Source organism: Protopterus annectens, chromosome 4.part1 (genome assembly GCF_019279795.1).
Source record: "Protopterus annectens isolate FY-2018-M chromosome 4.part1, PAN1.0, whole genome shotgun sequence".
NCBI classification, from domain to species: Eukaryota; Metazoa; Chordata; order Ceratodontiformes; family Protopteridae; genus Protopterus; species Protopterus annectens.
Window position 1 is genome coordinate 189,583,778 of NC_056734.1, and position 72,089 is coordinate 189,655,866.

Consider the following 72,089-nt stretch of genomic DNA (forward strand, 5'->3'; position numbering starts at 1 on the left):
ACAGGATATCTTTTAACTAACGCATAAAATATAAATATTCTTAAAGTCCTGGACTGTTTAGTTCATATGAAGCAATGTATGTCAAAACAAAATGTGTGTGTGAACACAAACAATTACACACAGAGACATTGTGAATACAGTTCAAAGTAAATCAGTGAAATCCTGCATGACATTGCTGACATCTTTACTGGGTTAGAAAGTTTACCAAAATAATTTTCCGTATAAATAATATCTGATGCAGTGATGACAAACAATCATAAGATGAGATTAATAGTATGGTCACTGTTATAAAGACAAGATTCACATTTATATTTATCCACACAACCTGAATGCAATGATTAAAAGGCAGCATTGTCCATTACTTACAGTTGATGAAATGATCTCAGGATTGCCAAATGAGTAAATGAAAACCACGGTTTCTAGCAGACAAAGTTAAACAGGCTTCAAACTGTGGACATTTGATACACAATTAGGAATATGCAGACTACTTAGACTTCCATTTGGTATTTTATCAGCACCAAAGGTTTCCCATAAAATCATCACACTGACAACTGAAGACATGGAAAGTATTGCAAACATTGCTGATAATCTTTCAGTGGGGTTAGACATAAGACAAACATGACAACAAGATGATACAGCTGCTAAAATGATTAAAGTAGTATTATTTCCAAGATAAATGAGCAAATGTGAGATTAAGAGTGGAGTGATAGGTCTGAAATAAATTGATTGCACTGTAGTATGTGAGGGCCTGGAGACAGATATAGAAAAGGTAAGAACAAACATGAAAATTCCAAATCTGGAAGACAAGCTTGTTCTTACCCCCACTACAGATAGCAATACCCTTGACCTGGTCATTATTAACATGGGTTGATCTACACCAATAGTCAAGTCATCCATGGTTAGAACCGTCCACTAACTAACCAACTTGGAAATCTACATAACTCACCCCCCCTGCAAAGGCAACCACCATGAAAACTTCTCCAAAGCTAACTTTTGGCTCCTAAAAACAGAGGTGGCTAACTTCTCGGCACCCATGCAAATGGAGAATATTTGAATGACATCTGAATCACACACCAATGCACTGTACGAACACGTACACAAATGCATGGATCTCGCCATTCCCAATAGGACCAAGATGCTCTACTCCAAAAAAAAAGGAAATCAATCTAGTGGTTCCCCTGCCATAAACAAACTCTACAACAAAAGTAGGAAACTGATGCAGAATAAGGTCAGGTCCCAAGACTGGAAAAACACCCTTATCAGCCTCAACAAAAAGTTGAGATCCCTCATCAAATCCTCTAAAACTAGCTATGAAAACAGAATTGCAGCAGATAGTAAAGGCAACCACAAGACCTTCTATAATTATGTAAAGAATCTCCATGGCAATACCCAGATTTGCTGTGAGGTATTGCACAATGGTACCTCCTATACCGAGCCAACAGATATTGCCAATATACTGGCTGACTGAGTCAGTGGCAGATTTACCCCCCCCCCCCCACAGAACCAATCACAATACCAGTAGATTGCCAGGCACCCAGTATTACTGCTGCACAGGTTAAAATACTAAGGCCAAGAATACAACTTCTATGGGACATGACAATATCCCGGGCTGTGTTCTATATGAACTACAAAGTGAACTGGCACCTCACCTTTGTGCCCTGTTCAATCACAGCCTCACCTCAGGCTTTGTCCCTACTGAATGGTGCACTGCTACAGTCATCCCTCTCTACAAAGGAGGAGTGACTACAGACCCTGGGAACTATCACCCCGTTAGCCTGACAAGTCTGGTATGCAAAGCTATGGAACACATTATTATGGACCTAATAAACAAGGATATAGGGAATCTCCAAACTCTGGATCCCACACAGTTTGGTTTTGTGAAGGGTAGATCATGCCTGCTCAACTTGGTCGACTTCTTTGAGTCAGTCACCAGAGCTGTGGATGAAGGCAAGGTGGTTCATACAGCCTACCTTGATCTGGCCAAGGCCTTTGATACCATTCCCCACTCAAGAATCATAGAAAAACTCACTAAGCTAGGTATCAACCCCTATATCACTAGGTGGGTTGCAAACTGGCTCACAGATAGAACCCACAGTGTGAAAGTAGCTGACTCCAAGTCAGACTGCCAACCAGTCATGAGTGGAGTCCCACAACGATCAGTCCTGGGTCCTCTCCTGTTTGGTATCTACTTCTCAGAAGTCCATGCCAACACGAAGGGACTCTGGCTGACAAAGTTCGCAGATGATTGCAATTTGGGAGCCATTATTAACTCCCCAAGTGACATTGACATCCTACAGATAGGCCTCATTGAGACCAACGACTGGTGTCAGAACCGTGGCCTTAAGCTTAATGCCAAAAAATGTGTCATCATCCCCTTTGGGAAAAAAACCCAGTTCCCATGAATTACCACATTAATGGTAGTCCACTGAACACAGAAGTCATTATAAGAGATCTGGGAACACAGGTTGACAGCAACCTCTCTTTCAACCACCACATTGCCACTGTGGTCAGAAAGTCATTCTATGTGGCACATCTCATTACTAAGGGTTTTGCATCCAGGAAGAAAGAGGTCATTGTCACCTTCTACTCTTCCCTCATTAGGCCAATCATCAAGTACAATGCCCCATTTGGCATGTACCTCACTAGACACCTGCAACAACTTTAGAGGCTGCAAAAGTACCTCACAAAGAGGATCCTAGGCCTTAAATACTTGTCCTATATGGACAAATTAAAAAAAAAAACTCCAACTATTCTCTGTCTCATATTGCCTACTTAGAGGTGATCTCTGCTTGACTTAAAAAGCCATGTCTGACCCAGCTCTGTTAGAAATGCTACATCTAATGAAATCTCAATCCCTCCACACCACTATCTCCAGAAACCTCAATCTCATTACCACAATCAACAGAACATGCTGGAGGGACAGGTTCATAACCCAGAGACTGCCCATGCTATGGAATAAACTTCCCATACATGTCAAACAGAGCACCTCACTGGCCCTCTTCAAGAGAAATCTTGATGAGTGGATGGGAAATATAAAATTCACCCCAGGATCACTCCAGTGGCTCTACTCGACAGAGGCACTGGGAACTAAGGTTGGGTGGCACGATGTCAGGGTAATCCTATGGGCTAGGCTTGTAAAGGCTCCAGGGCCATTAGTCTAGTACACACCTATGAACCTGTGAACCTATGAACAAGCAAAGCATTACAGTGGTTTCTAGGAATCATGCAATAACTTGCAAAGTTTGTACCTAATATGTATAAAGTAACTATTCCTCTAATAAAACAGCTAAATCAAGATGCAGTCTTAGAATGAGGCTATGAAAATGAAGAGAGTTTTGAAATGTACAGCAAGCTAGTTATAGATACACCAATATTAAAATACTATGCTGAGAATAAGCCAGTTATGTTTAAAGTAGATGGAATTCGGAATAGTGAAGGAGCAGTGATCCTCCAAGTGCATAGATTAGTTGTCTATGTGTCAACAGCATTTATGGATGCACACAAAAAAAAATGCTGATACGGAAAAAGATTATGTCTATGGCAGGAATTTCATGTAGAAACATTTAACAAACCCATGCAAAGCACATCCACTAAGTCTTTGTACAAGGCACTTCTAGCTTACATTGGATGGTACTTCACCTACCGATGTATGCTCTGAAAGCGTAATATGGACAAAGGCAAGAAGCTACATATAGTAGGTATGTAGTGCAGTAACTTATAAATGCAGTCACTGAAAGACATTTGAAAAAATAGCATGAGCGAACATCAACAGTAAGGGAAAAAATCAGGAAGGAGAAAATTCTGTCTGTCCAGGGCTTAATGCTCAAAACTGAAACCATAATAGTTCCCAAACAAATAAGAATACAAATGTATGAGAGGATACATGAATCGAGTCTAAGAATAGTAAAATGCAAAGAAATAGCACTCAATGTACTGTGGGATTCAGAGAATTTATCTCCACACACAATCATTTATTTATTAACACTTTTTGACCAGGAAGAAACTAAAGACAAAAAAATCTTGAGCTCATAGGTTACAGATATATCAAAAGTATATAAGCAATTTAGACAGTACAGTGGTTGATGGAGGTGAAATTCAGCAAGGACAGATCCAAGTGGAAGTTATGTAGGCTTTTAGATAGTACAGAAATGGTTTATGTTTACTGTAATGTTTATTGTCGGGGGGCATGGAATTCCACAGCCTGACTACATGAGCAGAGGACTGTTGGAGTTTGTCCAAACAGCAACAGAGAAAATCAGAAAAGTTTCAATAGTAGCTCATTGTTATATGCTACTGTTCTTTCATGCCACCCATGCATTGCATTAGCAAAGGCATCCTATTTACATGCATACAAACATTCAGAACACACACACACACACAAATCATTCATCCTAATTCTTGCAGCTACAAATATTCACATGCATCAGTGCACATCCACACACACTGTCCACACCCCACCTCACATCTTTGCTTGACTTAACTACATGGTGAAAACACCAGTATGAGTGAATGTGAGGCTGTTATCTTCTGAAAGTGTTCACTTTTTCCTCCTAGAGTAAAATTTTACTCAGCTCCATGTCAGGAGATGGCACATGACTCCCTTAGACTGCCACATTAGCATACAGCTTTGCCCACAAGACCATTGACAGTATTAAGGCCACATGTAAGAGGATTTGTCACTGGCAGAGTGGTCTAAATATCAGAAAAGAGGAGCTCAGTGTTTCTGGATCCAAAGGATGGTGTAATGTACTGGCCAGGAATGTGGGCTGATACAGAACAAGAAGAAAAATCCATAGGAGCTAGCATCAGAGTACCAGTTTAATTGTGGAGAAGTGTGGTTATAGATGTGTTCCCATTCAAAGAAGCAATCTATGTAATATGTGTAAATTATTATACCAAAGTCCCTGAAATAATTAAATTTACAAGTATAACAAGTGTAGTTATGATTACTGCATTAAAGTCTATGTTCTTGAGGCAGGGGTTATCCAACATTATACCAACGGACATCTCCGTTGCTTATTTTAAAGCTGTCTCACTATGTTAAACCCATTTAACATAGCGAAACAGTAAAAAGCAATGGAGATCTTGCTTTCTCCATTGCTTTTGGCCACAGCTCTGATGTACTGCGTAGGCATGCGCAGTACATCAGAAACTGCCGCGGATACCAGACAGCTGCGGAAGGGCAGCAAAGAGGCATTATACAATGCCATTATTTAAGAAAAGTAATTATTTCTTTTCTTAAATAATGTCATAGTATAATAGCAATAACCACTTCTGGGTGTGGTAATCACGGGATTTACCCACGGTTGTCTTTGTTTGGTCCCTTGGGACCAAACCACGCCAACCGTGGGTAAATACTGCATTACCCACACCCAGGCGTGGGTTATTGCTATATTGTCATATCTGACAATGTTCTACAATACAAAATTTAAGAATTCAAAATATTGTGCATAATTAGAAATTTAGATATATAAATTCTAGTTCATTAGATTGTGATAAGCAAAGCAACAAAGATAAAACTATACATCAATAATAGAAAATCCCAGGAGAAGGAGATGTAACAAAAACGGTGAATATTTTCATCTCACATTTTTAAAATATAGGAATACTCCATTGCAGAAGCTCAGTTTGTCAGCAAGCCAGCTGTTATGCTGAAAACTGCAAATCAAATAATCTACTTTACCTACATTGTTATATTCTAATAGATACTTCAGTTACTTTGTTGATTCTTGAAAACCAACACACAACAAAGGAAATGTTGCAAAAAAGGTAGACAGAAATTCTATTGAGAGAAACTTTAGAAGACTGCCCAATTTATAAGGAGTTGGAGACAGGTAAGAATAGAAAAGAAACGGAATAGTTTGAATTCTGAAACTGGAGTTGCTTAATAAAGCAAGTAAACTAATAAACTCTATTGTTCATGCAGAAGACTTAAAGTTTTATATTAGGAGTCATCAGTATCTGTACAAGATAAATACATGGAAGTTCCAGGAAAAAGAGCAACATTAACTGTCATAACCAGTGCTGTTACAGGGAAATAGGGACTGTGAAATTGGTAATGGGGCAAGAGCTGTAGAGACATGCTCCTCAACTCATGTCTCCGAGTAATACTGTAATGCAAAAAAATACATACATATAGATATATATATATATACATATATATATATATATATATATATATGGTTTACTATTAAATGTTCGAATGCACTCCGTGCGACGGCGACCCCATCGCCGTGCGTTTGTGAACGAAACACGAAACCATTTCGATAGCGAACCGAAAAACCGAAACTCGACGATCGACATTACCGGGGCGCAACACCTCCACACCCATGCTACCATGGGTCGGATGGGGGCGAGATTTTTGCCGCTACATCATCTGGGCGGTGTAGTGACGCTTCGTCGTTCGCGCTCGCAAAATGCCGCCGCACAAAAGATCGACAATTTGATAGTAAACCTATATATATATATATATACATATATATATATATATAGATATATATATATATATAGATATATATATATATGTATATATACATATGGACTCCTATTACAAGAATGAAAGTTCACTACTTTGAACTAGTAATAGGAAGCCTCACTTCTGCGAAAGTTCACTTTAATGAAAGTGAACTTTCGTGTAAGTGCACTTTACTGAAAGCACCGCAGAACAGTGGAGGACATAAAAAACAAGCTATGTCCTCCACTATGGTGCGATAGTCACAGACCTTAGAGTTAGGGCATGGGTTACGGAAAGGGGATAGTTAGTAAAGCTATCCCCTTACCCTAACTCATGCCCTAACCCTAAGGTTCGTGACTATCGCACCATAGTGGAAGACATTGCTATGTCCTTCACTGCGCTGCAGTCATCATGGATCTTGGGGTTAGGGCAGGGGTCATGGTAAGGGGATAACCCTATGGGCTACCCCCTTACTATGACCCATGCCCTAACCCTAAGGTCCATGAGTACTGTACGGAAGTTCAGTACAACACTCGTTCATTGTACTGAACTTCACATAAGTGCACTTTTGATTAAGTGCACTTTCACTGCAGTGAGCATTCCATGAGCTATTTCGAATTAGTGAAAATTCGATCTAGTGTATGGAATCCATATATATATATATATATATATACATATATATATATATAGATATAGATATATATTTATATATATATCTCAAAAAGATCAGCTGTTGCATATGGAAGATTATTGGAGAAACCAAAGAGATAATAAGGGAGGTTTCAGCAAAAATGCATAACATGACAGCAGAGCTATGAACAGGGCGGTGAGTGTTGACATAGCATGATCATGTTAGGGACGGTGCTACATAATGAAAATTTGTAGCCACAATAACAACAGTAACCTCACTGCTGGAATAACTGTGCTGTGAATGGTCACAAGACCAACTGAAAGCATCAGTCAGGTGGTGTGCTTAATCCTGTGTTGGTTCACAGTTGCATCAAAGTGCATCACAGCTATACTGTGGGAAGTGCATACAAAGGCACCACAACAAAGTTTCATTTCACTGCTTCATTAGCTCTAGATTATTGTCACTGTTGAAGTGACACCTTGACCCCATGTGCAAAAATGGGAAAAGAGGTTGTGGATGGATGGATGGATGGATGGATGGATGGATGGATGGATGGATGGATGGATAAAAATAGGGTGGAAAGGGGGAGATAGAAAAGGGGAGAGCAAGTAGAGAAACACACAGAAGGACAATAGGGAGGACAGACAGGAGTGTAAGGGAAGAATGGTATAGCTTTTTGTAGGTACAAGTGCCCCATTTTTTAAGAAGCTGAGTTGAGGGGAAGTTAGCAAGGAAATGTGTGGGTAGGATGGAAACAGTGATACAGTAGCAGAAGCAGGCAAATATACATATAATGTAGAAAAGGAAATAATGCACAATGAGTTGCAACATTTGAGAGATGGACTGACAAAAGGTGGACAACTGGTGATGGGGAGGACTGGGAAACAGAGGAAGGAGAGTGACACAAAAGGGTGGAAAACACAATAACGGGGGACAGTGTAGGGTGAAAAGTGCCTTCTAGACCAGTGGAGAGGGGAACCATCCAGGCGATGTTTATCTACATGTCTGAAGTCATGAATGGGCTCTACCTTTGGTGGCTAGATCAATGGGGCCAGGTGAGCTATACAACTATGTCCACTACTCATAGTCACCCCAGGATGCCATTGCAGTGTCCAGCTGCCTGTCAGCCTCAGTCTTCATCAGCCACCACACATCCCATCAGGTCACCCTAGAGATCCCCCCACACTACTCTCTAATGAGGAGCCTGCAGCCCTCTGTTCTGAGTGCTGGTCACAGAGACAACCAGTAAGCCCTCCTGGTTACTTCCCACATGACGATATTCATCACCCTGCAGATAGATAGGCAGGGAAACTGCTGAGGAATCAATGCCAGGCAGAATAAATGGTGTAAAGGTCAGTGGTGCCTCCTCACCTCTGCCTGCATTATGGCTGATCCTGTAGAAAATCAAATAAATGGAATATAACAAAACAAAGAAGCAAAAAGACGAAAAAGAACATCAAAAAACAAAACACACAATACAGCAGATTAGAAATAAAAAAGACAAAATTCTAAACAACAACAAAAAGATACAAATGTAACAGATTACAGATGTTTGTGACATTTTATTAAAATAGTAAATTATTGCCAGCTATACACAACACTTACCCCTCCACCTGGACAGTCTGTTTTTTAGTCCACTGAGAGACTACCCTGTTATACTGTCTCTCCCAGGCAGATGAAAACATAAAATGATCACTGCTCAACATAGCATAACAAGGACAGCAGAAGGGAGTTACATCTACAGGTGTTAGGCCAAATGTACTGTGCTAAACAAAAAGCATAGATGCCTACAATAATAAGATGTATTCCACTCCCTAACTACTTCTTTCCACTTGCAGAGAAGATCTGGTGTGTCAGCCATCAGGTTTACAAAGGGGTCACTCATACTCCAGCAGCATGTGCTATCTGTGGTCCCTGTGTACCAAGTGAAGGAAGATCTCACAGTCCTTATTGCACCATGCAGGAGCAGCACCAGAATCAGTGTGTCTGCTGCGGTCATATCCACTTTCTTTGTCTAATCCAGGAGAACAATGGTAGCCTGGTGCACACAGACACTTGCACTGGACACCACATGATGTGTGTCAATTGGCTGCAGAGTAGCAAACTACATATTAACAGCAGTATGATACACCTTAACAGTAGCATGACCAGCATTCAAAGTGGCTGTTCATATTCATGCATCATAAATGGCCTCCTGCTTTAGGAAGGGGCATAGGCATGGACAGATATGAGCATGGTAACATGGTTTATGGTTAATAACTCACCAAGTTATAGGTGTGATTAGCATAATTACTGCTCTATATGGCTCATCCTATTGTGATAAAAAACTACGGTGACCATATTTTGGTTGATTGCATTACAGTGAATAATTTAAGTAATAATAATATAATGGCTATCAGAGCATGTTGCCATACAGGCAAACTAACAGCAGATAGCCTACTGCTAATGGACTTCATGACTGCAGAGACTACACAAAGGTCCATGGAAACCACACACATAGTAACAGATCAAAGGAGTTGGTGGGGGGGGGGGACACAGCGCCAAGCAATACATTGAACTGCAATGCTGGTTGGCAGGGATTCAACCTAACAGAGCACAAGGAATAGGGCAGGACACATTGCAGTTCTGCTACTGGAGGCTCAAACAGTGTGGAACAGGATGCAGCTCTGCTTGGAGGGAGGTGTAACTCAGCCTGACAGGGCAGGATAGGTTGGAGTCTTGCTTGGGGATGACTCTTCCTGAAAGGGCAGAGGGAATATAGTTAGGCCCAGTCTCTGTCCTAACCAGTATAGGTCAGTTTTTTTATTAGTAGCTGTTGCACTAGCATTCCATATGTGCAGATGGCATGACATGCTACAGTGGATATGGGTCAACAGTATGGTAGACAGACTGTGTGCTGTCAGCACAGATTTGATGAACTGCAAGCATGGCTAACATGCCCAGTGCTGGAATATTTACACTACAGTAGCACACAGGGCTGTGCTCATCAAACAGGACTGGGGACAATACCGAGTCATTTGGGAACTTTCAGGAGCACTGTTGCATACATAAACTTATCCACATTAGGCCTACCTGTGGGTTTACAGGTGGGCACATCTTGTTGTGACACTGAAGGAATAGCAATTGCTAGAAAAGTTTAGCACACAGGGGATGGAGGTGCTACTACAGTTCCTATGCATACATGGCAAAAACAACAAACACAATTAAATAAATTGCTGCTTTCAAGAATAACAAAATATGACAGATATGATCAAGATGTTGGGTGAGTCAGGGGGGAAATGGTTCCTGAGGGTACTCATAACAGTATGGAGAGAAAGGAGTATCTCTGATGACTGGAGAATAGGCATACTAGTGATAGTGTGCAAGAACAAATGGGAATTCATAACTATAGGCAGTACAGAGGTGTCAAACTCCTGTCACATTGCATGAATGTTCTGGAAAGGGTGACTTGATAAATGAATAGACAAAGTAGTAGAATTTGGATTTAGATCAGGTTGCAACACAACCAACCCAATCTCTGCAGTGAAACAGATAGCTGAGAAGAAACTATGAGAAAAAAGTCTAACTGGGCATTCCTACACTGAGAGAAAGCATACAACAAGGTCCCAAGAAAATTGATTTGGGTAGTCCTGCAATGGTTTGAAGTCCCAAAAACAATAGTAGAATTAGTGTAGGCTGTTTATAAGTACCCATTGACACAGGTACAAACTGTGGGGTTCCCAGTTAGACTAGATGTGGATCAGGGTTCAGCTCTGAGCCCATTGCTTTTCATACTGATAATGGACTGCATTAGCAAATAGGTTGGGGGACAGATTAACATAGTTGATGTATGCAGACAATGTGTTATTACAGGCAGACTCTGCACTAGTACTTTAGCAAAGGATAGGGGAATGGAATGTAAAACTGAAGGTGGACAGGATGAAACTGAGTACAAGTAAGACAGCTATAATGGTAGCAACTGGGGGGAATCAGAAGAAGCTGATAATTGAGATGGAAGGGAAAACAGTGAAACAAATTAACAGCTTTAAGTATGTAAAAGGGAAAGCTGAGGAGAAGGGAAGTCTGAATAAGGAAGTCAAAGCAAGAATTATAGGGGTTGGACCACACTGGCAGAAAGTGTAAGGGGTTAGTGAATGTCAGATGAATGCCAAAGAAGTTGAAAAGCAAAGTTTGCAAAACAGTGGTGCAACCAGTACTACTGTGTGTTACATAAACCTAGGCAGTGAAGGCAGAGCAATTGAGGAAGCGAGAGGTGATGGAGATGAACTGACAAAGATGGCTGGTAGGATGCATGCTGAGACAGACAAAGAAATGTGGTCATCAGTGCAGAAGCCCAAGTATCTTCAAATACAGAGAAGGTCAAAAGAACAGATTATGGTGATTCAGGCACATGTACAGGAAAGCAGAAAATAATATGGTGAAGAAGATTTCGGACAGACAGGGTGCAGGCAAATGGAAACAAGGACATCCAGCAAAGAGATGGATAGATTTTGAGAGAGAAGATCTGTGATATTCAGGCATTACTGTAAATGAAGGTAGGAGAGTGGAAAAAGAGAGATGGTGACAACTGAGGTGGCATCCTGACCTCATGTAGAAAACATGAAAAGAGGGGTTGCTGATGATGATGATGATGAGAGGAATCCAGAGAGAGAGAGCTCCAACAGAGACTGTATCACCTTCATTTCTCTCTCAGTAGAGTAGAAGGCAGTTTTTTATCACATCTTGTCTAAACTACCCTCCCCCTATAAGCAGGGGTGTCGCCACAAATTTATATTTTGCACTCAGACCTTATGCTTTTGCCCCCATAGTCCACCTGTCATTTAACAAATGTACACAACTCTCAAAATGCTGCCCCATACTCTTCAGAAAAGAACACTTTATTTTCAATTGTTGTAACTTGCAACCATAATATGACTATGTTAGAGGTGCATTCTTCTCAGAAAAGCATATTTTGTATAGCACGATATAGTACACTATAGTTCAGACAGTTACAAACATTCAGTGCTGTTTGAACTATAAAGTTTCTGAGAGATGTTCAGAAAAAATGTAGTCACTTTGAGTACAGTAAGTATGCCTAGATAAATTCTTGCCTATAAGGTTACCTTAGTTTCCTGCATTCCCAGTTTACTTTTCTTAACATTTACAACCAAGCCTACCTGTTATATGGATTCTAACACAGCCTGGTCTTTAGGTAAGTGAAATTCTCATTCATCTGAATGAATGATTATGTCACCCAGCTGTGCTGCAGGATATGTGAGTAATACCTCAATATTTTATCTGTCAACCTCTTTAAGGTGGCTGGGGCTCCTTGTAAGCAAAACAGTACCACTGAGTACTGAAAGAGACCATCAGGGGTTTACAAAAACTGTTTCCACTTTGGCAGAGGGGATAAATGGTATCAGCCAGTATTGTCAAGTGTGCTTCCCTTTCAACACATACATTTTGGGGATGGAAATGCTCTTGCCAGGTGGTTAAAGCTTAGGAGGTATTGTGTCACATTCACTTTTTGATACTCTGTCACACCTAGTTTAACTATTTTCTGATGTAAGAGGTACATAAAGTAAAGAAAGAGAAGAGAGGCACACTGTTTTGAGTTAAAAAGTACCTCTGATCTGTAAGAGGTACTTTTTAACACAAAAGAGAGGTAAGATGTAATAGGAACATAATTTTCACTGTCTTCTCATACAACTTTGTTTATATTCTGTCTTGCCTTACTTAAGGCATTATCTTCTCATTGGATCTTTTTAAAGTTTATGTAGCTTTCATGTTAGTCTGCTAAGTCAGGATTACTTTCTTCAGTAGCCTGCCCTGAGGTGGAGGGTGTAGCTTCTTCCTGTCAAAATACTGGCACTGAAGGTTCTTTTTTGTCTTCCCCTGCTAAAAGTAGTTCTAAACAAAACTCACATGCTGAGTTACTTTTTTAACTATCAGCCCAGGCCTCAAGAGTGCTCTTTTCTTTTAGGTTGTTCCCCACCACCACCACCATTAGTTTGAGTAGCTATCAAACCTTGTTTTCATTAAGTTGCTGTTTCATCAGTTTTACTTCCTTCTTGTCTTACAGGTACCTGCTGTGATAGACAGTTTACTTTTATTTGCAGTTTCTGCATTACACTAGCAAAACAGGCTCAGAACTATGCATTCTCCTGCTTATTTCACTTTCTGTACTCACTTTGTTCTGTGAGCCATTGCTCAAGTTCTTCTCTTTTTTTATTTTTATCCATTCTGCTTCTGTGCTAATACTTCTTGTAAGTTTCTTTTTATACTTTTGACTTGAACTGAGTTCTTTTTCAGAGTTTCATATCAGTCTATTTCAGTTCCTATAATGACATTTCCTGCAGTTTACTGTTTTTGTTGCTCTAATATTAGGACATGTTTCTGACAGCAGCCATGATCCTTATTATTGTCTAACTACAACAAAGTTCTAGCTCCTTTTGCAGTTTCTATGCCAACTCACTTCTCCTGAAGTTGTTTCTGTCCATTAGTAGCACAACGAGCATACTGGGATAAATACCCTATTTCCCACTGAGTGACCCAAAATCATTAGGGATGAGCTTTGCTTTATGTCTCTGGGTAGTCTACTTCAGAGCAGTGTTATCCTCAATGAGATATAACTGTCCCTCCCAACATGTCTGTTAATGTTGCACAACAGCATTAGGCCCTTGGATCAGGTATTTCTGATACCATTTGACTTTTGGATCTGAAGCAATTCCATCAGTAATGGGTTGGATGATGCCGTGAATGCTAGTCACAGGTCACTTCTTAGCAATCTGTAAGAGACCGAATATAGCAATCAGGCTTTGTTAGTCCTTGCATAACATATTGTTTAAGTCATCTATCCCTTTTGTAGGTTATCTCTCCTGGCATTCCAGGTGTTGCTTGTGCCTGGACAGATACATGCCAAAAGGGGCATTATATCCAATGACTGACTAATAAAGGCTGAGCAAAGGGGGAGAATGACATCCCTGCATCTAGAAGTAATCCCTTTGAGTATGAGCTGTGCAATATAGAAGGACTTCCTTACCACAGTGGACACATGCTGGTCAAAAGTTAAGTCACTGTCCATACAAGTTCCCAAATCCTAAACTACTGAACTACTGGACTAACTCTTATGGGTGTGTTGTCAATGTGGTAGTTATCCAGGGGAGTTAACATGACAAAGTATTTTTTTAGACTGCAAGTATTTCTGCTTCTTGAACTGTTTTAAACTGTTTAAAGTTGTTTTTGCACTTGCACTTTTAAAGTTTTTCCTGTTTGTTGCATTTACCTGTTGAGGCTACACACTCAAGTGCGCTAGCATTTTCCTGCTATTTGTTGCAAAAAGGAAAAAAAAACAAAAAAATTATCCTTGTTTCCCATCTTTCCTGACCTAGAGTAGTCCAAATACAGGCTTTGCTGTATTCTGGACTTTTGGAAAGTTCCTGTGTTGCCCATTTCCTTTCTTGGATAACAGGAGGCTTCTTTGTTCACCAGTGGCAGTGGGGAGCTAGGAGCAGCCTATCTATCCCTAGAGGAGTGTTCCCAGAACAAGAATCTGGTAGTCTATTGGCTGTTTTGGGCCAATTTCTAGCTCTTTCAAGTCCCCCTGTATAAAACCCGCTTTGGCGTGGCTTTGCGCGATTTTGCACATGGCGCAGCATCGGGCAGCTTCGCTTAATTGGGTTTAAACCATTCTCAACTCCACAAAGTCTGCTCTTCACTGTTTCCCTTAGAACTGATCTAGTTCTCATAATAAACACCCTTTTCATACTCTAAAGCCTGGCAAGCAATTATATAAGTCAGAACTAAAAAATTAAAAGCACTACACCCTCACAAACCCCCCCTTGAGTACCTTGTTCCCCACTGGCCCTTTTTTTTCAATTATAAAGGAATTCCCAATACTATTCTAGCACATCCAAAGGTCAGTTGTCAATCTCCTCTCCGGTCCAGCTGGTGAATCCGGGAATCTCGAGGCAATGTTACAACTCCCTCATGTACACAGACAACCCACTCCTCCTCCCAACAAATTCCAACACATGTGAGAGATGCAACCATATAGCCAAACTGGAGGCTAAGCTCTCTCAACTCAGTACTGGCGTAACCAGTCAGGAGGAGAAGAAAACCACACTCACTACAATTCCAGTCTCACATAGACCTACCACGACAGCAAACCAAACACATAAACACACAAAAACATACTCGGAGGCTCTAAATAAAAATCTGCCTAAGCAGCAGAGACCTCCAAAGCAGACACCCAAGCAATCGCTACCCCAAAACAAAACACATGCAACACATAGCTCACAAAGCCAGTGTGCCGAACAGTCACAGCCCTTAAGGCTAAACAACACACCTGATACACTTGTAATAGGTGACTCTATTGTCAGGCACACTGACGTCCCGCTCACCAGACTGAACAAGGAGAAGGTCACGGTGAGCTGCCTGTCGGGCGCTAGGATCTGCCACATAACACAAGGACTCAGGTCACTCCAAGGCAAGTACAAATATGACTCAGTCATTGTCCATGCTGGTATGAATGACCCGAGGTATACCTCCCTGGACTACATGAAAAGAGACATAGAAGAGCTCTCTGAGCATGTAGCCCAGGCCGGTATGACCCTGACCTTGAGTAGCATCTTACCCTCACCAAGAATGATGCCACAATATGAAGACAAGATGATCAATTTCAACAATTGGCTTAAGTATTGTTGGCATTCAAAGGGGATCCAATGCCTGTCAGCCTGAGATGACATGCTCGACAAGCCACGATGCTTCACTAGGGACGGCTTGCACCTGTCACCCCTAGGCTTTTGGATATTGGCAAAGGCTCTTGCCACCCCCATAGTGCCTTTTTTAGGCAAGGCTCAAAAGACAAACCTGCCTCCATAGGTATCACAAGGGATAAGAAACTAAGAGTAATGCTACTGAATGCCAGAAGTCTAAACCTCAAGATGCACGCACTCGAAACTCTCCTTAGCATGGAGAACATCGATATCTGTGCAGTAACAGAAACCTGGTTCAAGGTTCCTGAGAGCACCCCAGCACTACCAGGTTATACCTCATACCATGCTTTTCAGCCCCAAATCTTGGACCGAACCACAAAAGGAGGGGGAGTATCAATATTCATCAAAGATACCCACACCTCCAGGTTGCTGGCACAGCACGAAGCATCAGAGACTATCCATGTGCAACTAACAGTGGGTAAAACTGCCTTCCAGTTTATAGCCTGCTACAGACCACCCTCCCAAACCCAGGAACCCCACTCGGCCTTCCTGAGAACACTGGAAAATATGAAGGTCTCTCCAAATACCATTATATTGGGTGACTTCAACTACCAGAACATAGACTGGGAGCATTACTCTAGCTCCAACACCCTAGCCCAAAGGTTCCTAGAATTTATAAACTCAAATGCTATGGAACAACTTGTTACCACTCCCACAAGAAGGGAAAACATACTGGACCTGATCATCACCAACATGGGGGCTCTATTCTCCAGACCAGAAGTGTATCTCTCACTGGTAAGATCAGACCATAAACTAATCTCACTGGATATTCACATCCCGACCCCACCCCCTGCCCAGAAAACCACAGTGAAAAACTTCTCTAAAGCAAATTTCACACTCCTCAAAACCGAGGTGGAATCCTTCAAAGCCCCCGGGCCTGTGGAAAATACGGCCCAGACCGCAGAATCCTTTATAAATGCATTCTATGAACACCTTCAGGAATGCATGGATCATGCAATCCCAAATAAAGCCAAGACCCAATCCTCCAAAGGCAGGCATCATGTCTGGTGGACCCCAGCCATAAACAAACTATACAATATAAGGAAGAAGCTACTACATGATAGAGCAAAATCCCAAAAAGGGAAGGCATCTCTGATCAGTATTAGCAAAAAACTATGGGCACTCATAAAATCGTCTAAGGCCAGCTTCGAGAGAAAAATTGCACAGGACACTAAGGATAATCACAAGGCTTTCTTTAGTTATGTTAGGAACCTGGGTGGGAATTCCCAGATATGCTCAGAATTAGTCCAAAATGACAAAAAATACACTGAACCCACAGACATTGCCAACATCCTAGCTGACAGGTTCAGCACAAACTACCCCCCTCCCCACCAAAAGGGCAAATATCTATCCCAGCAGAGTGCTGCCCCCCTGACATCTCAGATGCTCAGGTAAGAGCTGCCCTCTCCAAAGCAAAAAACACAGCATCAACGGGACCAGACAGTGTCCCGGGCTGCATCCTACATGAACTTCAAGAAGAGCTAAACCCAAACATAAAACTACTGTTCAATCTCAGCCTGACTACAGGATATGTACCCAAAGAGTGGCGTACAGCAACAGTGGTCCCTCTCCACAAAGGTGGTGCCTCAACAGATCCTGGAAACTATCGCCCCATAAGCCTGACTAGCTTGGTCTGCAAAGCTATGGAAAGGATCATCATGGACCTCATAAATAAAGATATTGGGGACCTACAGACACTGGATCCTACCCAGTTCGGCTTTGTTAAGGGCAGATCCTGCCTCTTAAACTTGGTCGATTTCTTTGAAACAGTCACCAAGGCCATTGACGAGGGGAAGGTAGTCCACACAGCCTACCTGGACCTCAAAAAAGCCTTCGATACAATACCCCACTCGGGCATTATAGATAAGCTCACCAGCTTAAATATAAACCCCTATGTCACTAGATGGGTTGCAAACTGGCTCAAGGACAGAACCCACATGGTTAGAATTGCTGGAGCCATGTCAGACTCCAAACCAGTTACAAGTGGCATCCCACAAGGCTCAGTCCTGGGACCTCTCTTGTTCGGTATATATTTCTCGGAGGTACAGACCAACACGGAAGGACTGTGGCTGAACAAGTTCACAGATGACTGCAAACTAGGCACCATAATCGACTCTCCAGCCGACACAAGCATCCTACAAAAGGCCCTCATAGAAACAGACAACTGGTGCCAGAGCCATGGCCTCAAGCTAAATGCCAAAAAGTGTATAGTCATCCCCTTTGGCAAAAACAAAGTGCCCACAAATTACCACATAGGTGGTAATCCATTAAGTACGTAAGAAGTAATTAGGGACCTGGGGACCCAAGTTGATAGCAATCTCTCATTTGAAAACCACGTGGTCAAACATTTTATATAGCCCACCTAATCATGAAGGGATTCACATCTAGATCAGGGGAGGTCATCGTGCCTCTTTACTCATCTCTCATCAGGCCCATAATTGAGTACAATGCCCCTTTTGGGATGTACCTTACCAGACACCTGCAGCAACTGGAAAGACCCAAAAAGTACCTCACCAAGAGAATCAAAGGGCTCAAACAGATGCCATATGCTGCCCGGTTAAAGAAACTCCAGCTCTACTCGGTTGCATACTGCCTGCTCAGAGGCGATCTGTGCCTGACGTATAAAGCCATGTCCAACCCGGAATTAATGGACATGCTGCACCTCAGAAAATCCAAATCCCACCGAGCTATGCACTCAAGAGACTTGAACCTCAGTACTGAAATAAATAGGACATGCTGGAGGGACAGATTCATAACCTAGAGGCCCCCATCACTCTGGAATAAAATCCCAGTCCAGGTTAGGCAGAGTCCCTCATTGACTCTCTTCAAGAGGAATCTTGATGAGTGGATGGGAGATTGTAGGTTTACCCCGGGTATCACTTCTGTGTCACTGTTAGACAGAGGCACAGTATACTAACCTCAAAAAAGGGCATAGCAAAATTCATTTAAATTGGGTGGCGAAAGCCAAACACACTCTGGCTAGGCTTATAAATGCCCTAGGGCAGATAGCCTAGTATAAACCTATGAACCTATTAACCAAAGGAGGATAATGTAATTGCTGGAATTTAGCTTTGGTCCATGATTCTGGCACCAGTTATTTGTTTGGGACAAGCCTGAGACTTCTGGGATTTGGTCACTGCTTCTAACTTGCAGTCATCTGCAAGCTTAGTTAGCCAGAGTCCTTTGACATTGGCTTTTACTTCTGAGAAGTAATTCCAGCACCAAAACTTGTTGTGAGAGTAGTCTCCCCTGTTTTGATCTCCTGCATCCTTTTTGTGAGCCATTTGGCAATCCAGTGGATGATGAAGGGGGTTATTCCTACTTTATTAAGCTTTTCTACTATGCCTGAGTGGGGGATTGTGTCAGAAGCCTTGGCCAGATCAAGGTAGGAAGTGTGTCATTTTAAATTCAAACACTACTTTGGTGACCTTTTCAAAAAACTCCACCAAGCTAGGTAACCATGACCTGCCTTTGATGAATCCAAACTGAGATGGTTTCAGTGTTTGGAGGTTCCCTTATCTATTTTGTGACACGGGAGATACTGCCAGCAAAGCTATCTGGAATTTTGTAAATAATTATATGTCATTTGTGAATATCAACAGGATTCATATAAGCTGGATGTGTTACAAATATATTAGAACTTTATGTCATGTATATATCAAACTAGGTTTGTACAGGCGTGTGTTGAAAAAGGTTTTTGCAAAGTGCTTGGAATGTATCCACAGTGTGCCCTACTGGAATAGAACAGAAATGTACATGCACTATTGTAACTGTTTAAATGTATATATTTTAATAGTGGAATCTGGAACACAGGAGGTTAACTTCAGTCCAGCAAAACTTTAGAAAAATAGCTGAAATTAAATTACTTTATGGTTATGCCATAAAAGATGATATCTTTCAGTTTCAATGCAGCAAGGAGACACAGCATCTAAAACCTGGGAGCTTTCTGTATTGTCTTTAAGGTGAAATAATTACTAGTGAAGGGGTGTAACTGTTTTACGACTTCCAGCATCTGCCAAAGATCTGAGCTCTATGTATTTTCACAGGTAGATGCTAAATACTGCTAGCTTCCAGCAGTGGGGGTTTCACCTGGGATAGAGTCAGATGACAAGAAATCATGTCCTTCTGCAAGGTATCCCAGCAGTAATATTTGAGATATTAATTTGAGGAGTCTCTTAGAGAGACACAGCATTCTGTATTCTGTCTTTGACCTGACAGCAACTAAAATATCCATTCACCACATTTGCCTTGCTCTTAAGTATCTTAATGATGGTATAATAATTCTCTTAGATTCAGTCAGGAATACAGTGAAGCATAGTTTAGATTATTTTCTTTATTTATTTGAGACTGTCCTGCAGTGCTGTTTTAAATATTTCCTGTGGTTTTGAACTCTGATGACAATGAATATACACCAAGTATTTTCTTGTTCTTTTATTATTTATTATTAAATATATTTAAACCTTTCATTGTATGAGAAATATTTTAAGTTTTGAGAGTACTTGCATATTTATTTCGTGACACTCTGCACCACTCCTAATAGCCTTGCTCTTGGTCAAACTACCATTTGTATTAATATTAATATTACACAATAAGATTGGGCACCCTTTGTTAAGGGCCTTAAAGTAGCTGATAGGAGTTGGCTGGTGGCAGTAATAAATACCTTGTAGTCTGGACAAAGGGGGGCATAGCTAGTAAACCTGTGCCAGCCTTTCCCAGGTGTGTGTGTGTGTGTGTGTGTATGTGTGTGTGTGTGTGTGTGTGTGTGTGTGTGTGTGTGTGTGTGTGTGTGTGTGTGTGTGTGTGTGTGTAAATGAAACCTCAAAGAGTGTGTCAGCTACTTGAGCAGGGACACAAAGAACTAGTTGGACAAAGAGAGAGTGCTGGAGTTCTTAGCTTGGCCACTCAGCTGAGATCTCAACTATATAGCTGTGTCAGTGGGGTGTCTTATTGGGGATCTGGAGAAAGAGGGAGAAACCAGCCCCGGCCTGACTGTGGTCTTTGTGTGCTTGTAAGGGAAATTGCACTTGATGCAGCAAGTTGCATCTGGAAATACTGCATGTGTACTTGCTATCCTCCCAGTGTACATCCCCCACTGTTGCCAGTGGTGAGGACTGAGGCTCCTTGATTAATGGTCCAGTGGTGGGTCATCACATTCTTAATCATTAATTCCATGATAATTCTTTCAATGGATTTGCATATGAGACTAGTCAGACTTATGGGTATATAAGTGCATAGGTCCATGGAAGGTCCTTCCTTATGACCATTCCCTTGCTACAAAGCCTGTATGGACACTGAGGTTGAACATTGTTATTAGGGTTATGGCTAAATTGTTATTCATGCTATTCAAGATGCATCCTAGATTATTGTCAGGATCCACTAATGCAGTATTTTTTGCTTTTGATATAGCTTTCAGGGCTTGGTCTTGCATAATTACTGGTGGTGAGTCGGTTTCAGATATTTCATGTGAGGTAGATGGGGGAGGGGTTAAAGTTTGAGCTGAATTTTTTGGCCAGTAGGTTAGTTATATCTTCAGCTCTGATGTAGGTAACATCGTATACAATCAGCTTAGCACATTGTTGCTTTGTTCTCCCAAGACTATGAACATAACTACAAATTACCTTATGATTTTCCTTTGCTTGGGTGTCTGTTTCACCTCAAATATTTAATTAAGTACCTGAATTGCTTGTTTAATTTAATGGTAGGGACTCTATCATTCTGTGTATTGCTGTTCTTATTCTTAGTCAATAATCTCTTTCTTTTACATTAATTGTTGATATTAAAGTTCCACGGGAGGAGGTATTTTTATGGTATGCCCTTCACGTGGTTTAACCTCATATAAAAATACTTGTGCAGCTATTTACATGGTGGTATAGTTTAGTGGTATATTCAGTGTGGAGTTAACTGAGTTTGGAGAGAATTTGAAGTTTGCCAATGTATCACTTTGGAGGTGATAGTTTGTTTTTGAGAAATTGTTAAGGGTACCGGGGTGAAAGTGGCCCCTGGATTCAGTTTTATATCAACGGACATGGCTATATAGTCAGCCCTAATAAGTGATGAAGCAACACAATGGATGATGCAATATGCCCTATATATTAGTAAAGACAAGGTCTAAAATGTTATTCCCCTTAGTGAATACTCTGACTAGGTATTCCAGGGCATTTGTATTGACAAAGTCCTGGAATTTCTGTGACAGTGTACTAGTAATGGTATAGTTTCCCAGTTTATGGTTAGATAGTTTAGATCATCCATAAAAATGGTATTGACTTTAATATTGAGTGACATAGTTCTTGTAGGTAGGCACTGTGGCTTTCTAGAGTCATAGAGATAGTTCCATAGCTAGCTAATATGTGGTAAGGGACCTTTCTGATGGTGATTTTTACCTGAAGAAGTTCTAGTACAGCATGTTGCTTAACCAGCCTTGATATGAGTCTCTTCTGAATGAAGTTTGACACACCTCCACCTTTTTCCCTCTCCTGAGCAGTGGCTGGCATAAAAGTGTAGAAGGCATTATAGCCCTGCACAGCCATTACTGGTCTTATGCTTGCACACCAGGGAAATCATGCTTCCAGAACCTAGTACCTTGAACCTCCCTCCCTTCAAAAATTAAATACATTTTACTAGCTTTGTTGTAACACAGCAGCACAGAGCTTATTTAGTTGCCAGTTACTGTGCTCCATAGGAATTGCTTCATCTAAAGTAGGCTTTTCAATTTTTACATTTTTGTCAAAAATGTATCCTTAGTGTTAGTAGCAATAACATAGCAGTGCGACCCCTTCCCCCACAGCTTTAAAATATGCTTTGAGTCATACATCTTTGCACCTAGTGGTTTATCTGCATTGAATGTCTGGTTATGAAATATTTTCATTTCTACCTCAGGAGTTATATCAGCCCTATCAAAAACTTATTTCTTTAGTTTTTAATGATCCATGCATTCGGTCTCTTCTATACCCATTTTAATTTTCAGTGCCTCTCCTGTCAACTGTGATGATAATATTTTTGCCCAGTCTGTTCAGCTCCAGTTCTCAGGGGTGGCATAGCACATAAATGTAATTAATTATTATAATTATTATTATTATTAACCAGGAAAGTCTTTCTGGGTAGAAGTCCATTTTCAGCAGAGGCCAGGGGAGAAAAGCTCCAAATTATTACAAAACATTTTAAGAACATTCACTCTAATAGAGAACATTTTTGAAGGCCAACCCACTCAGATTCTTAACCTTGAATTAACTTCTGTTCCAGCTTTCTCCATTTCTACTTTACTGAAAAAACAAATTCTAAACTTGTTTCCCCCCTTTCCTGTAACAAGTCTAGTCCAGATACTTGAGCCCCCCCCCCCACCCCCCGCTTAACTAGGGTTAAACTATTCCTGGCACCATAAAGTGTGCTCTTCAAATTTTCCTTGCAACTAGCCAGCTTTTTAGTTTTAGTACTCAAATCTTTCTTTGAGCTCAGCACTTGTTCAGAACTGTTTTCCTCTGGACAGGTGGGGAAGGTTGAGTGCTTTAGTAATTTGTAGCTTATTTAGTGCTTACAACGAGTTCTGAATAATAATAATAATAAATAAGAACCTATCCAGGCATGTCTAAAGGTCAGCTCCCAGTGTTTTCTCCTGTCTACCTGATGAATCTGGGCATCTTGGTGCAATTCAGCACTTTCCTCATGTACACAGACAACCCCCTCCTCCTACCACCCAACACTACAACCTGTGAGAGATGCACTTATATAGCCAAACTGGAAGCAAATCTCTCTTCACTAAAGACTGGACTAAACAGTCAAGAGGAGAAGGTAAACACTTGCACCACATCACACTCATTACATAGTCCCTCAAAACCTACACCACCAAAATACACACATAGAAACACAAAACACACGCCTACATTCGCGGAGGCTCTCAATAAAAATCTGCCCAAACAACCGAGGCCTCCAAAACAGAAATGCAAGCAACCTCCACCCCCCCCCCAACACAACCCAAATGACACATAGCCCACAAACTCAGTGTGCCACTCAACTACAGCCCATAAGGCATAACATACCCAACACTCAAGTTATAGGTGACTCTATAGTCAAGCACACTGATGTTCCATTCACCAGGCTAAACAAGGAGAAAGTTACTGTCAGCTGCCTGTTGGGTGCCAGGATCCACCACATAACACACTCACACAGGTCACTCCACAATAAGTACAAATATAACTCTGTCATTGTCCATGTTGGTGTGAATGACCTGAGATGTACCTCCCTGGAGTACAGGAAAAGAGACACGGAGGAGCTCTCTGAACTTGTAGCCCAGGCAGGTATGACCCTAGCCCTGAGTAGCATTCTGCCATCACCCAGAATGATACCACAGTACAAGGACAAAATGATTGACTTCAACAATTGGTTAAGCTTCTGGTGTCATTCTAAGGGGATCCAATATCTGTCTGCCTGGAATGACATGATCGACAGACCACGATGCTTTGCCAGAGATGGCCTGCACCTGTCACCCTTGGGATTCCAGATGCTGGCAAAGGCTCTTCCCACCCCTATAGTGCCTTTTTTAGGCAAGGTTCAAATGACAAATTCACTACCATAACAGGTACAAGCAAGCAAAATCTGATGGTAATGCTACTCAATGCTAGAAGTCTAAACCTAAAAATACACTCACTCGAGGCACTCCTTAAAATGGAGAACATTGACATCTGTGCAGTGACAGAGACCTGGTTCAAAGCTCCAGAGAGCACCCCTGCATAAGCAGGCTATAATTCATACCACATCTTTCGGCCACCTAACCTGGACTGAAACACTAAAGGAGGAGGTGTGTCCATATTCATTAAGGATATCCACACTTCCAAGCTAGTTGCTCAGCATAATGCATCCAAGATTATTCAAGTTCAACTAACTCTGGGCAAGACCAAAATCCAGATTATAGCTTGCTACAGACCCCCCCACCATGCCCCAGGATTCCCATTCCTCTTTTCTTGATACACTGGAAAATATTAGGGTACAACCCAACACCCTAATAATGGGTGATTTCAAGTACCCCACCATTAGCTGGGAAAACTATTCATGTACCAACTCTTTTGCTCAACATTTTCTGGAATTCATCAATTCTAATGCCTTGGATCAACTTATCCACACCCCCACCAGGGGCAGCAATATCCTAGACCTGGTCATCACCAACATGGGCAACCAGTGTTCCACACCAGAGGTCAATTCCTCGTTGGTCAGATCCGACCACAGGTTAATCACCCTACACATCCACATCCTGCCCCAACCCCCCATTAGGGAAACAACCGTAAAAAAATTCTCCAAAGCAAACTTCATGCTTCTTAAGACAGAAGTGGCAAACTTCATGACACCCATGCAGATGGACAGTAGAGGTACGACTGCTGAATCGTACACAAATGCACTTTATAAGCTCTTACACAAGTGCCTGGATCATGCTATCCTTAACAGAACCAAGATGCTATCCACCAAAAAAGGAAGCCAATCTGGTGGTCTTCTGCCATAAACAAACTCTAAAACAGAAGAAAGAAACTGTTGCAAAAAGGAGTAAAATCCCATGATTGGAAGAACTCCCTGGTCAACCTCCGTAAAAAGCTGAGATCCCTCATAAAATCCTCCAAAGCTAGTTATGAAAACAAAATTGCCACTGATTCTAAAGACAACCACAGAGCATTCTATAGCTATGTCAAGAATCTCAATGGCAACACTCAGATCTGCTCTGAGTTACAGTACAATGGCAGTAAATATACAAAACCAACTGATATTGCCAACATCCTGGCAGACAGATTCAGTGCTAACTTTACCCCCCTCTCACCCCCTAAAGGGAACATCTCTATACTGGAAGAATGCAAAGTTCCTGTAATCACGGGTGCACAGGTAAAAACCTCACTCTCCAAAGCCAAGAACACAGCATCCATGGGACCTGACAACATCTGAGGCTGCCTTCTACACAAACTACAGAATGAACTGGCACCCCATCTAAGTACCATGTTCAGTCATAGCCTCACCTCAGGCTTTGTGCCCACTGAATGGCACACCATGACTGTTATCCCACTCCACAAAGAGGGATCCATGACAGACCCCGGGAACTACCGACCCATTAGCCTGACGAGCCTGGTCTGCAAGGCCATGGAACATATCATCATGGAACTCACAAACAAAGACATTGGAGATCTCCAAACTCTGGACCCCACACAGTTTGGGTTTGTAAAAGGCAGATCATGTCCCCTAAACCTGATAGACTTCGTTGAAGCAGTCACCAAAGCCATAGATGAGGGTAGGGTGGTTCACACAGCCTATCTAGATCTTGCCAAGGCGTTCAACACCATCCCCCACTCTGAAATTATAGATAACCTCACTAAACTATGTATAAATCCCTATGTCACAAGATGGGTTGCCAACTGGCTTACTGTCAGAACCCACACTGTGAAGGTATCAGACTTCAAACCAGACTTCAGACCAGTGACAAGTGGAGTACCACAAGGTTCAGTCCTGGGTCCTCTCCTGTTTGGTATCTACTTCTCTGAAGTACAGGCTAACACAGAAGGTCTTTGGCTAACTAAGTTCACAGATGATTGCAAACTAGGAGCCATAATTGAAACTCCTAATGATGTGGACATCCTACAAAAGGGCCTCACTGAGACAGATGCCTGGTGTTAAAGCCATGGCCTCAAGCTCAATGCCAAAAAGTGCACTGTCATCCCCTTTGGTAAAAACTCTGTACCCATGAACTACCACATAGGTGGTAGTCTACTTAACACCAAAAGTGTGATAAGAGACCTTGGGACACAGGTGAACAGTAGTCTCTCCTTTGATAATCACATTGCCACAGTGGTCAGGAAATCCTTCTACATGGCAAACCTCATTACAAAAGGTTTCTCATCCAGAAAAAAAGAGGTCATTGTTCCCCTCTACTCATCACTCATTACACCCGTAATAGAGTACAATGCCCCTTTTGGTATGTACCTCACAAGACATCTACAACAACTGGAAAGGCTGCAGAAATACCTCACAAAGTGGATTACTGGCCTCAAACAGATGCCTTACGCAGACCGTCTCAAAAAAACTCCAGCTTTACTCCATTCCATATCGCCTACTCAGAGGCGAACTCTGCCTAACATACAAAGCTATGTCAAACCCAGAGCTGTTGGACATGCTCCACTTAAAGAAATCCCAATCCCTCCAAGCTACACTCTCAAGGGACCTAAACCTTGTCACCACAATAAACAGAACATGCTAGTGGGATAGATTCCTGTCCCAGAGACTTCCCATATTCTGGAACAGACTACCTATCTATGTCAAAGAAAGCTCCTCTTTAGCACTCTTCAAGAATAATCTTGATGACTGGATGGGAAATTGGAAATTCACCCCGGGGATCTCTTCTGTGGATCTGCTTAACAGGGGCACAGGAAAATAATTTTATTGGGTGGCAAAAGCCAGGGTACCTTTTTGGCTAGGCTTGTATAGGCCCTAGGGCCAATAGCCAAGTATCTACCTATGAACCTATGAACCTATGAACAATCATTTTACAATTTTTGAAAATAAAACAAAAATATCTGCAGTTTAAATAATTATAACAAATTAGACATAATATAAAAAACATTGGTTAAGAATCAATACAAGGTATATGACAATCATGTAATATTTAGAGAAATTTTAGATAGTTTGTAGAGAAATTAAAGGTAATTTAGTCTAATACAAATAGGAATTGTAATATGAATTGAAGGAAAAACAGGCGTATAGTAAATTTAGAGAAAAAGGGAAGATAATTAGATAGCAGAAGGGAAGTAAGTGATGAAGGCAGAGTAAGGTGGTATAAGAAATGAAAAGGCACTTGTTCACATTTAGGGATATAGTTTATCCTGGTTTACAGCAAGAACAAAGCCAGATTTTATCCAGGAAGTCTTTCAGCATGGTTTTGAAAGATGAGATGGAGAAAATAGATGTGATGGATAAACGTTAGGAGTCCCAGGCATAGCAGCCTTGTATGAGTACAGACAATGCCCAGTAGATTTGCTAGGTTTGTATATAGACAGGACTCTTTGGTCAATGGATCACAATGATAGAATTGGTACATAGTTGTGTAGAATATTTTTTAGTGCTGGACAGGCAGATGGATGCTGGATAATTTTATAGGTGGTAAGAAGTTGGGTATATGTTAGTTGATGTGGCAATTTAAGATTTTCAGTGCCATACAGTGGTGGGTTCTGAAAGGAGTATATGCTGAAAATTTAACAACTTTGTTATAGTTTTGTTCAAGTTTTAATTTTTGTGAAGCCTAGAGGTAAGTAAGGATGGGAGTGCCATAAAGAAAAGTGGGGAGGACATAAGTAGTGGAAAGTGTAATTCTAGTTGTGTCAGTGAGAAAGTTTTTGGTTCTGTAAAGCATTCCTATTTTTTTGACGAGTTCTTCTTATGCAATTTTGTATATGTAGATAGAATGTAAGATTATCATCCACTATCACACCTAATAGATTTCTATGAGAAGTGACTTCAATGGTTGTATAATCAAAAGAGAGGACTTTAAATTTTGCTTTTTCATGAGAAAGTGATTTGGGGAAAAAAGTAGTAATTTGGTCTTTTTTTGGGTTGAGCATACGTTGTGAGTTACGAAGACATGTTTCAGTGGCTGTTAAAGCTTCCTGAGTAATTTTCTGGAGGTGCACCATGTTGTTGTTGTGTCTTTCGGCTTTTCCCGGTTAGGGGTCGCCACAGCGGAATTCCAGTCTGCTAACGATTGGCGGTAGATTTTTACGTGCCGAGTTGCACAACCTTCAACGAAGGTATGCCTATTCACGCATGTCTCCATGCAGAAGACTCTCTAGCTGAGAATCGAACCAGACAGCGTCTTTCTGGGAGGCGACAACGCTACCACAAGCACCACTGCTGCAGTCACGTGGAGGTGTACCATGTTGTCTGATGCACAAATGAGTGGAGAATCATCTGCATATTGTGTTAGAGTGGCTTGTTGTGTGGAAGTATGAGGGTGTTGGTGAAAATGTTAAAGCAGTAGGAACCAAGGACAGAGACTTGTGGTACACCGGTGGTGACTGGGAAGTAAGGACAGAGTGTGGAATGCCATTTTACTCACTGATACCTATTGCACAGGTAGATTTTGAACCACAGAAGGGTTGGCTGACAGAGACTTAGTGAGGACAATTAAAGTAGACGTTTGCTGTAAGAAACTGTGTCGAAGGCTTTAGACAAGTATAGAAATAAGGAAGAGACTAGTTTGCCATTATCTCTAGCGCTATTGAAAGTATCTATATTGGATAGAAGGGCAGTGCTAGTATTATGGGAAGGACAGAAGCCGTGTTATGTAGGGGATATGAGTTCTTCTGAAGGAGGTATTCTAGTAATTGTTTTTGAGTACATTTTTCAAGTATTTTGACAAGGGGAGATAACATTGCTATAGATATAAATCCATTGAATTTCCTCCTTTGTGCAGAGAAAGGGAATGTGGGATTCCTGGAATGACCCATATATAAGGATTGAGACACAATAAGCAATGCTATTGGCTGCTATTTTAGGTACTCGCTTGGAAGGTCATCAGCTGAAGAAGAGCATGGTTTAAGTTTGTTTAAGAGTAGTTTTATATAGGATGTGGACACAGGTTTGAAGGTAAAAGTAGATGTGGTGATATGTGTGTTGGGTAGGGCTGAGATTAGATGTTGAAAAATCCTTTGTTACAGATGCTATACTATCTATAAAATAAGAGTTGAACTGTATTGCAGTTTCAAGTGATGAGTTATCCGAAGAGCGGCTTGGGTTAAATTTATGGCCAGGATGTAAGATTTCTTTAATGGATGTTCAAAATGTTATACGGCTGTGTTTAATATTATTCTGAAAGTTATTATAGTATAGTTTGTTGTCTTCATTTATGGAGGTGTACCATACATAGTACCGTACTACTTGCTTTTTAGTAAGATTGTAAAGCATTCTGAAGTTTTCAAGATACTGAGGTGTTTTATATTTTTGCTATTCTTTCCATGCTTTTTGTCTATCCTGCATTAGCATTCTACTCTGTTTTGGATAGCCAAATTGCATTATTTGCTCTCAGCTCTTCCTTCTAGAAGGTGCAAGGTTATTTAGAATATTTAGAAAGTTGTACTTAATTCAATTACATCATTGAAGGAAAGGAATTTTAGGAAATTCCATTTAATAGATGATAATGTAGTAATGAACATTTCTGTGTTCAACTTGGGAAAGTTTTGTGTTGTTAATATGCTATTTAACTGGATGTGTGAGATGTTTAGTTATATTGATTGCTAGATGATCACTGAGGCAGTCTAACATTGTACCTGTGGTGGAGTATTTGCTAAGGACTGATACTAGGATCTAATCTAACAGATAATCTGATGGCTTGCTATAATGTGTGGCAATATTAATTAGTTGTATGAAACCATGTAGGTTCACGCTAGATGAAGGGGAGTTAGAGTTTATGTCCAACCAATTGACATTTACATCACCTAGTTATTATTTAGTTATTATTTATTTATTTGACATTTGTTTACCAGGATAGTCCATCTGAGTTACACAACCCGTTTTCAGCATAGGTCTGGGGGGAAGCTCCAGATTTATAATTTGGTTACATATACTACATAATTAGTTTCTTATACAGGAATACATTGAATATTTACAGTCTACAGAGTAATATCTAATACCTACAAAGCAGTAGAATATTTACAGTTTACATTCATACACAAGTTGAAATAAGCTTCTTTAGGTAAATGGTATTTGCTTGTTTGATTATCATGACACAGACTGTAGTGGGTCAGTCATCATATTAGTCCTTTGGTAAATGAATAGAATGATAGATGCAAGAGTGTGTTTGTGTATCATGACACAGATTGGAGTAGGTCAGTCAGAATATTAGTCCTCTGGCAAAAAATGAGTAAAATGCTAGAGACAGAAAGGTGTATAGTATCCATAATATGGTAAAGGTGCATAGCATCCAGTAATATTTATCCTTGTGGAAATGTTATGGATATCCTATGTAAGGATATCTTCTACTATAGATATACTGTCACCAAGAGGGATATAAGGGACAGTAATACATATTTATCTATAATTATTTATTTTGAGGAAAGCAATAAGAAGCTCTGCTGAACGGAATGTTGGTGTCGGTTTGCTGTAAAGGGAAATGTGGTAGGTACTGGGAAATAATAAAGCAATACCACCACCTTTCCACTTTATACAGTCATTGCAGATTATATTATAACCAAAAGGTATGACTTTAGAGTCGTTTATGCTGAGTTTAAGCCAAGTTTCCCTTACAGCTAGAACATTAGGCTTATGCTGGTAATCCAGGCATGTAGTTCAGCAGTTTTATTTCTTATACTTCTAACAGTTATTGCAGCAAAAAAATAGATCACCAGGGTTGGGGATTGGCTGTTGTTTGGTTACAGAAGTAGGACCAGGATTAGGTTTTATATCTCCTCCCAGAAAGATTTTGGTATATTGGGGATTTATGCAAATTTGCTTTAATTCTTGCAGTTAATTTTGTTTCAGTTTGAGTTGAAGTGCAATGAATTAGCCTATATTTGAAATAAAGGTGATGGGCAATATTAAATAGGTTTGGTGCAATGTATGGAGAGTGTAAAGAGGAAGGATGGATAGGTAGTTGGGACAGAGTTGGAGAGATGTTGCAAGATATTAAGTCATGGTAGGATGAAAGATGGCACAATATGAGGAGAAGAATAGAGGATAAGCTAAAGAGTAGCATAATTAATTACAGGAATCTGTATTTTATAGATGTCAGGTAGTGGGGAAGTAGCAATGAAGAAGGAAACAAGAAGTTGCAGGATAATAGGAGATTCAGTGATGATGGATTCTGAAAGCTGGAGGAGGATAGGTAAGGAGAGAATATTTTCTATAAAAGAAGAGAGGTAGGATGTCCTGGTATAATCTGTGGAATGTAAAGAATAGATGGGGTATTAAAAGGTAGAGTATAATATATATAGTCAAAAAAGAAGACATGAGTGTTTATTTGGGAAAAGCAAAAGATACAATGTTGGATAGACAGTTACTATTAGAGGGTTGTGATTATAAATAGATATAGTGCAAATCAGTATGAAAGGGGGAAAGATAGTTGGGAATGGGACTAAAAAATCAATAGAGATAGGGAAGTAGGAAACAAGAAACATGCGTGCAAGTATAGAAGTATTAAAGTCATTTGGGAGGGTTTTAGAATAATAATCAGAAGTGAAATGTTTATGTAAGAAGTATAATGGTAGAGTAAGAGGGGGTGGGTTGGAAGTGGGGGTAAGGTAGGGTAGGAGAGTGGAGTAAAGCAAAGCATAGTGAGGCTGAGCATAGTGGGCTTTCCATCCTCAAGTGAATTTATAACTAAGAACAATCAGCTTATACCCAGCAGAAAGAAATTAACAAAGAGGTGCAAGTAAAACAGGTTGTCTGTCATTTCCTGAAACTAAATAACTGGCATAGGCAGTAAAGTTTACAGGTCAAGCAAAAGGCACCAATGACCAACTTAGTAAGAGGTCCTGGGTTCCTATCATGTGATCGAAAATTGTAAATGGGAAACGCGTATTGAGTGAACCCGATTGGTCGAAACATCGCACACGTAACATGGAAATCACCATAGAGAATATTTTCCCTTTACTTCAATGTGGTGATATCTCAGTGTAGGAATATTTAAGTAGTGGGGGTGCAGGGGGGGCTTACTCCCCTACCTACAGCATTTAGGTAAGTGTACTTATTTTTTTTATTATATTTTCGAAATTTCAAACATCGCTCATATGGTGTTGACCCTATGGTGTACGATGTTTGAAACTTTCAAAAATATAATATAGACCCAGAGGTCCTTGGAGTGCATGGACTATTTCACAGAGTCTTTCAGTCACAGAACAGGCATGTATTTAACTGGTTAAAGTTAATATGCAGCAAAGTTCTTCACAATAAAGGTGTTTACATTAAACAATGACAACATTCTCAGCTAACTTGTAGGTATAGGGCCTTGTGGCAGAGCTCCTGCAATAGCAAGGTCATATGTAGTGATCACAGGCTCTAAAATGAAAGAAAGGAAAAACTCTACGAAGATGTAAAATTATATTGAGACAATAAAGTTAATACTTATTATACAAAAAAGAGATGGAGGAAATAACTGTTTGTCTTCCCTAGATAGTTTCTTCAGAGGTGGCATGGTCTTAGGCTTGGCAGCCATGCTGGCCAACATGATCAATTGTTGATATAGCTGGACCAGCAACTGGTCAGTCCACAACTGCAATTCTACCATTTCCTTAGTAATTTCTTTATGGCTTTAGACAGTAGTTAACCATGCCAGCAACTCAGATTCTTTGATCAACTGCCCACTCACACATCACTAGTGTGAGTCCAGATGACACCAAAAACAAGTCTATGTAAAAAAAAATCTTTATTCAGTACTCCAGGAAATCAAAATATTAGCCCACTAGACTTTTCAGATTCAAATAAAGCAAACAGTGCCTTAGTTAGTTCTTATGCTTATTTACAAGGGACCCCTGACTACACAGCCCTGCAAGACACAGGCTCTCTTGAAAACAAAAGTCCAAGACACCATCTTTATTATTAGGAACAGGCCCCCTGGCTGCTGTGCATTCCTGGCCCCAGCATCTACCATTCTGTAAGCTGCTATAAATGGTTTTAATGCTTTTCTATGTTGCATGGATTAACTGGTTGGCTTTGCTGTTGTAATTGGTGTTGAGTTTTTGATTTATGCATTTCTTGTGTGGATAATTACCATTAGGTGATGCATGTTTTGTAGCGACCAGCTGCTGTGTATTTTGGGCGTACCACGTGGAGTTATATTAGGTTAATCCACTTCTGCGAGTTAGAGCCCCTTTTATCCACAATGTACAAATTTAGTATAGATGGATAGTACTGCTTCCGTTCTTGCCCTTTTCAGTACTGAAAGTTACTCTTTGTAACCAAATAAGTCCGCTTTATTTAAACCCTGTTTACCTCTTAGTATTGCTGCCTGGCGAGTGCCCTTAAGATATTGTGCGTTAGCTATAGAGGATTAAGATACGTGTGTGCAGCTAATCGTTAATCAAACTGCCCCAGGTTGTTGAGCGTTGGCTAGCGCATGTTATTAATTTTTTTTTCTCTCATGCTAAACTATGCACTTCTTTTTCCCAGAGTAAATCCAAGCTAGTTAGCACTCTGCTTGGAACTGCAGAACATCATATATGTACTCTGCAGCATTTAACTACAGCCAGTTGACCGCACACCATTGCAAAAGGTGCAGTATATATTTTACTGTATTATAACATATAACTATAGATATAATAAAGTATTATATTACACATTGTATCGTGCAGTATATCATTTATTGTTTTATAGCTTATAACCACTATCTCGCCCTGTAGAACAGTACTATCTGCCATGCTGTTTGTTAGCGAACGCTAGAGAGTCATTGTACTATTATCAATGACTAAAGAGCACAGTAAAGTGGACATTGTCCGTGTATGAGCTGTAATATTTATATATATAACTTCTAGCCCCTGTTCCTAAACTTACAAGCGGCATGATACACTTTTTGGCCTCAGGGCTTGCCAAAGGTTAGGGAGAACTGTGTATGGGGAATTTCCATGTGCAATATCACCTAGACCCTATCACCTAATAAGCGATAACTAATAAGCGATACTAATAAGCAAAACGCCTCATAGTTTGGCTCCTGGGCTTACCGTGTCCTAGCTTCTAAGCTAGCCTAGATTTGGCGCTTGGGCAAGAAGTATGATATAGCGATCATGATAAAATAGCGTGAATCTGGTATTATTAAAGGGGAGCTCTTAATATAACCCTGTCAGAGTCCTAAAGTGCCTAGCCGCCTCTCCTAATTTTTACACTACTACTACTATATACGCTATTTTGGTTGCATTGCATACAATGTACTTGCTTAGTTTAATAACATGGAATCACTGCTTATTGCTTGATTAAATGCCAGTAAGCCTTGCTATATGTCTATAAATCTGTAATGAACTGTTTTCCATCTGCTGGTTTGAACTTGAAAGCTGAGAACTGCCAAACTGTATTTAATGTCTGCTTGTTTGCTAGAATTTGAATTGCTCTGTGTACTACCCTGTCTCTTAAATGTCTGTTTTCTTACACCTTCATTGAGTCTCTTGTCCCCACTGTTCATAGGTTTGAATCATCTATCATACACTAAAACCCTAAGAATCTACCTACCTGATGAAAGGACCCACTGCAAACAGACCAAACCAACTTCTCTTTAGAAAAAAGACTTGCCGTTCAGCTTAAGAACCCAGTTCTCTAGGAGGCAAGGAAGTATGTGTTAACCAACAGAGTAGTTCTTTTCAACACCTGCTTAATATCTAGTGCTTGTATGACATGCTACCTAGCCAGCCATACTCCCTTCTCTATTCCCCTAAATACCTATACATATGTTTTTCTCATTTCTTACTGTTGTGCTGTCTCCTGTAATTTATCTACAGTAGCACTCGTAAACCCTTTACCTTTTATCTCTGCTCCCTTGCATCGGTTGCATTACAGTATATGACCACTAGATGGCAGCCTAAACTAGGATAGCCCCTTGTACATCTATCCTTCCCTACTTTTTTTTTTCCTTTGAAATAAAAGTTCTGTCTCAGGATTGAGCATTTCCCTCCTGCCCTATATTTCCACTTACCTTCTTCTTTCCACTAGCTTTGCTCTCTGCAACCACTTACTTTCTCGACATTCTTTCCTCCTTTCTCTGCCTGTCCTTCCCAACTAAGGCACCAAGTAGTTAGTGGTTTGCTGATTGTTTCTCTCTCTTCCCTGACTTTCTCGGTTGCCTGTCTGAACCCGCTCCGTTCGCCCTGCGGGCTCACTCCGCTCCCCTACCCTACCCCCAATTCCCACCCACCCCCAGTGGTCCTAGCTATATACTTCCTGTAACCCCACCCCTTCATAGTTTTTATCCTATCATACACAACTTCCACTTAATAGCCCTACCCCTTATATCTCAAAGTCCCTAATTAGATAATTGCTATTCCTGGAATACTCCCTCATCTCTCCCCACCCCTTCCTATTTTTCTTATATTCTACAGCTTCTCTCTTACAGCCACCTTAATCTCACATATATTGTATACAGCTTCTCTCTTACAACCTATTTTACTTTACTTAATTGTACACCTCCTCCCTCTACCTACTCTTCCTCTTTAAGCACTCCCTCCTTTCCCCCACCTGTAATTTACTTACTATACTCCTTTTGTGAATATACCCAAACTCCTTAACCTCATATCCTTATGGCCCTAACACACAAATCTATACTCACTAACCTACTACTCTTAACTTCAACTCTTACTTCTCTCACAATACCATACACATTAACCTTGTTTGAATACTCCTCTCTTCCTGAACACCACCATCCCTACCAGCAAACTCTACCAATTTCTCCCATAAACAACCACAACCACAGTAACATTACCTCCTCCTCTATCTATATATTACCTAAATACCATAGAGCTACCCATGTTACTTACTTCCATATAAAAAAATGCCCAAACAATTTATACAAAATCCTTAAGTTTATACAATATCCTCACCAACACCCCCTATTAGATGGTGATATTCATCCTAACCCAGGCCCCAATACTGGCATTCACAATAACCTAGACAACCAAACACCTTCTCCGATCACTACTTTAAATAGACCCTCTAACTCCCTCCTAATAGCTCATCTCAACATTCGTAGCATTAACAATAAAATTACCCACCTGCATGCACTCTTAGATGTGCACTCATTTGATATTCTCTGTATTACAGAAACATGGCTAAATCCCTCAACTTTGGACCAACAGATTACCCCTCCTGGATATAATATCTTGAGACTTGACCGTAAAACCAATAAAGGTGGAGGTGTAGCCATACTATATAAATCTGAGCTCCAAGTTTCTTCCTTCAATGCACTCCTACCATCAGATACCAATTCAGAAACTCTTAGTGCCAAACTTCAAATAAACAACTCCAAATCTATCTATCTAATCTGCACATATCTCCCCCTGGAAACAATATCAACACTCTTGAAAACTTACTTAGTTACCTCTCCACCCACCTACCTCAGGAAACCATTGTATTAGGTGACTTTAATATAGACTGGGCTACCTGCAGTTCCCTTAATCCTCCCAATCATATAAATCTTTATGGATTCTCTCAAATTATAACCACTCCTACTAGAATCCATAAGCCAAGCAGCAAGGAAACCACTCTAGATTGGATACTTATAAACAGCCACCATGATACTTATAAACCAGGAACCCTTCCCGACGATATTAGTGACCACATGCTAACCTATATTATTAAACAAAGAATCCGTAGCCCAACTACTAATAATTTTAAAACCTCACATTCCAAAAAATTTTTTAACCAAGAGAGCTTCCAAAATGAACTGAAATCATGTGACTGGTCACCTATGTTTCATCTTCCACTTGATGATGCAGTGACCTACTTTAACACTAGATTCCTTCAGATCCTAGATTACCACTCCCCCTATCGTTCTTCCTGAATAAGAACCAAAATTGCCCCCTGGCTCACTAAAAAAACTAGGCAAAAGATCCTATTCAGAAATAAAATTTGGGCCAAATGGAGAATCTCTAAATGTCCATCAGATCACCTTTACTATAAACAGGTAAGAAATCCAACCAAGAAAGATATTCTCAAAGACAAAAAACACTATTACCTTCACCTCCAATAAACTCACCAGCAAAAACCACAAAAATTCTGGTCTGGCATTAACAAACTTCTTCAGCCACGCCACTCTAAAACTCCTGCCCCAGCAGGCTTCAACCAAAATAACTCCAACCAAATTCCTGATGCCTTTAATAACTACTTTACTGAAGCCATTCAAACCCTAGCCAATACTTTACCCCCCATTACCACATCCCCATTAAATACCACAAAGACTCCATCTCCTACCTTTCAAATACAACCGATACCTACATCACTCATTTGAAAATTCCTTCAAAAACTAAAATGATGCACCCCTTCTGCTGACTGTCTTCCAGCTGAATACCTGCAAATAGCAGCAAAAGCTATTGCATATCCTATCTCCATCCTTATAAATAGAACAATTTTAGAAAGCAAAATCCCCTCCATTTGGAAAGTAACCCACATCATCCCTCTACATAAGGGTGGGTCATCTACTGAACTCTCCAACTTTCGGCCTATCGCCTTACTGTCTCCAATTGCTAAGATAATGGAAAAGTGCATACACAAACAACTACTTACCCACCTTCTCCAAAATAATCTACTTGCCAACTGCCAACATGGCTTTAGGCCTTTCCATAGCACAACAACTGCCCTTCTGTCCTTTTCTGACTCCATAAACAAAAACCGTAACAATAACACTTTTTCCTCTGCATTATTTATTGACCTTTCAAAAGCCTTTGATATGGTCAACCATAATATCCTTATAGACATTCTAAAAGCCCAATCTCTTGACCCACAAGCATTAAATTGGTTTAAATCCTATCTGGAAAACAGACAACAAGCAGTATTGTGGGATAATAATTTTCAAAATCCCTTCCTGTGAACACTGAAGTGCCCCAAGGCTCTATTTTAGGACCTCTACTTTTCTCATTGTTTATCAATGACCTACATACCAATATTCCTCAGGGCACCTGCATACAATATGCAGATGACTCCACTTTAATTTGTTCAGCTAAGTCCATAACCTCTCTGCAGTCTCTCACCCAAACAGTATTTAACAGTGTTGAAAACTGGTTCATGCAACACTGCCTCCTCCTGAACCCCAAAAAAACAAAGTTATTACTCTTTGCTCCAACTCATAAATCACCTCAACTGCACTTCATATTAACCTCCAACAATACTGCCAACATAGCCCCAGACACTTCAACCCGTCTTCTAGGAGTAACAATAGATAATAACCTTACTTTTGATGATCACATTAACTCGACTATAAAGACAGTCAACAAAAAACTAGGCACTCTTTACAGAATCAAACCTTTTCTTTCCCCTTCAGCCAGAATAACTATTGCCCAGACCCACCTTATGTCTACCCTGTTCTATGCTTCAGCAATATATACCAATCTATCAAAAAACAATCTCACCAAACTTTCCACCAGTTACAATAACATAGCCAGATTTGCCACTGGCACCACCTTTAGAACTCACCACTGTCTTAACCTAAAACAACTAGGATGGCTAGAACTGCATAACCAACTACTTTATCAACAAATTGTTATCATCCAAAAAATCCTTTACCACCCAAAAAATACCCCTATCCTCACTAACCTGATTTCACCCTACAAAAATCTTGCTATGCTACGCTCATCGAATAAGCTTCTAGCTTCCACTATTAAATCAAATAACAAAGCAGGAGATTCACTTTTCACCAACACAGTAGGGAAAATCTGGAACCAGCTTCCTACTGAACTTTCCTCCCTTGCTTCCACTATTCTGTTTAAAAAGCATCTGAAAGAATATCTTACAACTCACTAGCTATGTCCCTGCTCCAACCCAGACTGATATCTCTTTCACCTCCTGCTCTCTCTACTTTTCTACTCTTCTGTTTTATCTCACCTATCTCTATTTCCAAAAAAAAAAAAAAAAATTCATGTTTTTGGTTTACTGTATTTAATCTTAGCTTAAAGCTACTAACTTACTCTGTAAACATTTTTTTTTACCTATCTAGCTGATGCACGATGTAGCTAATGTACTGTAATTCACTTGACTATTACTATATATTGTATTATTTACTCTCTGCAGATGCTTGGAGCTTTTCTCCCCGGGCCTCTACTGAAAATGGACATGTATCCAGTTAGACTAGCCCAGTCAACAAATGTAAAATAAATAAAATAAAATAAATAAATAAGACTTCAAGCGTGTTCCAAGCTCAGCTGTGAGAAAGTATTCCCACAGGTTACACTCTACATGTCTACAAGTTGTACTGCATAGATTAGCCTCACCTAGCCTCTCTCACATTCTGTGCTTTCAGGTTTAACTTCAGATGAACCTTTATGTGAAGAACTAACTTCCCACGTTTAGCAGACCAGGCTATGCCATTTTATACTATAGAAATTGCCAGTTAAGACTTTCTATCTATTAATGGGTAGTTCAAGTTCAGATTTTTTAACATGCTTAAACCCAAGATCTCTTACAAATTAAAGAAGATAGTAGATATAAATAAATCAAACAAAACAACTAGCTTTGATATACCAGGTTATAAATCAAATAAAACTACTATTTATTTATTTATTTATTTATTTATTTATTTATTTATTTATTTGCAGTTGGTTTACCAGGATAGTCCATTGGGCCAGAAGAACCCGTTTTCAATGGAGTCCTGGGGAGAAAAGTAGACAACATTAGGTACATACAATAACTACAAGATAATTATACAGAGTAGAGATAAAGCATTAATACATTTAGGTATAAATTTGAGAGACATTCAAAAAATGTGGAGAAAAGCTCTGATATAGACAAAATTAGGTGTGTGCTATAACTACAAGATAATTATACAGAGTAGAGATAAAACATTAATACATTTAGGCTTAAATTTGAAAAATATTCAAGAATAAAAACAGTTTTGAGATATGCCTTCATTATTAAATAACCATTGTGAGGGAACATAAGCTTTAATGGGATGAGTTGTGTACTACTACTATCATACTAGGTATGATATACCAGATTATACAGATAGATTTTGAGTGAGTTTCTGAAACAGTCAAGCACTGCAATCTATATAAGCCAACTGGGCAAGAGATTCCAAATATAGGTCCCATGGTATTCAAAAAAACAAGACCAGAGGTATTGAGATGGAACATGGGAAACTCAAACATTCCAAATGAAGAATAATGCAGGGTGCAAATGGGCTGGTACCAGTTGAGAAGTTATTTAACTTAAGAAGGATCCAAGTCATGGAGGGCTGAATAAACCTAAACAAGGTTTTTCTATATAATGTGAAAGTGAGTAGTCAACCAGTGCAATCTCTGAAAAAACAGCATAATATGATTGTGTCCAGGCACCCCAGACAGTAGATGGGCAGCTGTAATCATTCATTTTCAGTGCCCGGCAGCCCTAGGTAGTGGGCACTTCAGTAGTCCCAAGAATGATAAGATCATTCAGTGTGCTACCATGCATAAACCGGAAGGTGGAATAAGGTGATCAATCAATGAAATGTTCTCTAGGTGATAGCAGGTAGACTGGGTGTTGGCTGAAACCTGGTCCATTAAAGATAAGCCAAATGCCTAGTATTGCTGCAAGACTGTATACATTATACATAAAATCCAATCTATCTCGTCTGTAGATGATACAGGTTGCTAGGACTGTAGATGAACAGATACACACAGCAGCATGAAGGGATCATAGCAGTTATCATGCTGGTGTTATGCTTGAGGCAGTTAGCATCATCCAGTTAAGGATGTATTCCAGATCTAAAGCAATTAGCAGTCATCAATGTGTGAAAGCATTCCAGATCCAAAGCAAATTTATTTAGATCTGCCATAGAGTCTTGACAGAAGGAGAGATACAGCTGTGTATCATTAGTATAACACTGGCATTTTAAACTACCACTTCAGATAACATCTCCAAGTGAAGGAATGCACATGGTAAACATCAATGGACCTAAGATAGATATCTGTGGCACCCTGCACGTCACAGGGTGGGGTGAGGAGTAATTAAATGTTGATGCAAACTGAAGAATACATCCATTGATTTAAGATGCAAAAGTGTAGCAAGGGTAGGACAAAGGGGGCAGCCACCACAGGGTCAAGGTGTTTGGAGTTGCAGTCATGAAGTACAGCTCCTGCATTCCTGTTTCTGTACTGAATGCCATTACAGAAAGGCAATCCAGCACATTAGCACTTTGTGTAGGATAAGCTGTAGAAAGCCAAAATAAATAAATGTAGCAATAGGCTTGCTACAGTTTAAATAGAAGAAAAAAAGTTGTTTTTTTGTTTGCTTTGCTCTTCAGTTGAAAAGCAGAGGGGCTGAGTAGTCAGAAATCTGGCTTGGAGTGCCATCCAAATGGGCAAGATCTTTTTTCTGTTTATGCTCTTCTAATTAACATCTGAGAGGATGAAGTGAGGGCAGGGATCTGGCTTGGAGCTCCAGCTATACAAAGAGGACCTTTTTTTGCTCTTCAAATGAAAAGATAGGGAGGTGGGGTACCAGATTAAAGAATGGCCCCGGGCACTAAAAGAACCAGCTATGCCTCCAAGAAGAGGCAAACCACTGTCATAAAATAATCAAGATAACACATTAATGGGACAAATAATCTAATAAGATTTCATCATCCACCATGTCAAAAAAAGGGGAGAAATCTAAAATGATAAGGATGGAATAACATGACTGACCTCTCTCTGCAGGGATGTCATTAATGATTCTTAGAAGGCTGGTATCAGTACTATGCTTAGATCTACAGCAGGACTGGAATGCATCACATATTTCATTATTATGTAAATGGGAATCTAACTGCAGGTAGACCACCTTCTCAAGGGCTTTAGTGACATAAGGTAGATTTGATATCAGTCTATAGTGGTCCAGTTTATTGTCATCCAACCCAGTCTTCTTGAGAATCAGAGTAACCCAAGCCTGTTTTATCTTATCAGGGAAAACACTGGTCTTGTGAACTGGACCCAGAACATCCAGCAAATTTGACAAGCCTGGTTGGCCATGGATCCAATCCACAGGTGGCCAAGCACATATGAGTGTAAAGAAATCAACCTGAAACTCAGACTAGAAGCAAGATCGCAGACACAAAATCACTGAAAGCCCCTGTGAGCATAGCAGAGCCAGCACTTGACCTGATGGACACCAGCTTGAAAACAAAATATGTAGCAGCCAAGTCACACTCCTCAGTGGACATATACTTCCTAGTGGAGAGAGGGAGAGGTCACTAAGCCTGATTACTTGGAAGTGTGCTTCTGGGTAACTGCATGCTGGACAAATTTCATATGAAAGAAACACAGATTTATTTTATGATTACGATTCAATTGAATAACAGAATAATGTTTACCAAGAGCAAGCTTGTCCTATGGTAGGTGAGTATGGTGCCATTTCTGCTCTAATCTCCAACCCATTCACCTCCACCCATGGAGCTTAAGATCATACTATGACTTACATGGTACAAGGTGGACATGACATACATGACTTATTGCTAGTAAGTCCAGTGAGGCCACAAACACATTACTGAATGCTTCAACTACCTCACTTGAGGTCCAGTGCACCGATCTCCTGCAGTTGTTCAATAATCATAGTAAACAGTAAATTAGGTGTTACCTGATTCAGGTTTTTAAAAGTCGTCATACACTAGTCTGGAAGTGCCGATCTAGTAAGTTCCAGAGAAAAGTAAATAAGTCTGTGATTTGACCATGTGATGGTTTTCACTTCCAAACCACTGACATTACACCCTAATGGAACACCAAGTCCAATGTATGTCCTTAGATATGAGTAGTAGACAAAAGTACCTGAGCAAACTCAAATCCCTGCAATAATGACAAGACTTCTTTAACCAGATTAAGGATTCCTTGTCAATCATCAATCCGGATGCTAAATTTATCCCAGATTACCCACTTTGAAGATGATAGCACAACATCGACAAGGATGTCCAGGACCTCCTGAGGGAATGTTCTTGCACTACCTGTTCAACGGTAAACAAGAAAGTGTCACCTGTTTGGTCTCATGTAGATGACATACTCAAAGGAGTTGGAAACCTCAGCTGTAATCTCTTTTAAACCCAGGCTAGATTAAATAAAATGTATACCCTACCTATAGATGTCACTAGTCTCAAATGCAATGTAAACAAAAACCCTGGTGCTATAGTAGCTGCAGTAAATGGCCTGCAGTTTTCATTCAGCCAAGTTATAGTGGTAAATGTAAGGTTAGTATCATGAAGTAGAATTATCCATGACAGACCTAGTATTAAAATACAGAACCTTGACTCGGTGCTGAAGCAGAGCAGGTCCCTGTTACCCAGCCCATACTGTAAGTGGGATCCATGGGTACATCGTAAAACACCCACCTTTTGTCTCCTGCCTGTGCTAAGCCTCCTGCATGTAACAACACCAGAAGGAGGTCTCGATAAAACGTAAGAGTAAAAACATTCTCCCTATCAGAAAAGCATTCCATGATTTGGAACACTAGATACACAAATAGAGCAAACAGATGATGAGTTAAGAGATAAAATGAGAAACTATTAATAAACAATTAAAAAATAAATAAATGGCAAGCAAAAAAAAATCTGAGAATAAATTATTAAATGGAAATGCAATGTATAAAACAGAAAGAAAAACTCCATGAAGTGCAACAAAATGAGTTCAGGCCTGAATATCAAGTCATGGTAGAAACAAAGCCTTCAGAATTACTCAAGATGGAGTAATTACAGCTACAAAGAATTTGTTGGAACTAGCCCCTGTTAATTCAGGCAACTAATCAATAGTACTACTAATTAACATCATTTAGCTGGTAGAAAGTCAAATTACCCAACGGCAATAGTAATTTGAATTACTGGAAATTAAACAATTCAAATTGTACGAACAAATATCAATTTGAATCAATATGCACAGTAAGATAACTCCCCAGCATACCCGATTTCCAGCTGGAATGGAATGCTAGACTGTAAAAGTCAAAGAAATCCAAACAGGATGTACAAGATAGTCTTGATTGATCCAGCAGAATGTAAAGACTGATAAAAGGTTGGATGAAATGTCAACTGCAACAGTCAAAGTTAACTTATAGCACTATAACAGCACCTTGTCATCACTTTATCCAAGGCTTCTGCAGCAAAATGTTAGCAATCACGCCGCAGCAGTCAAAAATACACTGAACAGACAAAAGCAGGTATCCAACAATAATGTTATGTAGCTAGAGTAGGATCTAGCAGTTCACCAGTAATAGCTGAATGATTAGTGATCCAGCAGCTAACCGTTTCTCATAGGTTAAATAGATACTCTGACAGATCACACAAGATCTAGCTCCAGTAGCCCCGTATTAATGACTGCAGAAAAATAGTCCAGTGATTGATTGACAGTATGTTTATAGCTAGTAGGTGCACTTTTTAAATCCTTACTTACTGTTTTCTTTAACATTTATTAGTATGTATTCTGTTGCAACAGTCTTATTAACATATTCATTTTTCTGCCTGTGTTCAAATCAACATTAGGGTAATTCTTCACCTTTTGATAAGGCCAAGGTTGAAAAGGATCCTTGGACCAACCCAACTATCAGCTAACAGCAGTGAAGCCTGATAACTATATCCTAGTCCTAGCCTGTGTTGCCTTCTTGGATGCAGGAGGTACCATATGAGGAAGGGTGCTGGCAAGAGATAATGGTCCTTGGCTTGATCTGCTTTGTAAATCCTATGATGCTGTGAACAAACAAACAAATAAACACAAGTAAGGATGAGTTCATTGTGAGTAGCAGTGCTGGTTTTGAGGTTTTTGTGGGTATGAAAGGACTTACCTTTAAAGAACCTGACTAATGTCAGGCAAATCTTAAATTAATTCAGCCAAAGGAGTGTTAAAATTCCCAAAAAATAATGGTTTGAGTGTTGCTTTGAACCAGGGATAAAGAGTGTACTGTGGACTTAAGATCACACAAGGCATACTCATGGGGGTTACAACACAGGAAGAACATCAGAGGGCTTGAGATAATAGAAGGTGTATTCAGAGAGTATACAATATAGGGAAGTATAAATAGAGTCTTAAGTCCCCAGAAAAAAATGAGCAGAGGAAAAGCTGGGTGAGAGAGCAAAAACAGATATTTTCACCAGCACAATGAATATAGTATGTGGCAGATACTCTCCTTCATATTTACATCTTTAGTACTTTGTAAAGAAGCTGTTTTAATGGAAACTGCGGTGGCATGAGTTCTTAGAGGGAGCAATGTTTTTTAATACTGTTAAAACCATGTCTTGAAGAATATGGTTTATAGCAGACTGCCCTTTTTCAGCAACCTCAGATTTGATTATGTTAGCAAAGAGCAGCACGTTTGTTGCCTGCATGGATAATATGCTGAGAGGGCTTTACCACTCATAAGACCACTAATTGTATTCTGAAGTGTCCTCTCTACTGTGCTTGACAAACATCAAACATTCCTAATGATGCATGCCTCATTCATTTCTTTTCCCAGGATTCTTACCTGGAATCAGGGTGAGAGCTGTACAGTGAGGATTGTCATTCAAAGAGTGATGAAAGTGTTTTATATACTTGTCAGTATCCCAGCAAAGGGGTTTGTATTGTATTACTCAATTCCCATAACTGGATAGCGGGATGTGAGATCCACATTACCTCTGGATGAAGGCTACCATAAGGCAGAGGCTTAGTATGGCTAATATCCACCCCCAGGTGATTTATTTGCATTGTCACCCCTCCCCTGAGGGACTCTGGCAGTACATGGCCAGATTCTGCACACCATCCCACCCCGATGGGCATGACTTTTCTCCTCTGCCAGCTCTATCCAGCACCTGAGAAGCTAATCAAACCTGGATTTTTTTGGACCATATGTAGGTCTTTATTGTTGCAGGCCAGCAGAGCTGACAGCAACATAGTTTTTGAATTCTGCTATAAATTTTTTTTCTGTTTGCACAAATCTGACGTCATGTTAGTAACTCTTGTTTCATGCATACCTACCTATAACTTCAAATGTGTGTATTCAAACAGGTAAGTGCCATCATCGAGGGCCAGATGGTGTCATAGAGTACTGGGTGAATATAGAGTAGATGCAGCAGTTCATGCTGTAGGAATTCCATTATACATTAAATACATCAGAAACATGTCCCTTTCCCAATCATCATTTTATGTAATGGACCACTAACTATGAAAGATCGAAAAGGTTCCCTTCTACTTTGCCTTGTTTGTCTTCTGATCTTATTGTTAAAAGGTTTCATGTTTTCATAGGTCTGATTTGTCAATTCTTTCCCTTTTAATTAGAGTGCAAAGATAAATTAACAATAGTTCTGATATTTCTTTGCCTGGATTGCAGCACAGCCAGTCATTATTTTCCATATCCTGCTGTGATTTGATATTAAATGTACCCCCTTGCACATTGCTGTTATTTTTGCTGTCAGACCGCCTGTAAAACATTATAATGCAAGTTGATTCATGAAATGTATTCAACACAACAGTCACTTTTTTACAGTCAAACTTCTTGTGTTGAACTATATTTTTGTTCTATCATTTCTCATACATCTGGAATAAGCCTTAGTATAGTATGCAGATGTTTTAGCTATGTTTAAGCACATTTCAATGAAAACAGCACTGCAATTCCCTGAAGAACATAATGCATCTTTTTTTTTTGACAGGCAGAAATGTTTGGCCCTGTTTAGCAGTCATGTTCTCATAGTATTTTGCTGGAGGTCAGATATAGTTACAGCTTATCTGAGGGCAGAACAGCCGGATATAATCCATAAATTATTTAAATGTGTTGTCTTATGTCTAAACTAAGCTAGTCAAATACTTAAGTGAGTTTTCATACATTTCTATAAAGCAAAGACAATTATTCTACAATACTATTTTGATGTAATGTCATTAAAACTTATTATAGAACATACTGGTCTCTCTCATCACTGTTACTACAGGGCTATATCTTTCTTACAGCCCAATTCTTTTATGTACCAGTGCCCTTTAGTATAAAAGATATTACAAGGGCTGCTGCGATAAGGGTGGCCATGCCATTAAAATTTTAATTAGAATCATTTTTAATAGAAAAAAAGATGAAATCCTATCCTTTATTTAGAATAATGTTTAAACAAGAAGTACAATGAATTTCTATATTTTCAGTGCGTGACTGTGTATATCAGTCAACATGTGATATATATGTAGGTGCAGTGTGCCTTAATATTGGCATACGTGTTTATTAACATACTCACCTAACTGTATTAGAGCTTACAGTATGGATCACAGGAACAGCTTACCAATGTTTGTTTTGTATTTTCTTCATCACTTACATTTAAATTGAATTTTAATGTATTTTTAGAATGTCACAATCCCAACAAACTTGCACCTATATAACATAATTAGAATAAACTAGTGCACAGTAACAGTTAAGGCAGAACTCCATAATAGGCATGGCAATTCAGTCTAGATTTACTGCTGAGAAGCAGTATTGATGCTTGGCTAAAAAACAAAGTAGTTTCACCCCTTCTAAAGGATTAAGATTAGATGGGTGCCTTTAGGAATTTCCTGCTGCTTCAGCTTTTATTAGAAAGTAATGTGTTTGTGCCAAAGAGTGAGAGAAAAAGAGAGAGAAATGAGGGTGATAAAGCCTAGTTAAATGTTTTACCAAATGTTTCTTTTTGTATAATGACTTTTAAAAAGTAGGACTCATGAGAATATCCAAAGACACTAGTAAACCAATGCTATGCATTTGTGTCCTCTGCTGAAACCACAGGATGTACAGCTGAGAGCAATGATCCTGTATCCTTGCCTTAGCCATCCCAAAATTTATAGCTTCATGACACAGAGTTTCCAGCCTTCTATCTCTCTCTCTCCTTCTCTGCTGCTCTCTTTATCTCATTCTGTAACTTGGTCTCAGCCCCCATCTCAGTCTCTAAACTGTACAAAATGTCCCATGAAACAATTTCTTCTGCCGTTGAATTGCAAAGGGATATGACTCTCCCGCTTTCTCTGCTTATTAAGCTTCCCACATTTCCCTAAACGCTGTGACCCTTTGTCTTTTGAGTGTTATGCAATGTAGAAAAAAAACTTCCTTGTGCATCATATTTGACCTTTTTAACATGTATAGATCTTGGCTCAGACTTCTAATCTCTGCTTTTGGGAAGTATATATTTATAACACCTCAAAAAGCTAATAAACATTACCTCACTGATGCTGGATGATGTGCAAAGAGTTCCCCAGAGTATTTTCTAGAATGTTTAGTCATTTCAAAAGTAATTAAAACATCACAGTGTTTTTTTTTTTTTTTTTTTTTTTACTTCTTATAACAAGGCTTCATAGAAGGATTCAGATTAAGCTCCTCTACTGATTTCTGCAACATCAGTTGCTATATCCTAATGTTCATTGCTTTATATACCACTAAGACTTAATTACACATTATTTGGGCTACAGACATCTAAACTTTCCAGATGCAGTCTCTAAACTACAAGTTTATGATGCAGTAAGAACAACTCACTGAGCTATATACTTACTTCTGGCCATGTAAAGCAAGTTATTTTCTAAATGGACAAAGTGGTCTTTCATGTCTGTAAATTGCAGTTGAAAGGAATCAATTATTCCTGTGTTCAACAGGCAGGTGAACTGAGTATGGAACACTGCTATTTTCTTTCACATCGGACAGTGCCCTAACATTTAAATGATGTCTGTGGAGAGGATGACTTCACAGATAGCACAGATGATTACTACATTGTTCAACCCCATCGTAAAATCTGTAGTGACACCGTATTTTACTGAATATTCGAGAAAGATGCCCACCACTCAGATAGTCTAAATCATCTACCAACTAATTATTATAGCAACATTTTGACAATGAAGACAGAAGACAGTTTACACTACTACTAACAACTAATAACAAAAGAAGTCAAAGACAGTAAGATGGTGACAGTGAAAAGTGTGAAAGCCAGTTTTTCAGTTTTGCCTGGAAGAATGAGAGTACTCCATACTTAAAAAGACTTGTATGCCAAATGTGCACATACACCCATTTAATCTGATCCCTCGCATTGGGTGAAGTCAATAGAAACAATAGAAATATTACTAGTAGCCACTGCAAAACAGGGAATATGCTTTTATTTCCCCAGGGTACAACAACCTCAGAGATGATTATAACAAAAGAGCTGTGAAGGGAAGACAATTTTCAGATAGGCAATATTGTGCAATAAAACTGAATATGAAAAGGCAACATAGACATCGGCCTTTCCATAACAGGAACTGTATTAGAAACTGGTAAATACAGAGCAAGGACGGGATGGGGTGTGAAATAAGAAATGTAATACTGCACAAATAGTTACCCAATACTAGCAAAAACACCATATATGAAGGTTTAATCCTAGGAACAATCTTAAGGTAGTCACTGGTTCTAGGTTGTCACTATACTAGTGCATAAAGTAAAGAGCATTAATAAAAGTAGCTCACGCAAAAGATACTGCATAAACACACAAATGAACACTGCTGCAAGGACAAAGTTTAGTCAAATCTAAAAAATGCATCTCTAGTGTTTCTCTTAGAAGCCTTCTAGGAGATTGAAAACTGGTCACAGTGAAGTTAAACATTGTTATATCAACTCACAAACCAATCAACATTTTCATAAAGGTATGCTGCTCACTAGGAATTATCAAAAATGAATATACAGAAACTGATCTGAATTAGGAAGGCTGTAATATAAATTTCAGCTTGCTTCAAACTTTTAGCTGTTAAAAAGCATAAATATATAAATGCATAAAAGAGCATAAATATGTAAAGGCATATACCTTTATAAACATTCTCATTAGATTCTCAGTTATAATGAACATTATTTTATCTGTTTAAAAAAAGGAAAATGCATTACTAAAAAAAACAGTATAAGAATGAAGCAAGAAACTTCATTAAATAATATTCACTCACATAAATATGTTACAATAAACTGCCAAAATATAATATCAGATTTGGAACTACAATGAAATATCCACATTCAAACAATGTAGATAACCTGTATCATATTCTAAAATAAATTTGGCTTCCATGACATTCAGTACCACAATAACAACAAAAAATTAAATACATGTACAAAACATTGTTCTTATAAATGATGAGCAACCTAACTTAGAGGATTAACATTATGTTTCTCACATGTTTTTTGTTTATACATTTAAACCATACATTGGGTCTGTCCCACCTAATGCCTTGGAGGGCTGTATGTGCAAATAATTCCATTTCTTATCATGATCAATCTACAAATATACTATTTTAACTTCACTCATTAAGTATGAACCACTAAAGAATGGATATTCCATGGAAAACAAAGAAACATACAATTGGCAATCCTTTCCTTAGGCAATACTTGTATTGCAATAATTCAACAAGGATTAGTACCATTATAAAAAAGAGGTTTGTAATATAATGTGTCAAAGATGACAAAATGCCATCAAAATGCTCCACTTGTACTAAGTAATTCTCCAGCATGTTCCAGAAAAAGTAGTAAATATTTGGTGATACACACAACTTCTCCTACTTCAGTTGACTGTGATTTTATAGTTATTTACTTCTATAGTGCTTGAGTTAAAACTGATGGGGAATATCCTTGAGCTATCTATAATATCCTCAGTAATTAATAAAATATTATCACCAGTAGTACTTCTATGGGTGCTAATGAATTCACCCAGTGGAAGGAATGGATTAAATGGGGGGGGGACACTCTTCACATACGCAAGCATGTTGGCAGCAGTCAATTGAATATGGAGTATTATCAGTATCAGCTTGTCAGCAAACCCAGTTATATGTAAACCTAGAAAACTAAAATTCAGTGTTTATAATTTGAAATGAAAAATGAATTCCTCATATGTCAGTATTTAAATTATCTATTACACAAGAGAAATATTTTTTTGATCATCTCTGCATAAAAAAGTAAAACACTCAATGTACCAAATATTCTTCACTACCGGAGTATCAATGTACTACTGGTGCCCTTGCAGAAAGGTTTTCTCAAACATAGACATGAAAATGTTAGCATACACCTGTGCAAAAGGAGCTCCATGGCTGTCCACCTTATTTGTAAAGAATATCTCTCCCTCAAGTATAAACTATGGTGCAAATAGAAATCTGAAAGAGAAAGAGAAAAAGAGGCATATGAACCCTCCCAAGTGGAAAGCCACTGCTTTTAAACCAAGAGCATAAGGTTTCTCTGAATATAAACTTTTGATATCAGTCAGAAGCCAAAACAAACCATTTGACCACCTTATAGTTCTGAAGCTCACCACAACCTCATTTGAATCTTTAACATAATATATATTTATGGCAAAAAATCATTCAAAATGTTATAAATCAGTTTTACAATTGTTTGAGATTCACACTCGATACAGTAGGGCTGTTAGGAGGATTAAACAATTTTCTAAATCTTTGGAACTTTGCAAATGTTTTTCTGGGAATATCTTATATAAATACATATAACATCATCAGATGAGACAACCAAGAGAAGCCATTTTATTCAGTAACTTGAACAATTCAGCACTGAAGTCTTCTAAACAATTCCTCTCCCACTAGTTGTATGTAAAATCATCATTAAAAGTGTAAATCCTCATGTTATTCCCTTCTGTTCAGTATAACCATTTTGCTTCCTTCCTTCGTGTGCACTGCACAAAACTGTATAATTTTTACTTTTCTATTAAACTTTTGTTAAAAATCAACGTTTGGTCATCTTATCAACTTTTATTTTTTTATTTTTTTGAAAACAACTTTATTGAATTTTCAATAAAAGAACTAAATACAAAAGATGTTCAAGTATAGTCAATACAAAAGTTAAACAATTTTTAACTAACAAAGGAACATAACTATTTACAATGATGCTCACATGTATATCAGATTTTAATAAAAATGTTTTTCACAGTTAAGATTTTTCTAGCAAATCAAATAATTTTTTCCACAAACTTATTTTGTTTAGGTTTTTATTTGTTCTTGACCTGATAGTCAATAGCTCTAGATTGCAGACTTCAGTGAGAAGTATTTTAAATTCTCAAAATGATGGAGGAGAATCAGATTTCCAATTGATTATTATTTTCCTTGCTACAGACAGTACTGTCCATATTATTGGATATTTCATTTTATTAACACTTTGATGCATTGGAGTGTTAAATAATATTAAAGACTTGGTTAACATAAAGGTATCTGTAAACAAGCCTTGTAAGAAACAATTTCTATCTTCCCAATATTTTGTTAATATTATGCAATCATAGAACATATGTGACCAGTCAGCTTTCAATATCTTTTTACATCTCCAATACATGTTTATGTTCTTATTGAATTTGTTAATGATATGTGGTATAATGAAGGATCTATGCATAAATTTCCAAGTATAAATTCTCCACTTTAAAAAATATGTAGTTTTATAAACTGATTCTAAAATATTAAGTTTATCTAGATTGTTGGGAAGATGAGAATTAATTGTATTAAAGTAGTCCCAATATTTTCGAGGATGTTGATCTGTTTCATCTCTTAATATTTTACAAATATGTGATACTGTAATATTAGCAATATTTGCATTTTGAGTGCTTGTAATTAGAAATTATATTATTTTTGGTATAGATTGTATTAAATCTCAGGCCATTAAGTCTAAAGCATTTGATAAATGTCTACATTCTTATAAATTTAACCAATATATGTTTTCTATTTTAAATTCATTTTTCAGGTTCTCTAAAGACTTAATTATGTCCTTTCTCATTAGTTGAGACCAATAAATTAAACCTCTCTCTTTGAAAATTAATATTTTTGTGAGATCTGTTGAGAGTATAAGGCCCTGAGTGAAGGATATTGGATAAAGAAGAAAGAACCAAACTTTATAATTTGTAAACTTAAAGGTATAATTTCTAAATGTCTTAAAAAGAGTTAGCATATGGTTTGATTTATATGATTTAATTGATTGTGTTATAAAAAATCCTTTATCATCCATAGGATAGAGTTCTTTATTATTAATGTTTTTTGATTATTTAGTGAGATAGTAGAATCCCAACATAATAAAGTTAAGTATAATTTCCATTTAGAAGAATAGTTGATGTTAATTAAGAGGGAAATAGTTTTAATAATCGAGGACATTGTATATAATTCCAAATTTGGAAAACTTATACCTCCTTTTGTCCAATCATACATGTGGTAATTTAAAGCAATTCTAGGCTTATTAGGATGCCAAAAGAATTTAATCATTAATGTATTGAATTTTTGATTATAATTTTGGAAGGAAATAAAGACAACGATTGAATTATGTAAAGTATTTTAGGGAGGATAATAATTTTGATGATTGACAGTCTTTTTTCCATAGTAAATAATATTCTATTCCATTTATTTATTAAATCTTCTATTCTAGTTAGACAGTTACTATAGTTTACTTGAACAAAATCTTTGATATTATTTATAATTACTATTCCTAAATATGTTATTTGATTGTTCTGAGGGATATATTTTTTTGTATTTCTGAGGACTTGTAATTCTTTCTATATTACCAAGAAGTATCTTGGTTTTATTATTGTTAAAAGTTAGACCTGCTATTTTTTAAAACTTCATAATATTGTCAAATACTGCTGGGATAGATTTATTATTTTCTTCCAAAGTTATTAAAATGTCATCAGCAAATAATTGTAGTTTAGAAAAAGTAGTAGAATTCAACTTGAAACCTTCAATTCTTTCATTATCCCTTATTAAGTTGGCCCATGGTTCCATAACTAGTGTAAATAATAGTGGTGACAAGGGACATCCTTGTTTAGTTCCCTTTATAATAGGTATTTTCTCAGAAATGGCAGTACCAATTTTAATATAAGCTTGACTATCTTTATATAAATTGAATATAAAGTTTGTAAAATTATTCGAGAAATTCACCTCTTCTAAGAGTATGAATAGGTAATCCCAATTAACTGAATCAAAGGCACAGTTTATGTCTAAGCTTATTAGGGTTAAGTTTCTATTTAATGTTTTTGCAGCATCTATCAAAGTAATTGTTCTTTTAATGTTATTATAAGTATTTCTGTTAACTATAAAACCAGCTTGGTCTTCATTAACTAGGGATGGTAAAGAAATTCTTAATCCTTTCGCATATATGGACATGAACATTTTGTAGTCAGCATTAAATAAAGAGATTGGTCTGTATGAAGAACATTTGGTGTGATCTTTATTTGTTTTAATTATTGGAGCTATAAAAGTATATTTCCAAGATGGGTGAATAATTGTGTTATTTGGAGACAAATTAAAAACGTTGTGCAATAAGTTTAGTGCTGATTTTGGAAGAATCTTATATATTTCTGGTATAATACCATCATTTCCAGGTGCTTTGTTTGATTTAAGTTTTATTTGATTTTGTACATCTTTAAAAGATATTGGCTTATCTATATTAATAGATTGTTCATGTGATAATCTATTTTTTAATGTATTTAGATATGAAAGACTTAACATAGTCTTTAGGGTTTACCTTTTGTGATTTCTGATTAATTTTATAAAAAAAAATCTTTGAATTCAGATAAGATATTTTGTAGTTCTGAAACTAGTTTTCACTTTTTTGGAGAATAAATCTTTTTGATATGATTGAATTTTTTAAGTCTTTTGGTTTTGTTTGTTAAGATATTTAGAGATCTAGGATTAGTTGAAAAGTTTATAAATTTAAATTTCTCTATGCTATACATTGTTTTGTGATTTAAAATCTTCAAATATTTATTATTTAGTTCATTTATTTCTTTTTTCTTTATTTTTTCCTTCTTTTTTTCTCTCAGTGTTAAGTTTTAACTTGTCCAGTTTACGTTGTATGTCTAATAAATCTTTATCACATGATTTTCTTTTATTATTGTACCATGTAAATACTCTTCCATATAAGTATGCCTTTAAAGCATCCCATATATATATATATATATATATATATATATATATATATATATATATATATATTTCTGAAGTTTCTCCAGTATTATTGGGGTGTCCAACCTTTTGGCTTGCTGGGGCCGCATTGAGTGAACAGAAATGGTCTTGGGGCCGCATATAAAATATATCTTATAGTTAACTCTTTTGTTGCTCCGGAAGACCACAGTCAATCTCCTGGCTGCACTGTAGGTGCATTTGAACAATGAATAAATGTAATAAATGCCTAATATTTGCCTTAAAATTCTAATTCTCATTCTAATTCTCTAATCTAGCAGTTAACTCTAACATCTTAGTTAATATATCTATATATCTATATATATATATATATATATATATATATATATATATATATATATATATATATATATATATATATATATATATATATTACAAATAAACAGATATTCACTACAGCACTAGCATTTCTCACTGGGAAAACCATTCCAGCAGTCCAACTACGTAAAATGTCACCATTAGCAGTCCTACAATACTATAATTCACAAACATAACCCAACAAATTTGCAATAAAGTAAATAATTCACATTATTGACTTAATAAAACAAGTCTTAATAAGCTACAAGAGGGTCTCACCCAAACAAATAATTGGTGCCAGAAATATGGCCTCATGCTAAATGCCAAAAAATGCATCATCATTTCCTTTGAAGAGAGTGATGTCCCCACAAATGATCACATTAATAACAATGTTGTAAGCATGCAATAAGTTGTATGGTACTTGGGCTCCCAGGTTGATAGAAACCTGACTTTTGACCACCACGTTGTCTCCGTTGTAAGGAAAGATTTTTACATGGCCCAATTCATTAGTAAGGGTATTTCATCCAGGGATAAAGAGGTCATAACATCCCTGTATTCTTCCTTTACAAGAGCCATTATTGAGTGCAATGCCCCTTTTGACATGTGCCTCAGCAAAACACCCTGCCAAAAGAAAGACTACAACCATTTCTGACAAAAAAAGGTCAAAGGACTAAGTTCACTTAATTATCTAAACAGACTAAAAAGCTTCTTGCTTTCCTCTGTCTCTCACTGGCCCCTATAAATTTCACCATTGGCTTGCTTTCCAGGCTAAGAAAGATCCTGCCTTAAGAGACTTCCTCTACCTCAGAAATACTGGTTATACTTAAAATGCTCACTACAAAGACCACAGCCTTCACTGTAACATAAGCAAGCCACTTTTTATGGACAGGTTCTTGACACAAAAACCTTCAACTTCTGTAAAAAGCTCCTCTTATTATCAAACAATGTAGTTCAGCAACATGATGGCTGGATGGATAGCCATAAATGTAGTCCTTGGGTAAGTAGCATAGCCTTCATCAAACCAGATGAAGAATCCACATACTAACCTTTCCCAGATGGATGGCTAAGATCTAATATTGGTTACTCAAGTCTACTTGCCCAAGAAGAGGGACATGTTCAACTAAGAATTCTATTTGCAAAATTATATTCAGTATACATATTAAGTCTTTCTCTCTTACACACACACACACACACACACACACACACACACACACACACACACACACACACACACACACACAAAAAAGCCCCTACTTGTAAAATAGGCAACCTCAGTAATCACATGACACCCACTCACTGAATGAAATTGTCTGGAATTCAAAATATCTGAAATAAAAATCATAATAGAGATGGATTCGTCCATGTAATTTCCCACCACCAAAAGGACCATCAATAAATCAACAAACAACTGCTCAGCAAAAAGTAAATCAATAACAAAACCATAAACTATAATGCTACATACTGGTGTAAACATATAACTTGTGGCAATCCCCAGGTTAATCCATACCAAAAGATTGCTTCAGAGCTTCAGCTATGTACAGACAGCTTTCTCATAAAAACTTAACTCATTGATATTTGCCTTGCTGTATTTATAACTGTAAAAAAAAATTTTTTTAAGTTTATTCTGTACCGCAGTGATTCTCACTGTTACGAGATGTAATCTCTGCCATAGTGTATGAGTACTACATCCATAATTTGCTGTCTCTCTCTCTCATGTATTATATTGTTTTGTGTTATTTTTGGAGCTTTTCTCCCCGGGCCTCCGCTGAAAATGGACCTGTGCCCAGTCGGACTTTCCCAGTAAACAAATGTAAAATAAAATAAAAAAAATAAAAATAAACTTCCCTCCAATCTAAAGCCATTTGACATTCAGACATTTTAATTTGTGCAGAAGTTACTCACAGACTGACAGTTTACTGAGCTGTAATGCTGACCTTCGCTTTAGAAAAAAACAAATTTCCAGACTTTGTCAATAGCTCAAAATGTAGAGAGGATTATTTATTTATTTTTGGAAAACATCTTTAAAACTGTTAAATTGATTACACACCCAGAAACACAGAAAAGTTATTGTAATTATGTAAATCACAGACTGCTGCAAGAAATCAAAGTCACATTAGCACTCTATGCTTATGTCTGAACAGATGAATCATACCTGTCAATTCCAAAAGAAGTAAAGTAGCTTAATAAGAAGGTTATTTGCAAGGTTGCATGGCAGTTTATATTGGAAATAAGCGGAGATATTAAAAAGGCTCTGTTTTTCATAATTATGCCGAAAAGTCTTCCAAGGTAAATACAACTTCTGGTTTAGTATGGAACCATACCTCTCAACCTTAGAGCAAGAAATCTGGACAAAGCGAAAAATAAAATTAGGACACAGACCCAAAAATAGTTATGCATCACAGACACCATTGAAACAACTGTAGCTGCAAACATTATACATCACTTATAATCTTTCTATCCCATTATTGTCAGTTAAACCTTATATGGCTCATTCAGTCATGCCTTCTTTTGCATCAAAGAAAACTATGCTTTGAAATGACAAATGCATTAAAAATAATGCATAAAACACATTGCATCAACATCCTGCAACTTCCTACCTGCAAGCAACCACAGAGCTTTCACTGAAACTAGAGCTGCTTATTTCCCCAGAATGACAGCTCTCCCTAATTAAGTCTAATGGTATACAATCTGCCAGTATCTGGACTACCTGAAATAAATTAAATTATGGCCTGTAAATTGAAAATACACTTTGTTTAATTAAACTATATTTCTAAGCCCGCTTACTATATTTTTCAATAACATCCCAATATCCATTTCCAGGTCACTTTACAAGACATTGGCAGTGGTAGACTTGGCATCCTTCAGAACCCCACAGGCCCACACTAATACATTGTCCATTAAATGTAAATATCCATCCACTGTAAATGGGAAGAAGCTATGTCATAAAAAATCTACTTCTGGCATGCGTACTCAAGTATTAGGTTTTGAAACAAAGAAACATATTCTCCACAGTCCGTAAGTCTCTGTCTTTAATAATCATCTACTGTTGCAGCACTCCCAACAGATAAGCACACACATACACGCTAAAATCCCCAACTTTTAAAAAATGACATTGTGCCCACTTGATTTGCCAGTATCGATGATCTGCCAAAGCTAAGCTTACTGTTGTCCAATCTACCACTGCTTAGAACCCACAAATGAAAAAACAGTACTAGGTGCTTTTTTGTTTGTCTGAAAAAACAATACAACTTTATATGCTACAGTCCCACATAGTCACTCCACTACTGACCCATTAACCCTAGGCTGCTGTCTCATTCTTACTCCCTGGAACTGCATTACCTTGGATGACTACTTTATTTTCCTAAGCAAAAGACACAAATTGGAAGATAAGGTAAAAATCCAGACATTCTTTGAAAATCCGTACAGTTAAGAGGTATGAGTTCATGTTCAATACAACACTCTCCCTGTCAGGAAGGCCACAATTTAATGAAAGTGTACTCTTAATGTGTGATATATTTGTGAGCTAACTTGTTTGTGTTCAGTAGGTAGAATGATCATTGTTAGCCTCTTTGTGCTTGTGTCTCTCTCTCTCTCTCTCTCATGCACACATACACACACACACACACACACACACACACACACACACACACACACACACACACACACACACACACACACACACTCCGAGAGCACCCCAGCACTACCAGATTATACCTCATACCATGCTTTTCGGCCCCAAAACATGGACCAAACTACAAAAGGAGGGGGTATCAATATTCATCAAAGATACCCACACCTCCAGGTTGGTGGCACAGCACGAAGCATCAGAGACTATCCATGTGCAACTAAAGTGGGTAAAACTGCCTTCCAGTTTATAGCCTGCTACAGACCACCCTCCCAAACCCAGGAACCCCACTCGGCCTTCCTGAGAACACTGGAAAATATGAAGGTCTCTCCAAACACCATTATATTGGGCGACTTCAACTACCCAAACATAGACTGGGAGCATTACTCTAGCTCCAACACCCTAGCCCAAAGGTTCCTAGAATTCATAAACTCAAATGCTATGGAACAACGTGTTACCACTCCCACAAGAGGGGAAAACATACTGGACCTGATCATCACCAACATGGGGACTCTATGCTCCAGACCAGAAGTGTATCCTTCACTGGTAAGATCAGGCCATAAACTAATCCAACTGGATATTCACATCCCGACCCCACCCCCTGCCCAGAAAACCACAGTGAAAAACTTCTCTAAAGCAAATTTCACACTCCTCAAAACCGAGGTGGAATCCTTCAAATCCCCCGGGCCTGTGGAAAATACGGCCCAGACTGCAGAATCCTTTATAAATGCATTCTATGAACACCTGCAGGAATGCATGGATCATGCAATCCCAAATAAAACCAAGACCCAATCCTCCAAAGGCAGGTGTCCTGTCTGGTGGACCCCAGCCATAAACAAACTATACAATAGAAGGATGAAGCTACTACATGATGGAACAAAATCCCAAAAAGGGAAGGCATCTCTGATCAGTATTAACAAAAAACTATGGGCACTCATAAAATCATCTAAGGCCAGCTTTGAGAGAAAAATTGCACAGGACACTAAGGATAATCACAAGGCTTTCTTTAGTTATGTTAGGAACCTGGGTGGGAATTCCCAGATATGCTCAGAATTAGTCCAAAATGACAAAAAATACACCGAACCCACAGACATTGCCAACATCCTAGCTGACAGGTTCAGTGCAAACTCCCCCTCCCCTCCCCACCAAAAGGGCAAATATCTATCCCACCAGAGTGCTGCCCCCCTGACATTTCAGATGCTCAGGTAAGAGTCACCCTCTCCAAAGCAAAAAACACAGCATCAATGGGACCAGACAGTGTCCCGGGCTGCGTCCTACATGAACTCCAAGAAGAGCTAAACCGAAACATAAAACTACTGTTCAATCTCAGCCTTACTACAGGATATGTACCCAAAGAGTGGCGTACAGCAAGAGTGGTCCCTCTCCGCAAAGGTGGTGCCTCAATGGACCCTGGAAACTATCGCCCCATAAGCCTGACTAGCTTGGTCTGCAAAGCTATGGAAAGGATCATCATGGACCTCATAAATAAAGATATTGGGGACCTACAGACACACCTACCCAGTTTGGCTTTGTTAAGGGCAGATCCTGCCTCTTAAACCTGGTCGACTTCTTTGAAACCATCACCAAGGCCATTGACGAAGGGAAGGTGGTCCACACAGCCTACCTGGACCTCGCAAAAGCCTTCGATACAATACCCCACTCTGGCATTATAGATAAGCTCACCAGCTTAAATATAAACCCTTATGTCACTAGATGGGTTGCAAACTGGCTCAAGGACAGAACCCACATGGTTAGAATTGCTGGAGCCATGTCAGACTCCAAACCAGTTACAAGTGGCATCCCACAAGGCTCAGTCCTGGGACCTCTCTTGTTCAGTATATATTTCTTGGAGGTACAGGCCAACACGGAAGGACTGTGGCTGACCAAGTTTGCAGATGACTGCAAACTAGGCACCATAATCGACTCTCCAGCCGATGCAAGCATCCTCCAAAAGGGCCTCATAGAAACAGACAACTGGTGCCAGAGCCATGGCCTCAAGCTAAACGCCAAAAAGTGTATAGTCATCCCCTTTGGCAAAAACAAAGTGCCCACAAATTACCACATAGGTGGTAAACCATTAAGTACAGAAGAAGTAATTAAGGACCTGGGGACCCAAGTTGATAGCAATCTCTCATTTGACAACCACGTGGCCAAAGTGGTTAGAAAAACATTTTATATAGCCCACCTAATCATGAAGGGATTCACATCTAGATCAGGGGAGGTTATCGTGCCTCTTTACTCATCCCTCATCAGGCCCATAATCGAGCACAATGCCCCTTTTGGGATGTACCTTACCAAACACCTGCAGCAACTGGAAAGACCCCAAAAGTACCTCACCAAGAGGATCAAAGGGCTCAAACAGATGCCATATGCTGCCCAGTTAAAGAAACTCCAGCTCTACTCAGTGGCATACTGCCTGCTCAGAGGCGATCTGTGCCTGACGTATAAAGCCATGTCCAACCCGGAATTAAGGGACATGCTGCACCTCAAAAAATCCAAATCCCATCGAGCTACGTGCTCGAGAAACTTGAACCTCAGAACTGAAATAAATAGGACATGCTGGAGGGACAGATTCATAACCCAGAGGCTCCCTTCACTCTGAAATAAAATCCCAGTCCAGGTTAGGCAGAGTCCCTCATTGACTCTCTTCAAGAGGAATCTTGATGAGTGGATGGGAGATCATAGGTTTACCCCGGGTATCACTTCTGTGTCACTGTTAGACAGAGGCACAGTATACTAACCTCGAAAAAGGGCATAGCAAAATTAATTTAAAATGGGTGGCGAAAGCCAAACATACTCTGGCTAGGCTTATAAATGCCCTAGGGCAGATAGCCTAGTATGAACCTATGAACCTATGAACACACACACACACTCTTCTTCTACTTTCATGCACACAATTCTGCTTTCATGCATGCACTCACTCACTCCGTACTTACCTATTAACACAGGTAATTGCTGTCCCTTTCAAAGGGAACAGCAGCAAATCCATACATGAGTCCCTCTTCAGCGAGAACACACACACACACACACACACACACACACACACACTGATTGTTCAGCGCAAAATAATGGCGTAAACACACTGACCCTTTTTTTGGCTCAAAAACAAAACTAGAAGGTGCTTTGGCGCATGTGCACACCGACATTATCGTTACAGGTCATGGGACCGAAAAATACAAAACAAAAAAAAGTGTTTTGGGGCATGCGTACATCGATGTTGCAGTTAGAGGTTGAGGGCTGCATGGAAGAGCTCTAAGGGCCGCATGCGGCCTGCGGGCCGCAGGTTGGACACGTCTAATTTAGAGTAATAAAGTCTTGTATCTCTAATAATAGAAATTCCTTAAATTCTTTCATTTTTGTTATGTAAGCTGGTATCCTTCTGATTGTAATATTGTGTATTTTCTTAGTTAATAGTTCAAAGGTAATCGAGTTGTGATCAGATATGGGACATGAGATGACCTTTACTTTTACAAGATCATCTGATAACTCATTTGAGATCAAAACTCTGTCAATTCTTGAATTTGTTTTGTGTCTATAATAATAATGGGTATATGGGAGTGAGCCTGGTTCTGCAAACATGTTTATGTCCTTTAATAAAAATAAATCTGCAAAGTCTTTTAATAATTTTGCAAAGGTGGAAATTTTCCTTGTAACTGTAGTGTTAGTATCTGTATAATTCAAAATATAATTAAAATCACCTGCAATTACAATGCTACCTTTAGCTAAGCTTACAATCTTGTTTAAATGTTGTTTTACTGTATTTGATCTCATACCTGGTATCCAATATATGTTTATTAGAGTATGTATTTTCTTATATAATTTTATTGTGACTGAACAAAACATCCCTTTATTGTCTTTGTATACTTCCAATATTTTAGGTACAGGAAGGGAATTACTCCATAAAATAGCTACCCCTATTTTTTTCATTATGTTCTGAGCTAGCTAGAATTGAAAAATGTCTGTAGTTAAATTATTAGTATCTGAAGATACCAAGTGTGTTTATTGTAAAAAGACAAGGTGTGATTTATGTGTTTTAAGGTATTTGTTTAAACCTCTTCTTTTGCAGGGATTATTTAGACCATTGATATTAATTGAAATGCCTTTTAAAAGAAACGTTTTTATTTATGTTTGTTGTGTACATTGTTATTCAATAATTTGTCATCTTGTTGATAATAAATGCTAGAAAACCTTAGTAATAAATCAATATTATACTGTGAGATATTGCAACATGTTATTGTGAGCGTCAGAGAAAATATTGTATCAAATCATTAAAACATAACTTTAATATAACATAACTAACCTTCCCCATAACCACTCAAATTATCATCCTTTCCAATAGCAACAGTACTCAAGCTACTGTCAATCTTTACTTGTAACTAGGAATACTATAATTACTAAAATAAAAAACTCATCACTTTTTATAGGTGAAGTTTTAAACCATATTATTATAACATACTACAAGTTTAATACATTCTATGTAACTTATCCATAAAGATTTAAGCTAATTATAAGATTGTTTCTCATAGGTAATAACTATAAAATAATAAGAAAAATAAATCTAATAGTATACTTCAAAAAATAATGATATCTGTCTGTAAAATGACTCTTTTATAATGTTAAATGGTAGTCTATAAGATGTATTTGTCATTAAAATCATGTATTGTTTAAACAATTTCCCTATTAATGATATTAGATTAGGTACAGACTATCTAGGCTTATGAATATATATATATATATATATATATATATATATATATATATATATATATATATATAAGATAAATTCTTTACTTTGTATATTAACTTATTTTCATTATATACACTTCTACAATGGATATATTGTTATTTCAATATATAAGAAAAAATATTAACTAAAGATCACTTAGAAGTATATATATTGTGACGCCATTGCATCTCATTAGAAACTTTATGTAAGGGGGCGTGGCTAGGATGCTGAACTGATAGCTGCACTTCATTTCAGCTCTCTTACCTCAATACAATTCCTGACAGGAATTTAACAAAATAATATTTAATTTGAAGAAATATTTATTACTAACTTATTTCTAATAACTTTGAGCATCTATAAGAAAAATGTTATTGTCAGAACTTGAATAGTTCCTGTCAAATTAATTATTGGAAAATCAGCACCAATATCAGCTTTACAGCATGAGTCATCTAAGGAATACAGCACAAGACTCTTCTCTCAAAAAAGACCTGCAATCTCTCATTACAAATATACAGGAACTTACAATAAAAATCAACAAGATGGACAATAAAATAGATACTTTTAAAGAAAAGTGCTCACAACAACTGGAACAGCTTCAAGAAATGTTTACACAGCAGAAAGGATAGATATCACTTATTGAACAGTCATTAAGTGACATTGACACTACAGTCCAAATAGAAGAACAACAAACTGAATTCTTACTTCAGCAGTACACATATTTACTAGAAAAGCTTGATGATATGGAAAATCGAACAAGAAGAAATAATATTAGTATATATGGTCTACCAGAAAAATCTAAAGGGGACAATATGATAAACTTTCTTACCACCTGGATACCAGATGTAACAAAAATACCTGAAGTGCTTTCATATGGTATAGAACATGCGAATAGATCACTAGCAGCTTTTGGAAATACTTCTCCAAGTAAGAACAAGCCGAGATCTATAACTGTGAGACTTTTTTCTACACAAGATAAAGATCTTATATTAAGAAATGCTTGGGCAAATTCTCCCATCAAATACAATGATTCACTAATAAAATTTGACAATGATTATTCTACAAAGGTGGTTTCAAAAAGAAAATCATTCCTACCAATAATAAAAACCTTGAAGAAAAAGCAATTGAAAGTCCATCTTTTATTCCCAGCAAGACTGAGAGTTTTTCTACCAAATGGAATAAAAATCTTTGAAACAGTAGATTCAGCAATAAAATACCTTACCAACAACAACATCCTAACATATGAAGAATCTATGGACTGGACAATAAGTACACTGAAAAGAAATGCTGAAGTAAATAATTGGAAAACTGTTGAGCAAAAGAAAAAAAAACTAAAGGACAAATAATCTTACATATGTTATATTCTGTAAAAATCTAAATAATAATACTAACAACAAAAGAAAATTTCTTACTGTCTTCAAGTTACACCAAAACAGGTACTGTTTTCAATTATACTTTAAATGTCCAAATTATCATAAATTTAAATACATTTATCTCAAATCACATCAATATACTAAGCATAATTTAAACATTACTTTATTTTTCATTATTATCCATCTATTTTTTTCATATTCTTAATCAGAGTAATCAATGCATAATAATGTTCTCAAATATTTATTTATTTATTTATTTGTATATTTATTTATTTATGTATTTTCTCTCTTTGTGTTTTGTTGTTTTTATTTTTCTCTTCTTTTTATAAAGTCTTCATTAACTTATAATACTTTAATCAGCATATGGTTATATTGCTTGATAGGTATAGTAATGGCTGCTATATAACTTATTATAATTTACATCCCTGACGGCATTATTAAGTTAAAAGTGTCCCTGTTTGGATAAATGCTAATGCTGGGCGGAATTGTGTTGCTTTTGAAATTAAGTATTTCAGTTTAGATGTATTATAAGACTACTTTAAATAATCTTAAGAGATGTTTTGCCTTTGACCCATATGCACATATTGATATAGTACAGTGAAAAAAATATGTTTTAAGTGATATTTTGAGGCTATAAGTCATGTGTGTTGTGGGTCCGGACATCCGGAGTTGAGAGATGCTTGTGACTAGCTTAGATATCCTGTTGTCTTTTCTTTTGTAAAGAAATAAGGCATAGCATGTTTAAAATGCAAAGTTTGATAGTTGTGAACACTACTCCACAAACTAGAGTGCTCCCATGCACACTACATGAGTTTGTCACAAAGTAAGAGATGGGGAAAAAAAAAAACACATACCTTTTCCCGCTTGGTTCTCGAGACAATTTAACAGCCACAAACATCACTAAAAACTCGAGTTACTTATTGCTTGTCGCATTTACTTGTGTACGCCATCCCCTGAGTCTTTCTAATTGACGTCTAGTCAGAAAATAAGCTAGGTTCACATTTAAAGATACAGAAACCTAAATTCCTTCTAAGGAAACGTAAATAACATATGAGGTTCATCTAAATATACACAGATATATTTTTTTGAAGCACTTTCAGCTTATGGCTTCTGATGTCTTCTAGCACCTTGATAGATAAGGACATATATCTGCTTGTCTTTCTGTCAGTTTAGTTTTCTAGACATTTTAGCTATCCCTTACTATGTTTTGAACAGCAGAGTTTAAAGAGCAGAAATTAATCATCAGCAAATAGAATCACTGCTGTTTTACAAATACTCTAAAGAAACTAGTAAATGTCAAGCAACGGGCAGGTTTATTTTAAGGAAAATTGCCATTTGCCACAATGGTGCTTCTGCAAAATACTACTAATGTCCTGCTACCAAAATATGCCCTCAAGTGGACAAATGAGATGCAACAAGAAGGTTAAATGTGCATTTAGCAAATCAAGCATTTAAATAACAGTATAATATACTAGATAGAGAAAATAAAAGCAATAATCATATAAACAACTATAATAAGTAACATAACAGAGGATTTAACCCAATGTGTCAATTCTACAATATTTATATCCCATATAGGTTTGAATTTTGTCGAAGCATCTGTGTTCTACACACATATTGTATTAAATCCAATTTGAGTAGAAGAGGAAGAGGCTTAGCCCACACCCTAATTTATTACTAAGTTACCATGCATTGTGAACATATATTGTAGCAGGTACTCAGCGAGCTATCCATCCTTAGATGGCTCATGCTGTTCCCATTTACTCATCTGAATAATGACTGTGGATGTACTCTTCTTATTATATTACCTGGCTGTGGCTTCACCATTCTTATAATATTACCTGGCTTTTTGCATTATCAAGAATGACACAATACTAGTGTATGTGGGTATATCATGTTACTGTTAGTGTAAACAAAAATGCTTGACAATGCAACTGTAATTCTCAAACCTTTCTGCAGACAAATGTAGAGCATTGTCTAGCAGTTGAGAGGCTGATTGTTCCTGATCAGCAGACCTGTATTTTCATGTTCCAATATGACTACATGAAAAGACACCAATATTAGTCTGCAAGTTTAGTAAGCAGTAAATTCATCAGGGATTAATTTGAGGGGACACATATATTATAGCTAAAGCACTTGACATTTGATAAGTGTATCCTCTCAATGATGCATTCTATCTATTCATTAACTGTAAAACAACTTTTTCTGAGAAATATTGTTGTAATGCCAGTTAATTATTTGAATTAAATATTTCTATATACAGTCATAAAGCAATTACCAGGATAAATAATACTCTTGCAGTGCATGGATCACCATAGCTATCCTCTAATGTTAGAGGAAAAACAAGCTTCTTATTCACCTTTCTGATGTAATAAAGGTATTACCCCATAGTTTAAATACATTTTGTCTATTTACTGCAAAGTGGGTTAGGAATTTTAACCTGTAACATTTTCATACATAATAGTTTAAATCTTAGCAGCTTCCATTATTTTGATATGTTCTCCAGTATACTTTTTAAATACTATAATGAGAAGCTCCGGATGTTTAATTCTAAACTTTTATTCAATCATAAGATTAAATTACTGGTGTTAAGTAAGCCAAAATTATATCTTCAGCACTTATTGTCAGCAGATAAACTCACTGGTTAAGTGTCAGTCTAAGCTGTAAGAGTTAATATGTGATATACATAGGTGTTTGCTTTGAAAATGTGGTCAAGTGCACTGTAGTTTTACGTCTGTAATGTGCCTTTTTGATTATAAAAAGTCCCTCTGAAAGTTGATAAAAGTGTTAACAACAAAACACTCAATTAAGTAACAACATTATAAGTAGTCTCTTGGATAAGGGAGATGTCTAAATTTTGATCTTGTTGTCTCCAGCCATGGAAATTGTCTTTGAAAAGCTGAACAATGCAATCAGAGGAACATATTTAATGTCTACTAAAGAAATATTAATATACTTGTACATTGTATTGCATTTCAGTTTATGTTAAACATGAAATATGATGTGGTTTCAGAACTATTCATGTTTTTATTCCAATATGACTTTGCAAATATTAATTTAAACACTGGTTTCGGACTTGAGTAATCTAAAACATTTACATAACAATGGTATTGTATTATACAGTAATGTCAGTAAATAGTTTTCAACAGATGTCTGCAACATACAGTTATAGATTTTAACATGATGTTTATTAATACCCTAAACTATTTTGAAATGATACTACCTTAATCTAAATATTTGTACCTTTTTGAAACCTGATTAGAAATAAGAATTATTGACTGTAATATGTTATGCAAATATGCTTACTCATACTGCTGCTGTTAAGTTTTCATTGTGTATACCTAGTAGCTGTTTTTCTAACCAGCAATTTAATCCTATGTATATTAGTGTTTAGTATTTTCTGTTTAAGTATACATTGCTTACAATTGACAATTGCTATCAAATATTTTACTCTGTTTTGCCTTACTATCTTCTTCTTTCTTCTCTGCTATTCTAGTAGTTTGACTAGGTGGACCCCACAAAAACTACATCTCTGCCTCAGCCCTCCTGGAAGACCTGAACCTTTGGCTACTGAGACACAACTCTACAACCTTGGTTTAGCTTTCCAACAGACTGTGAAAGTATGTCATTCATAAATGTTTAATACAAACTTTCTGACCTGTGTACCCTACTCCAGCTACCTGCCCAGGACTGCCAGCAGCCAATATCCCCAGTCCCCATCACTATTCTAATCCAGACCCTCTTCTATTAGTCTCCTCTCACCTATTTTTGTAACTTCTATCTCTTTTATCTAAACTCTTTCTGCCTTAATCACTTCCACTATTACCCCTTTCACACCTGTATAACTTGTGTGATTATTCCTTTGGCCACTAGGTGGCATCCTTGTACTATCTGGTTTACTCCCTTCTGTCTTATTTTCTAACTCCCCCATATCGTTCATTTTCTTTTTTGTCTAACCTCTGTACTTTCTCTTTCTCTCTGGACCCTGCCTATCACCCCTCTGTTTAACTCTAATACCCCAAATCTGTACATCACCATAGCTTCAATTTAATTACTCTTTATTACATATACACATAGGCTAATTTTACTAGGTTACACTACATATACACATATACCTGGTTCAAACCTACCTGCTGTTTCCCCACTTTACTGATTGTTTTTTTCTGTGCCACACAAAAGTCTTTGTGTCTTCCCACTCCGTTCGCCCTTCGGGCTCACTCCGCTCCCCTCCCTGCCCCCAAATTCCACCCACCCCTAGCACCTCTACATTTATCCCCCTCAAAGACACACCCCTCTTTCTTCACAACCAATCATATCCTATACTCCTCCCTACCCCCACCCGCCCCTACTACCTCCACATTTATTTCCCTCATAGACACACCCCTCTCTCTTCACAACCAATCATATCCTATATTCATCCCCACCCCCTTCTATATAGTCTCCCCCCTCCCACACCTGTCTACTCCCTGACCAACCTTCCCTTAATACACTCATTTACATCCATGCACAGGCCCTCTTAACATGTCTAATCAAATTCAACCTTTGCTATTACTAACTCTCCTAACTACTCTTACCTCTACCTATCTCTTAACCTTCTATGAACAGCCCCTACCCTTTACTCTTATAATCCCAAGCAGACATACCCAAACATCTCCCCTAGCCTTATCTATAAGCTATCTCAATACCATCCACAAAACCTCCTACCTTCAACCTAAATATCACTGCCTTTCTCACATTAAATACCATATCTACAGCCTTAAAAAACTTGTTAACTACTACTGCAAACCCCCTCAACTTTTCAACCCTATATTATTCTGCTCATTAATAGATGGAGATATCCACCCCAACCCTGGTCCGAACCCATCCCCAATACCCTCTAAATGTCACCCATTCAAAAGAAACCCAACACTATCTACTAAACCCCCCCAAATCACTATCAATTGCCCAACTAAATATACGAAGCATTTGTAATAAAATACCACAAATTCATGCTCTTCTAGATGTCCAACAGTTCGATATTCTCTGTCTAACTGAAACATGGCTCAAACCTACAATAAAAGACAATGAGATTATTCCCCCAGGCTACAATATCCTAAGACAAGACTGCTTAAACAAAAAAGGTGGTGGGGTTGCTATACTCCATAAAACTGGACTGCAAATAAGTAAAACAAATCATAACCTTCCATCTGACACTAATATTGAAATAATTATTACAAAACTGCAACTCAACCCACACAAAACACTAAATATTATCTGTACCTATCTTCCCCCAGGTAAAAATCCTACCATATTAGAAGACCTATTAAACTGGCTCTCACTAAATCACCCTCAAGAAACTATACTCTTAGGGGATTTTAATATTGACTGGAACTTATGTAAACATACTAATCCATCCACCCTTATTAACCTGCATGGCTTCTCTCAAATAATAAACTCCCCAACTAGAATAAACAAACTTAATAATAAAGAAAGTGTACTTGACTGGATATTAACAAATAGTCCTCAGCAAAAATATACAACAGGAACTCTCCCAGATGACCTCAGTGACCACTCCCTAACTTACATTATTAGGCATAAAACTAGTACTACTGTCCCCATCCAAGTCAGATCATTCCGTAGTAAAAAATATTTTGACCTCAGTCTGTTTCAAAATGAACTTATGCTAGTCAACTGGTCACCTCTTAAATCTCTCCCAATAGATGAAGCTGTTAGTTACTTTAATAATACTTTTCTCACTATCCTTGAACATCATGCCCCAATGCGTTCTATATGTGTCAAATCTAAAACAGCCCAATGGCTCTCAAACAACACTAAGAAACTAATCCTAAGTAGGAATAAAGCCTGGGCTAAATGGCGAACCACAAAAAGCTTAACTGATAATGTCACTTTTAGACAACAGAGAAATATGACAAAAAAAGCTATCATACAAGATAAAAAGAACTTCTATACTCAGCTTCAGCAATCTTCACTTCACCATCCACATAAATTTTGGACCTCTATCAATAAACTGTTATCCCCTGGTAAAGTTGCCACACCAAACCCTTCTGGCTCTAACCCCGACTGCCCCTTACAAACAGCTAATGCCTTTAACACTTTCTTCACTTCAGCCATACTAAAGCTAGCTAATCAACAAAGCCCAGGTACCTCCAAACTATTTACCCCTAGCTCTATTCCCCCCCCATTTCACCTTAAACCCATACCTACTTCTCATATACTGTCCTTACTTCATAAACTAAAACCTACGACCCCCTCTGCGACAGATTACCAGCAGAATACCTCCAACTAGGTGCAAAAGCCTTAGCATACCCCATCTCTATACTGATTAACAGGACCATAGAAGAAAGTACAATTCCATCAGTCTGGAAAATTTCTTACATTATCCCTCTTTTCAAAGGAGGTGACTCTACTGAGTATTCTAACTTCCGCCCTATAGCGTTACTATCTCCTCTTGCAAAAATAATGGAGAAATGTATCCACAAACAGTTACTAAATCACCTACTAAACTATAATCTCCTAGCTAATTGCCAACATGGGTTTCGACCATACCATAGTACTAGCACAGCCTTACTATCCTTCATCGACTCAATTAACAAAAACCGCAACAATAATACTCCTTCTTCGGCATTCTTCGTAGACCTGTCTAAAGCCTTTGACATGGTCAATCACAAACTTCTCCTCCATCGTTTAAAGTCCCTCTCTCTAGATAATCCTGCCTTAAGCTGGTTCACATCCT